Source organism: Microcaecilia unicolor, chromosome 3 (genome assembly GCF_901765095.1).
Source record: "Microcaecilia unicolor chromosome 3, aMicUni1.1, whole genome shotgun sequence".
NCBI classification, from domain to species: Eukaryota; Metazoa; Chordata; class Amphibia; order Gymnophiona; family Siphonopidae; genus Microcaecilia; species Microcaecilia unicolor.
In genome coordinates, this window is record NC_044033.1 from 199,180,301 (window position 1) to 199,239,098 (window position 58,798).

General features: G+C 46.4%; 3 protein-coding genes across 3 annotated transcripts in view; all 3 read right to left on the bottom strand.

The window, feature by feature from the left end:
- Positions 1 to 12,524, bottom strand: part of CDC37 (cell division cycle 37) — a 15,134-nt gene extending 2,610 nt beyond the window's left edge. The window contains exons 1-6 of the mRNA XM_030197079.1: positions 12,198 to 12,524; positions 10,034 to 10,306; positions 8,758 to 8,863; positions 8,125 to 8,240; positions 6,630 to 6,752; positions 1 to 35 (exon numbers count right to left, since the gene is read on the bottom strand). The exon at positions 1 to 35 is cut by the window's left edge and continues 148 nt beyond it. Coding sequence (XP_030052939.1) covers positions 1 to 35; positions 6,630 to 6,752; positions 8,125 to 8,240; positions 8,758 to 8,863; positions 10,034 to 10,306; positions 12,198 to 12,299 — 755 coding nt within the window. The 5' untranslated portion in view covers positions 12,300 to 12,524. The remainder of the gene's footprint in view (positions 36 to 6,629; positions 6,753 to 8,124; positions 8,241 to 8,757; positions 8,864 to 10,033; positions 10,307 to 12,197) is intronic.
- Positions 12,525 to 27,455: 14,931 nt separating this feature from the next.
- Positions 27,456 to 46,170, bottom strand: LOC115464915 (intercellular adhesion molecule 1-like). Its single transcript, XM_030195295.1, has 5 exons — positions 46,002 to 46,170; positions 36,232 to 36,498; positions 32,241 to 32,525; positions 31,329 to 31,586; positions 27,456 to 27,679 (listed from the first exon to the last, which is right to left on the bottom strand). Exons 1-5 carry the CDS (start codon positions 46,063 to 46,065, stop codon positions 27,564 to 27,566), a joined length of 990 nt encoding a protein of 329 aa, XP_030051155.1. The 5' UTR covers positions 46,066 to 46,170; the 3' UTR covers positions 27,456 to 27,563.
- A 1,604-nt stretch (positions 46,171 to 47,774) lies between these two features.
- MRPL4 (mitochondrial ribosomal protein L4) lies at positions 47,775 to 58,460 on the bottom strand. Its single transcript, XM_030197080.1, has 9 exons — positions 58,341 to 58,460; positions 57,311 to 57,380; positions 55,982 to 56,147; positions 55,627 to 55,678; positions 51,216 to 51,333; positions 50,123 to 50,229; positions 49,386 to 49,495; positions 48,402 to 48,475; positions 47,775 to 48,066 (listed from the first exon to the last, which is right to left on the bottom strand). Exons 1-9 carry the CDS (start codon positions 58,377 to 58,379, stop codon positions 47,921 to 47,923), a joined length of 882 nt encoding a protein of 293 aa, XP_030052940.1. The 5' UTR covers positions 58,380 to 58,460; the 3' UTR covers positions 47,775 to 47,920.
- Between the last annotated feature and the right edge of the window lie 338 nt (positions 58,461 to 58,798).

Genomic DNA, 58,798 nt, shown 5'->3' on the forward strand with positions numbered 1-58,798 from the left:
TCGTTGAAGGCCTCCATGTACTGCTGATCTGCAGTCTAGTATCGACAAAGTGAAGAACAGGTGCCATTATAGCAAAGAGAACACAAGGCAATGACTAAGAAAAAGGGCACCAGGCAACACTGGACTTGCTACAGCGAGCAGAGCGTCCCAGACTGATGGGGGGTCAGGGAATTGGGAGGGAGGGGGGGATGGAGGGGGAAGGGGAGGGGTGGGGGATCTGAGGTAGAAAAGGTGAAATTAGATCTTACCTGCTAATTTTCTTTCCTCTAGACCCTCCAGACCGGTCAAGACGCGTGGGTTATGCACTCCTACCAGCAGAGGGAGACTGAGAAAACACTGAGCTTTTGATACTGTATATATAACCTGTGCAGTACACCCACTAGCCAGTATACCTTAACAAAGCAGAGAAACTAAAACACTAAACAAAACTATCAACCCTGTACGTGGACAATGCCAAATGGAAGAACCACTGTATGTTCTTTTTAACTGTTTTACTCACTGAATTCTGTTAGTGCTTCCATAGGTGGGCCATCCAACCACACCTGACTCAGACTCATAGTAACAATCATCTGAAAAACCTAAGAGTCTGAATTATGTAAACTACAATCATCAGCTGCCACGAGATATCCAATTACTAAAGTCTACCTCCTGGCCTACAGAAAACCACCGGGCGGGCTCTTGACCGGTCTGGAGGGTCTAGAGGAAAGAAAATTAGCAGGTAAGATCTAATTTCACCTTCCTCAGCGACCCTCCAGACCGGTCAAGACGCGTGGGACGTACCAAAGCAGTAAATCTCTACGGGTGGGACCCCCTTAGGCCAGAGGTCAACACAGCAGCCCCAAAACCTGCCTCCTCTTTAGCATGAACATCAATCCGATAATGTTTAACGAACGAATGCAGAGAGGACCAGACTGCCGCCCGACAAATCTCTAGAGGAGGAAGCATACTACTTTCCGCCCAAGAGGCTGCTACTCCCCTGGTGGAATGAGCCGAAAAACCCTTAGGTACCGCACGACCCTTCAAAACGTAAGCAGACGCAATCGCCTCCTTCAACCACCGAGCTATCGTTGCCTTGGACGCAGCTGCTCCCTTGTTAGAACCGCCAAAAAGAACGAACAGCCGATCAGAAGTTCTGAACCCTCGAGTTCTAGATAGATAACACCGCAACACTCGCTTCACGTCCAACTTCGCCAGACGACGCTGCTCCGAGTCTCCAGCTAGATTCCCTAATACTGGCAGAGAAATGACCTGATTCACATGAAAGTCGGAGACTACCTTGGGCAAAAAGGAGGGCACCGGACGCAGGGAAACCCCTTCCTTGGAAAAAGACAAGAAGGGCGTTCTACAAGACAACGCCTGGAGCTCCGAAACTCTGCGCGCTGATGAAATGGCTACCAAAAACACCGTCTTTAAGGCTAGATCCTTGTCCGTAGCCGAAGCCAAAGGCTCAAACGGAGGTCGAATTAACGCTTCCAAAACCAGATTCAAATCCCACGGAGGAACGAGCCGGCGTTGCGGAGGCCGAAGCAATTTCACTCCCTTCAAAAATCGAATCACATCCGAAGACGAAGCCAACGACTTACCTTGAACCTTGCCACGAAAACAGGACAATGCTGCCACCTGAACCTTCAAAGTAGACAAGGCCAGCCCCTTGTCCAGACCATCCTGCAAAAATTCTAACACATCCGCGACCGAAGCATGTATAGCCCTCAAATTCCGAGCCAGGCCCCAGTGCTCAAAAAGCCTCCAGACTCGAACGTACGCCAGTGAAGTGGACTGCCTCCGGGAACTCAACATCGTAGCAACAACTCTGGAAGAAAAACCCTTCTTCCTCAACTTGCTCCTTTCAAGAGCCAAGCCATAAGCGAGAACTGAGCCGGCTCTGGGAGACTGATGGGACCTTGACACAACAACACTGTCTCTGTCAATGGCAGGGGATCCGCCACCGCCAGACGGACTAGGTCTCCGTACCACGGGCGACGCGGCCAATTTGGAGCTATCATAATCACCCGCCCCGGGTGACGTTCGATGCGTTGAACTACTCTCCCCACTAACGGCCACGGAGGGAACACGTACAGCAACTCCTGAGGCCACGGCAGCAGCAGGGCGTCGATCCCTTCCGACCGCGGGTCTCTTCTGCGACTGAAGAACCGCCGCACTTGCGCATTGCCCGCCGTTGCCATGAGATCCATCACAGGCATCCCCCACACTGACACAATGCGATTGAAAACCGAGCGATGAAGCACCCATTCCCCGGGGTCTAGAGTATGCCTGCTGAGATAATCGGCGTCTACGTTGTCCACCCCGGCCACATGAGCTGCCGACAAGGCCTGAAGATGAAGTTCTGCCCACTGGCACAACAGCTCTGCTTCCTCTGCGACAGCTCGACTCTTTGTGCCCCCTTGCCGATTGACGTAAGCTACAGCCGTGGCATTGTCGCAGAGAACTCTGACAGCCCTGCCTTGAAGTAGCGTCTGTAAATACTGAAGAGCCAAACGAATGGCCCGTGTCTCCAACCGGTTGATGGACCACTGGGCTTCCTCCTGAGACCACCGTCCCTGCGCCACCTGACCGAGACAATGAGCCCCCCAACCGGACAGGCTGGCATCCGTGGTGAGAATTACCCATTCTGGAGCTTCCAATGGCATTCCCTTCACTAGGTTTCGAGCGTCTAGCCACCAACGGAGGCTGAGACGTGGATGAGCAGTCAGAGGCAAACGCATCTCCAACCCCTGCGATTGAGGAGACCACCGACTGAGAAGTGCCGACTGTAACTGCCGCATGTGTGCTCTGGCCCAGGGCACCACCTCTATAGTCGCTGCCATCATGCCCAAAACCTGAAGGTAAGCACGCGCTGTCGGTCTGTCTCCCGCCAGGAAGTGACGAATCTGATCCTGTAACCTGCGGATCCGAAGAGTCGGCAACACCACCCGACCGTTGAGCGTCTCGAAGCGCACTCCTAGATACTCGAGGGATTGGGTCGGGACGAGATGGCTCTTGCTGTGGTTCACTACCCAACCAAGCGATTCCAGCAAGGCTACCACCCGCGCTGTAGCCACTTCGCTCCTCCGCCTGAGACTTGGCCCGAATCAACCAATCGTCCAGATACGGGTGCACCCAAAACGCCCTGTCTCCGCAAAGCCGCCGCCACTACTACCATCACCTTGGAAAAGGTGCGGGGAGCTGTTGCTAGCCCGAAGGGAAGAGCACAAAATTGAAAATGCTTTCCTAAGACCGCAAAGCGTAGAAAACGCTGATGCGCCGTCCGAATGGGAATGTGAAGATAAGCTTCCGTCAAATCCAGCGACGTCAGAAACTCTCCCTGCCGCACCGCGACAATAACGGACCGCAACGTCTCCATGCGAAAAGAGGGAACCTTGAGCGCTGAATTGACTCCCTTGAGATCCAACACCGGACGCCAGGCATCCTCCTTCTTTGGTACTACAAAATAGATCGAATAGCACCCTAAGCATCTCTGCGTTGGAGGAACAGGAACCACTGCTCCCAGGGCCAGAAGGCGACGCAACGTGTCTCGAACTACTGCTTTCTTGATTCTTGAATGACATGGGGACTCCAGAAACCTCTCGGGAGGCGACTCTTCGAATTCCAGCGCATAACCATCTCGAATCACCTCGAGAACCCACCGATCGGACGTGATTTGGACCCAGCTCTGATAAAACTGACTCAGCCGAGCTCCTACTCGCACCAGAGCCTGGGTCCGCACACCTTCATTGCACATTCCGTCCGGACACCTGTCCTCTCGCGGCAAAGTCACGCCCTCCGCGACGATTCCCTCGAAAGGACTGGGTGCGCTGAAAAAAACGTCCTCTAAAAGCCCCACTAGTCCGTCCCGGCCTATACCGGCGGGCCTCAGCAAACGACCACGAGAAGACACCCCTCTGGTGCCCGACCTGGGACGTAAATCCGGCAGGCGAGGAATCTTAGCATCACTAAGGCCTTTCACCAAATTGTCCAAATCCTCTCCAAAGAGCATGGTTCCCTTAAATGGCAGAGAACACAACTTCGCTTTAGAAGCTGCATCCGCGACCCAACCTCTCAGCCATAGGGCCCTACGCGCTCCAACTATCATAGCCATGTTCTTGGCGGACGCCCTCAATAAATCATAAAGGGCATCCGACAAGAAAGACGAACCCATCTCGAGCTTGGCTAATTCCTGAACTCCGGAGGCCCCAACCTCTACTGACTCATCAAGGAGTTTCTCGGCCCAGCGAAAACATGCTCGGGCCACCAGGCCCCCACATACCGAGGCCTGGAGCGCGAGCGCCGACAAATCAAAAGTACGCTTAAGGAAGGCGTCAATCCTCCTATCCTGGGGGTCGCGGAGAGCGGCTCCGCCGTCTACCGGGATAGCCGTCGCTCTAGTCACAGCTGTAAACACTGCATCCACCGTAGGGGCCTTCAAGGAATCTTTGTCCTGCTGAGGAAGAGGATAGAGCCGCGCCATTGCCTTATAGACCTTGCATGGAGCATCCGGTGACTTCCACTCCTGGGAAATCATCTCCCGGAGGTCCTTGTTCATAGGAAAGGACCGCGCCTTACTGTGAATACCCTTTACCAAAGGGTCCTGCCCCGATTCACCCACGGGCACCTCAGGCTCAAACTTAAGTGTCACCGTGACTTGGTCTATGAGCTCCGCAAGCTCATCCCTATGGAAGATTCTGACAACCGAGGGGTCCTCCCCAGGTAAGGCCTCAATCAGGTTAAGAGAGTCTTCAAACCCCTCTACCTCCTCCTCAATCCCTATTGGTTCTTCCGAACCCAGCTGAGACAAACAGTCCCCTTCTTCTGACCATTCCAATCTTGGTCTTTTCGTTAATATAGAGCCATGCCCCTCCTCCACCTGAGGAGGCCCGGCCTTCCAGGCCTGGAACAGAGACCATACAAAATCTGGAGGAAAACCGACACATCCTGAGCCCTCCGAGGGAACTTTCTGGCCTAAACCGGAGGAAGCTGGCCCCACACTCAGCGCATCTGCTGATCGCGGCGGATTCAAAATGGCGGCCGTTCCCGCCGAAACTGCAACCGCCGACATCGCGCCTGCCTGCGATCCCGCTGACACCAAAACCGGCGATCCCGTCGGAAGTTCCGCGGCCAACACGGGGGAGCCGAAATTGACTGTTTAGGCTCGCCACAGAGGCGACACTGACCGCCCGCCGTCTCTAACCCCCGCCGCGAACAGGCGCGACAACGAAGTAGCTTGCCGGTCATAATCAAACACACACACAGTCCGCCTTTGCGCTAATTAATTCCTGACCCTGTCAAGCAACTTCGCACTGCTCTCCCGTCTAGTGCAAGGAAACTGAATTCCTCTTCAGTTCCGCACTAAATAAATAATAAAAGGCTCTTAAAGGGCCAGAACACTGCTGGCAGCTGACAATTGTAAGGCACTCAAGGCTCCAGTCCAGAGAAAGCAGCCGAGGCACAGAGCTGCCACTTATACAGAGATGGAGAGCAGCTTAGGGGGAGGGACCCGCAACACAGGTGTAACACCCCAGGGGAAACACTGGGCCCCACCGGACCCAGGGCCCCGAAGCACACTTTTTTTTTTTTTTTTTTTTTTATCCACGTACAGGGAGACACAGAATGAACCAAAATGGAACAAACCACCCAATTTTCTACTTCCTATGAGGAAAACTACCTCACCAGACCAGTGAAGACTGCACAGGCTGTCCTTCTACCTCTGCTGAGACTGAGAAAATAATGGCTAGTGGGTGTACTGCACAGGTTATATATACAGTATCAAAAGCTCAGTGTTTTCTCAGTCTCCCTCTGCTGGTAGGAGTGCATAACCCACGCGTCTTGACCGGTCTGGAGGGTCGCTGAGGAAGTTTGTATTAGAGAGGTAAAAGACCTTGTTTATTAAGCTTATGGTTGTGGTGAAGAAACTACTGTTATTCAGTTCTTATGAAAATCAATAAAAAAATAAATATATATAAAAAAAGAAAACCCACGTCTGGGGGTCCCAACCTGAGTGGGCTTTCCATAGGTGCAGCATTATTCTTCTACACCTCCGGGGGGAGGGGGGGGGAGTCATACAATCTGGCCACAAAGATTGACAAGCACCAACAGAACATCATGACATCAAGGGTCATGGAGTGGCTTGAAGATTTAAGGGTTTTTACACAGCTTCCTGGTAACATATGGGAGGGAGTTTTAGATTCAATCTGGACTTGTAAGAACCAAAAGGCAAACAGTTTGTCCAGAGGTAGTGAATGCCAGCACAGCAGAGGAACTGAAAGATGGAAGTGGCAGGCAAAGGGTTAAGAAGTCTGGCTGGGTCATTTAAGTACAAGACTATAAACTCATCTACCCAAGTAATTAAAAACAACCCCCCCCCCCCCCAAAAAAAAAAAACAGATGTTCTTGTCTGCCACTGCTTACGTTCCTGCGAAAATAGTCACATAGAGGTAAAAAAACATTCCCCCCCTTCAAAAGAACAAACTCTACACAGTTTACAAAATATTCTGACAGCGGATCTTAAACGGAGCTCATTTATCCCAGGACGAAGGTGCAGAAGAACAGTTCATGCTGTTGGATCCCAGGGAGACAAACTGATTTCTGAGAGATTCGAGCTGCACTGATGGACTCAGCAAGAGAGCCACGTTTACCTTGATTTTAGTGAAGAACTGTCTGAAACAAGCCCGAGGATCCACCTTTAAGCTTTTGGCTAGTTCTAAGATGAATTGCATGACGATGGTCTGATGTGCCACCTGTTCCATGAGGGCGTGTTTCTGGCCAAAGAAGTGGAATAAAAAAAAGTGAGACAGCAATAGCAATCAGTATGAAGCAAACATCAGACACGAGACAATAGAAACACCAATAGGAATATATCAGTGCAATTCTCCCTGATCTGGAGACATAACTACACCACTGGGTTTTCAGGAATATGCAGAAGAAATTAGCCGACGCAAGGCCTCTAATCTCACTCATGCATATTCAATTCTGGATAACCTGAAAACCCAAACTCTGCTACCTGCCTCTAGACCACTGTGAAAAACACTGCACTAGGGAGTGTGCTGACTGGTCGCTAACATATGGGCAGCCTCCTCTCAAAGGATCTTACCAGCTGAAAGTGCTGCTTAAAAAGGCAAGCTACACCAGAGTCTCCCCTACCCCCAGCAAAGGAGGTTAACATCGATGGCTGTGGTGAGACAGCAGCCCACATTCAATGTCATGCACCAGTTTTCATTAGCTACTCATGATTTTAAAACATTGAAAAATTATGGCTCACCTGATAATTTTCTTTCCTTTACTCACAGCATATGAATCCAGAAACTGATGGGTTATGACTATCTATCAGCAGGTGGAGATACAGAGCATGACTGAACTCTTGACTTATAGGAAAGTGAAGCTTCTGGTCAGTATTTTCTCTTAAAGCATAAGAACTACAAATAGTGGCCCGTAGAGATAAAGCAGCCACCTGACAGGCCAGCTTCAATGGAGATTCTAATTTCGTATCTTGGATATCTTTTAAAGCTATGCCACCTTCTACAGGGAGGGCTGTCTTCTAGGACACAGCCGCCACCAAGGCAACCACTTTAGGCAGCTTCAGCTTTCCTAGTTCATCTTGGGAATAAAATAAAGTTGTGCCACAGCTCAAGTCACTTGGAGGCTAGCATCTAGCGTCTCCCACTATGCTGTTACCAACTCTTGCATTGCCTCATGAATTGGAAAGGACCTAGGCAGACGCTGGAGATAGAGATGTACTAATTGCCCAGAAGCCTCGCCGTCCTGTAAGACAGAGTTCAGTTGTGCTCTGCTAGTAGATGGTCATAACTCATCAGTTTCTGCATTCATATGCTTTTGGTGACAACAAAGTTAGTATTCAATCTACACAACAGGGACTCAGCAAACCTAAGACACACACAAAAGAATCTAACATTCTCCATGTAAAACAAAGATCTGGAACACTGAAAAAGACATCGCTTTGGAAGGGAAAAAAAAAAGGTTTGCCAAATGAAGAAAAAGCTTCTTTGCCTGGTACGTATGCAGCCGATGCTTTGACCAGGGCCCTGTCAAAAGCTGATGAATTCCCCTGCAATCCTGAAGGAGAAAATGAAGCAGCAACACCCCCCTCTTGCCAAGCCTCCGCGGTCTTCTTACCTCCTCCACCTCCAGGTCGATGCACCAGATGACTAAGTAGTTGGCCGTCTCCTCACACACCAGGTATGGGTTGTCTGATAAATACTTTTGGCTGTCATCCCAACGCCGCAACATACCTGCAGGGTTAGTGGCAAACCACAGATACAGAAAGGAATTAAGACAGACCCAGATCCTCCCAAAAAAAAAATAATCCCAGGGGCCACTTCAGTTTTGTGATGCAGAACCAGGGTCTGATGCCCTTTGGAATCTGTCTCCTTCAGCTGTGCACAAAAATAATTAAGATTTCAATATCCGGCATCTGGTATAGAAATGTTATGCCACAGGTCTTGACACATAAGGGGCTGAGCAGAATCAGAAGCACTTTCCCTCAGCTGTCCTACCCCTCCATGAGTAGGACAGCACCAGCTCCTCGGTCCATCATTAGACAAGGTAACTGATGCTCCAGTAAGCTAAAAGAATTGCTCATAAGAGCCTTCAGACACTTTTAGCAGCCAGGCTGCACCGAGAGAAAGTGCACGAGTCGCCCAAGAAGGAAGGTGATTCCCACTCTGCCACATAGGTACAACAGCCCCAGAACCTCTGCTGAAAATCCCTGCACTTGGAATCAAGGGGGCAGCAAAAAAACAAACTTACCAAAGTGTTTTAGTTGCTTTTCATATTTCTCCACAAACGTTTTGTGCTTCTGTTCTTTCTGTTCCTCGGTTTCTTCAATTTTGTCAGGTTTGATGTTAACTATGCTCTGAGTAAAACAAACCAAACATGAAGTTAGCGATGATGGGGCACTTCCCACTCAGCCCGTGTCCTACGGAGAGTTATGGGATTTTCTTCCTCCAACCCAGTAAATAAATGAGATTTCTGGTACAAGCATTATCGTTGCAGAAACTGACCCAAAATCCTAATTTGTTGTTTGGTTCAAAAATGCAAGTATGTTTTCAGCCGAAACCAAAACTGTTTGCAGGCCCTCCTTCCTCCCTCCCCGCCCACCCCTCCCAAACAAAAGCAGCCCTCCTTCAAAGCTACCACCCCTCAACACACACACACCTTACAAGCATTGGTGGTCCAGTGTTGCAAACAGGGCAGGAGCAATCCCACTAGCTCCTACCTATGGGGTGATATGATACAGATGTTCAAATATTTGAAAGGTATTAATCCGCAAACGAACCTTTTCCGTAGATGGGAAGGCGGTAGAACTAGAGGACATGAAATGAGATTGAAGGGGGGCAGACTAAAGAAAAATGTCAGGAAGTATTTTTTCACGGCGAGAGTGGTGGATACTTAGAATGCCCTCCCACGGGATGTGGTGGAGATGAAAACGGTAACGGAATTCAAACATGCGTGGGATAAACATAAAGGAATCCTGTTCAGAAGGAATGGATCCTCAGAAGCTTAGCCAAGATTGGGTGGCTGAGCCGGTGGTGGGAGGCGGGGCTAGTGCTGGGCAGACTTCTATGGTCTGTGCCATGAAAATGGCATACAAATCAAGGTCAGGTATACACAAAAAGTAGCACATATGAGTTTATCTTGTTGGGCAGATGGACTGTGCAGGTCTTTTTCTGCCGTCATCTACTATGTTACTATGCCAGAAGCCATTTTGAGAGTGGAGCTTGCATGGGTAGGAGTGAGTGGGATTGCTCCTGCCCCAATTGCAGCACTGGACTACCAATGCTTGTAACCTAGGCCCGAGGGGGAGGAGGGGGGACACCATATGGTATCAGTTTTGGCCAAAACAGAGTTACAAACTTTTTCCTGAAAAAGACAAAATGGCTTTTTGGTCACTGAAGGAGAGCACACACAAGCAATGATAATGAGATCAGCTTGGAAAAATTAGGTTTCTCACACAAAATGTATGTTTTTCTTCACTCAATCACCATCACCGCACCCCCACACCCCGGAAGCACAATGAGCGCACCTTGCTGAAGCCATCCTTACTCAGCGTGTCCACGTTCCAAGGCATGCCCTTCTCCTTCTTATGTAGGGTCTCCGCTTTCTTCTCCCAGCTCTTCTCCTCGGTCTTCAGCTGCCGCAGCTCCTCCTGCACCTTCCGCAGCTCGCTGGCGACACCAGCTGCCTCCAGCTGCTTCACCCTCTTCTGGCAGTCCACTAGCTTCCGTTTGCATTCTCCGTGGCCCTTCTCCTGTTCCTCCTTTTCCTTCTGAAACTGCTCCATGCGCTCCACCCGTGCCTAGAAACCACAGGCATTGTATTACGTGGAAGATATAACCGGCTGCAGCAGAAACAAGTGCTAAACCCTCCCTGCCCCAAGCCACCCTTCTCTCTGCTTTGCATTTTGACAGAATCAGCTGCTGCTTCCATCTATTAGTATTTGCTAAGGGGGTAGTCAATCAGGTGATTCTATAAACTGGCACCTAGACATACAATGCCACTTACACGAGTCAAAGGCACCATTAAGTTTTGTTTTTTTGTTATATTTGTACCCCGGCTTACATATTGTATACAGGTACTTATTTGTACCTGGGGCAATGGAGGGTTAAGTGACTTGCCCAGAGTCACAAGGAGCTGCCTGTACCTGAAGTGGGAATAGCTATATTGGGTCAGTTCATCTAGCCCAGTATCCTGCTTCCAACAGTGGCCAAGTACCTGGCAGAATCCCATAGAGCAGCAAGATTCCACGATACCAATCCCAGGGACGGTAGCAACTAAGACTACATATTACGCGAGCCACTTGGCACATCAACTTATGCCTGCCGTTGATAAGGCACCAATTCTGACCATAGGCTAATATTCTAGAATAGATCTTACATAAGTATTGCCATACTGGAACAGACCGAAGGTCCATCAGGCTCAGCATCCTGTTTCCAGTATTGACCAATCTAGGTCAAGTACCTGGCAAGATCCCAAAACAGTACATTTTATGCTGCTTACCCTAGAATTAAGCAGGGGAAAGACAAGACAACCAGGTGGGACTAGCAAACAAGCTGTCTGTGTCTACACTGGGGAAGCGATTAAATGTTGGGAGTAGTGGAGGAGTAGCCTAGTGGTTAGCGCAGCAGACTTTGATCCAGGGGAACTGGGTTTAAATCCCACTGCAGCTCCTTGTGACTCTGTGCAAAGTGACTTAATCCTCCATTGCCTCAAGTACAAATAAGTTCCTGTATATTATGCTTAATAGTTGTATATTTATTTATTTTGTTACATTTGTATCCCGCGCTTTCCCACTCATGGCAGGCTCAATGCAGCAGGCAATGGAGGGTTAAGTGACTTGCCCAGAGTCACATATATAGTTTGAGGGAGGGGTGGGTGTGTTTAATAGTTGTATATATACAGTTGGGGGGTGGATCTGTTTCATAATTGTAGATGTTGAGGGGTGGATCTGTTTAATAACTGTAGATATATAGAGTCGGGGGTGATCTGTTTAATAGTTGTATAGTTTGTATATAGTTTGGGGGAGGGGTGGGTGGGTGTGTTGTTGTACAGAGAGTTGGGGTGGGGCGGGGTGGGTGTGTTTAATAGTTGCACATAGTGAGTTGGGGGAGGGATGGGTGTGCTTAATAGTTGCACATAGTGAGTTGGGGGAGGGGTGGGTGTGTTTAATAGTTGTACATAGAGAGTTGGGGGAGGGGTGGGTGTGCTTAATAGTTGCACACAGAGAGTTGGGGGGGGGTGTGTTTCATAGTTGCACATAGAGGGGGGGGTGGATGTGCTTAATAGTTGCACATAGAAAGTTGGGGGTGGGGTGGGTGTGCTTAATAGTTGCACATAGAAAGTTGGGGGGGGTGGGGGGTATGCATGCCTTGTAGCGCTATAGAAATGATAAATACTACTACTACTATTTAACATTTCTATAGTAGTAGTAATAGTAATAGTTGCACATAGTGAATTGAGGGTGGGGTGGGTCTGCTTAATAGTTGCACATAGAGAGTTGGGGAGGGGTGGGGGTGCTTAATAGTTGCACATAGAAGGTGGGGGTGCTTAATAGTTGCACATAGAGAGTTGGGGTGGGTGTGCTTAATAGTGAGTTGGGGAGGGGTGGGTGCGTTTAATAGTTGCACATAGAGGGTGGTGGTGGGTGTGTTCATGTATCTCTAAATATAGATGACGGGGAGGGGTGATACCTGGTGGCGCCAGCGGAACAGGCTGCCCGTGTCGATGTTGGGGTGCGTCTCGTCCTCATCGTCGGACACCTCGATGTGATCCCACACGCTGTAGTCCACCATTGTGGCTGTGCCCCGGGCGGGGCTAGGCTTCGCCGCTCTTCTAGAAACCTCGGCCGACGGCCGCCTTTCGCAGGCTTTACTTGGCCCCTTCGCTCATGCCCACGACCCTTCGTGACGTCACTTCCGTGGCAACGCTCGCCCGGTCGCGAGGAGGGCACCGGTTACTTTGGAAACGCGGCCCGTTGGCAGCCTAAGGCCTAGGCGTAAGAAAAATCCAAAAAAAAAAAAACGGCTGAGCTGGTGGGATGGTGGGTCAGGGCGTCACGTGGTGTCCGGGTTATAAGGCGACAATTCCCAGCTCAAGCCTGAAGCTTCTTCCGGAAGTTTCTCCTGTTGCGTGCTGGGATTTGTAGTTCTCCTGCTTGTGTCTGGGTAAGAACCATGATGAGCCCAATCTGTGTGGGATATGTAGCCCCAGCAAGAGCCCATAATGCACCTGGCTGCAATCTCCCTCCTGGAACTGGGTAACTAATTAAATAGGCATATACCAGGCGTTTAGTGTAAGCACATTTTTCTCATGCATAGGCATAGTCATTATTAAAATCCAGAAACACACTAGAGATGCCAAGTTACCGAGTTCCAGACTGGAGACTTTTTGGCCCATTTGGTTTGGGACTTACAGTATAGGGTTTGTCGTGCTCGATTATGCCCATTTAAATTAGTGCTGCAAATCCCATAATATACCAGGACAGAGTGGTCAGAACTCCAGGACTGGCTCAAAATCTCCAAAGACCCAAACAGAAACGCATGTGTGACTTCAATGCTCAAAATGGGCCACGAGTTTCTTGTCTCTGTAAGATGCTGAGCTGAATCTGAAGATAAGGCAGTGATGATTTTTCTGGGAAACACTGTCTTAGCAACATTTAAGAGATTGTCTTTTGGGAAGAATACTAACTTGGGGTTCCCACCTTTTAAAGGTAGTAATAGGCTCTTTACTTCTTCCATGGACTCTGCCTCCTCTCCCACTTCCACCGGGAGACAAAGATAAGACGGTCTTATCCAACACAAAGAACTTTCATTCATCCTCCCTGCTGCCTTCAAATTGGCCTTAAGGCTCTCTTTTATGGACACCCATGCTGGCACTACAAACACAGACACTACATTTGATCACAGAGAGGTGTATTTTCAAAGCACTTAGACTTGCAAAGTTCCATAGGTTACTATAGATAGGTGTATTTTCAAACCACTTAGACTTACAAAGTTCCAAAGTAACCTATGGAACTTTGTAAGTCTAAGTGCTTTGAAAGTACACCTCATAGTAACCTATGGAACTTTGTAAGTCTAACTCGATAAGTCTGACTCGGTCATTACCTCCTAGACTGAGATAAAAGATGCAGAAGCATATTAGATGAAATAGCACCATTAAAAACAAGAACCTCACGCAGGCATAATTCGTTACCTTGGTACAACGAAGAACTGAAAAAATAAAAACGCAAACCAGGAAACATGAACGAGCATGGAAAAAAAAATGAAAGATGTACACACACTTAACGCATGGAAACAAACTCAAAGAAAGTACAAATATGCAATAAGACAAACCAAAAGGTCATACCACAAAACCAAATAGGACACGATTACAAAGATACGAAGATTTAAGGTCATTTGTTATACAGCATCTCTCAATTTCACACACTTTAGTACAGATTCCTGAGGCAGGCGCTTTGCTCCGAAACACAGTTCCGAGTCGAGTCTCTAAGTTGCATTTGTCAGATTAAACACTGTGTGTGAAGAATCTTAGACTCCCTCTTGTTTTTTGGAAGTGCCATTTTCTCACCCTACTCTTCTAGACTGTTCTTGTTATACTCAGAGAGATTTGTGTTCTCCCACTTTTGTGGCAGACTCGCTTTTCTGCCTTTGACCATCATCTTCAGTTTCCAAGTACTACATTTAGTTTATGCTGACTAGGGAAATAGTTGAAGAATCTCAGGATATAATACTTTAGCAGACTTCATATTTGCTCTTTTATAACCTGATTAGCAAAGAAAGTGTGTTCAAATATGCTTTCCCTTTGGTTGTAATTTTTATCCTACATATGAGGAAAAAAAAGACACTATACAATCAATTGCTGTATTTATTGCAAAATTTTGTTGTCATGAGGAAACTTCTTAGTAACTGACAACAAAATTTTGCAATAAACACAGCAATTGATTGTATAGTGTCTTTTTTTTCCTCATATGTAGGATAAAAATTACAACCAAAGGGAAAGCATATTTGAACACACTTTCTTTGCTAATCAGGTTATAAAAGAGCAAATATGAAGTCTGCTAAAGTATTATATCCTGAGATTCTTCAACTATTTCCCTAGTCAGCATAAACTAAATGTAGTACTTGGAAACTGAAGATGATGGTCAAAGGCAGAAAAGCGAGTCTGCCACAAAAGTGGGGGAACACAAATCTCTCTGAGTATAACAAGAACAGTCTAGAAGAGTAGGGTGAGAAAATGGCACTTCCAAAAAACAAGAGGGGAGTCTAAGATTCTTCACACACAGTGTTTAATCTGACAAATGCAACTTAGAGACTCGACTCGGAACTGTGTTTCGGAGAGGGCTAATATGAGCATAGCAACTCTGGTGGAAAATGAGTCGCGCAGCAGAGTTTTGGACTGATTGAAGAGTTAAGAGGTGACTAAGTGGGAGGCCGGTGAGAAGCAGTTTGCAATAATCTAGGTGAGAGAAGAGTGTGGAGAAGGGTTCTTGTAGAATGCTCAGAGAGGAAAGGACAGATTTTGCTGATTTTATAGAGAAAGAAACGACAGGTTTTGGCAATCTGCTGAATATGAGCAGAGAATGAGAGAGAGGAGTCGAAGATGACCCCAAGGTTACGAGCTGATGAGACAGGGAGAATGAGAGTGCCATCCACAGAAATAGAGAAAGGGGAGAGAGGAGAGGTGGGTTTAGCGGGAAAGATGAGAAGCTCGGTTTTGGCCAAGTTTCAGATTACGTTGAGACATCCAGGCAGGGTGATACATTGGTCTGGATGCTGGTTGAGATTTCGGGAGTAGAGAGGTAGATCTGGGAGTCGTCAGCTTAGAGATGGTATTGAAAGCCATGGGATATCAGAGAGCCAAGGGAAGAAGTGTAGATGGAGAACAGGAGAGGACCGAGAACAGAATCTTGAGGTACACCAATTGGTAGTGGAATAGAAGTGGAAGAGGATCCACCAGAGTGTACACTAAAGGTGCGAAGCGAGAGGTAGGAGGAGAACCAGGAAAGAACAAAGCCTGGAATCCAAGTGAAGACAACGTATCAAGGAGTAAGCTGTGATCAACAGTGTCAAAAGCGGCGGATAGATCGAGAAGGATGAGGATAGAATAGAGACCTTTGGATTTGGCCAGTAACAGGTCGTTGGAAACTTTTGTAAGTACAGTTTCAGTTGAATGAAGAGGGCGAAAGCCAGATTGGAGTGGGTCAAGAACAGCTTGAGATGAAAGAAAGTCAAGACAGCGGCGGTGAACGGTACGTTCAAGTATCTTGGAAAGGAAGGGGAGGAGGGAGATGAGTCAATAGTTGGAAGCGACAGGTAGGGTCAAGTGAAGGCTTCTTAAGGAGTGGTGTGACAATGGCATGTTTGAAGGCATCAGGAACAGTCACAGTGGAAAGTGAAAGATTGAGGATATGACAGATAAAAGGGGTGAGAGTAGGAGAGATGGTGTTAAGAAGGTGGGTAGGAATGGTATCAGAGGAACAGGTAGTTTCGTTTTGAGGAGGAGAGAAGATGTGTTGTTTCCTCATCAGTGATTTCAGGAAAGGAGGAAAAGGACGAAGGGGTTGGGGAGTTAGGGGAACGGACAAGGGGAGGAAGAGGTGGGGGTGGCTTGGTTGAGAATTCGAGCTTTATCTTCTGAACCTTGTCATGGAAGAACTCAGCTAGAGTCTGAGGAGATAGTGAGGGGGGAGTTGGAGATGAAGGCACCTTGAGGAGAGAGTTCAGTGTGCCGAAGAGAAGTCGAGGGATTGAGCCGAGAGAATTAGTCAGCTGGATGTAATAGTCCCTGTTTGGAAGCAAAACAGCAGATTGGAAGGAGGTCAGCATGAACTTGAAGTGTATGAAGTCAGCAAGGGCACGAGATTTCAGCCAGAGGCGTTCGGCGGAGCGGGCACAGAAACGTAGGTAGCAGATTTTAGAGGTCAGCTAAGGCTGGGGTTTGGTGTGCCTTATAGGACGGGGCATGAGAGGTGCAAGAGTGTCTAAAGCAGAGGATAGAATAGTATTGTAGGAAGAGACGGCTTCATTGACAGATTTGGATGGTGCAGTGGTAGAGAAAAGGTTTGAGACACTGGGGGATAGGGTAGTAGGGTCAATAGCCTGAAGATTCCTAGATAAATTGGTTAAGATTGGACGGGATTGGGCAGGAGGAAGTTTAAGTGTGAAGGTTATTAGATGATGGTCAGAGAGGGGAAGATCTGAGGCAAAGGAATTGGAGGGAGAGCAGTTATAGGAGAAGATAAGATCAAGACAGTGACCATTTTGGTGAGTGGGGGAAGTGGAGCATAGTTGGAGATTGAAGGAGGATGTTAAGGCGAGGAACTGGGAAATGTAAGAGTTGGAGGGATCATTAGCATGAATATTAAAGTCACCAAGGATGAGGGAGGGGAAAGAAGGATCATGAAAGAAGAAAGCCAAGCGTCAAAGTTGCTGAGGAAGGATAGAAGTGACTTATCAGGGGACGATAAATAACTGCTATTCGAAGAGGCAAAGGAGTGAATAGGTGGACGGAGTGGACTTCAAAGGAAGAAAAGCAGAGAGACTGAGGTGGCAGAAGAGATTGAAATTTGGAAGAGGGTGAGAGTAATAGTCCAACACCACCACCACGGCCAGCAGGGCGAGGAGTATGGGAGAAGAGATAACCACCATGGTAGAGGGCTGCGACTGAAACAGAGTCTTCAGGGCAGAGCCAAGTTGCTGTTATGGCGAGCAGATGGAGGCTACAAGAGATAAAAAGGTCATGGATATAGGAAAGTTTGTTGCAGATGGAGCGGCCATTCCATAGGGCGCATGAGAAGGGCAGAGAAGAGGGGGGGGGAGGAAAGGAATAGAGATGAGATTGGAGAGGTCACGGTGCGACCTGCACAAATAGGATGAGGGTTGGTGAGGGGGACCAGGATTGGGATTGATGTCTCCAGCAGAGAGAAGAAGAAGGAGTAAGAGAGTGCGGAGGAGAGTAGGAGAGGAGTGGCGATGAAGGCTACGAAGGCGTGATGAACTCAGATAGAATGGGGAAGGTACAATGGAAGGAATGAAATGTTGAAGGCAGAAAGCAAGGAAGGAGAAGAGGACAGAGAGATGGTGAGGTAATAAAATCAACTAAAGGGTAATGTATAACTGTAGTGCACAGTGGGTTCGTGTCATGTTTTCAAGGCAGAAACTAGGTTCGTGAGCTCTTGGACCACTGCCGAGGAGCGGCAGTGGCAGGCAAAACCACCCACACCAGAGACAAGGCAGAACTCTGACAGAAACAGCTAGACTTCATCTGCGCTTGACCGCCCTTCCCCAGGAATTGAGCCCCTGGGTGCAGGTGGCCGTCAGGACTTACCGGACAGGGCAGGCAATGGATACCAACTAGGCTGAACAGGGACTGAGGGTCAGAGGGGAAAGGAATATACATGGGCAGCAAGGCAGGAAACTGGGCTAGGACTCACAGACAGACCATACTACACAAAGCAGGAAATGGACAAGCTAAAGGACAGGAACTGAAAGCTGCCACGCAGCCACTGAAAGAGGGTACAAATACTGACAGACAAGAGACAGGACTGAAAGCTGCAGAGCAGCCACTAAAACAGGGTACAAATACTGACAAGAGACAGGACTGAAAGCTGCAGAGCAGCCACTAAGCAAGAGACACAGACAAACAGAAACTAGACAAGGAATACAGACCAGAAACAAGACTAGGGAAGTAAGCAAATAACCCTAAGCTAAACTACACACAGATAACTAGAAACAGACAAGGAACTAAACAAGAAACCAGACTAGGCAGAAGTGCAACAAAGCACCAACAAACCAGGGACCTTAGACGATGCAAAGGCAAACTCAGAAGGTTCCAGGTGATAATAAACCCATCCGCAGCTGAAACTCAGCTGCAGGAATCATGAGGCAGCTACGGGTGAGGCTAGCTGCCAAACTTCAAACCAAGTCTGGAGGGCTGGAATATCTGGACCGGACCAGAAAGAAAGTCTAGAAAGTCTATGGCTGCCAGAGGGCAAGAGGAACACAAACCAAGACACAGGCAGAAAGCATACTGAAGCACAGAGAGGCTTAACACACACAGGTGCAGTATAGTGGCGTAATCAGAGCCATGCTGGAAGCAGCCAGCACACAGAGACAGAGACAGAACTAACTCAGGAAAAACAGACAGAAGCCAGCTCAGAAGCTGACCGCCGGAAATAAGGTGAGTCTGAGAGGGGTCACGGCCACAATCGTGACACTTCGGGTGGAGGAGTAGATTGGGAAGGGTCAGTACTAGGAGGAGAATGTGAAATGGAGCCATATGTAGTGACTCAGGCAGTCCCAAGCACTAGGTAACAGTCACAAACAAAGGTAAGGCAGTAGGCTGGAGCTGAGGCTGAAGGCTGGAACAGAGGAGCAGAAGTTGCAGGACTGGAGTTGAAGCTACAGGCTAGAGCTGAGGCTGAAGGCTGGAACAGAGGAGCAGAGGTTGCAGGACTGGAGTTGAAGCTACAGGCTGGAGCGGAGGATGCAGGACAGGAGCTGTAGCTGCAGGCTGGAGCTGAGGTTGCAGGCTGGAACAGGAAAAGCAGCGCTGGAGCAACAAGACCGGAACAGCAGGACTGGAGCTGCGGCTGCGGCATGCAACAAGACTGGAACAGTAGGACTGGGCTGAAGCTGTGGCATGCAGCACTGGGGCGAAGAAGACTGGAAAAGCAGGACTGGAGCTGAAGCTAACCCCTACATATACGCAGATGACATCATGATATACATCCCCTTCAAACACGATCCAATAGAAATCATCAACAAAACCAAACTCAGCCTGCAAATCATGAACTCATGGGCGGATGCATTCCAACTAAAACTAAACGCAGAGAAAACACACAGTCTCATCCTCTCATCCCAATACAACACGAACAAACCCAACAATATCAACACCCCAGACTAAACCCTCCCTGTTTCCGACAGCCTAAAAATTCTTGGAGTTACCATCGACCGAAACCTCACTCTAGAAACCCAATCGAAAACTACAACAAGGAAAATGTTCCAATCAATGTGGAAACTCAAACAAATAAAACCTTTCTTCCCGAGGGCAACATTCCGCAACTTGGTACAATCAATGGTACTAAGCCACCTAGACTATTGTAATGCAATCTATGCAGGATGCAAGGAACAAATCATAAAGAAACTCCAAACCGCTCAAAATACCGCAGCCAGACTTATTTTTGGAAAAACGAGATACGAAAGTGCCAAACCTCTATGCGAAAAACTACACTGTTCCTGATCAAAGAACGTATTGCCTTTAAATCTGTACTCTAGTGCATAAAATCATCTACGTCGAGATCCCGGGATACATGACAGACCTCATAGACCTACCAGCCAGAAACACTACAAGATCAACACGCACATATCTAAACCTCCATCACCCAAGCTGCAAAGGACTTAAATATTAATCAACCTATGCATCCAGCTTCTCCTTTATAAGCACACAACTATGGAACTCACTACCAAACGCCTTGAAAACAACTCACGACCTATCGAACTTTCAGAAACAACTAAAAACTAATCCATTCAAAAAGGCATACCCTAATGACCCAACTTAAATGCCTCGATCCTGCAACACAACGAAACTAATACCCGTTCTGGTCATACCTTAACCCTTCCTCCTTATTCCCTAAAAGAGGCCCGTTTCGTAGAGGAATGAAACAGGCGCTAGCAAGGTTCCACACCTACCTCCCTCTCTCCCTGTCTGTCGTCCAAGTTCCAGACCCCCTCCTTCCCTCCCTCCGTCTCCTCCGAGTTCCAGGCCCCCCTCCCCTTCGAGTTGCAGGACCCCCCTCCCCTGCACTTTTAGTTCCTTGACCCCCTCCCCCTCGAGTTGGAGGCCCCCTCCCCTTCCAGCTGCAAGATGCCCCCTCCCTCCCTCCACGCCCCCCCTCTCCTCCGAGTTCAACGCCCCCGCGCCTCCCTCCCTCGAAGTGCAAGCAGGACCTGTCCTCCGGCAGCCCCTCACCTTCCTGCGTGCCGGCTCTAATGTAAAAATTGTTATCTCGAGGTCCAGCGTCAGCATTGAAGGCGAGCGGCGCTACAGACTGCCTTCCCATCTGAGCTCTGCCTCTGGTCCCGCCCTCATTTCCTGTTTCCGGAAGGGCGGGACCAGAGGCAGAGCTCAGACAGATGGGAAGGCAGTGTGAAGCGCCGCTCGCCTTCAATGCTGACGCCGGACCCTGAGGTAACAATTTTTAAATTAGAGCCGGCACGCAGGAAGGTGAGGGGCTGCCGGGGGACAGGTCCTGCTTGCACTTTGAGGGAGGGAGGTGGGGGGGCGTTGAACTCAGAGGAGAGGGGGCCGTGGAAATTGGAGGGGAGTGGAAGGAGGGAGGGAGGGAGGGGAGCGTCCTGCAACTTGAATGGGAGGGCGGTGTCATGCAAATCGAAAGGGAGGACAGGGGGGAGGGGCGATTGTTTACTCACCTCCGGTGCCTGCTGCTGGGTTCCCTTCCCTCTCAATTTCCATTGGTCCGCCCTGTGACATCATCCCAGGGCGGACCAATAGGAACTGTGTTACGAACCCAGGCAGCCAGACGGATGTGCAGAGGTCCAAATTATTATATAGGATGTGGCCATCATACACAAACCTTCTATAATGTCACTCTGTATCTGTTATACCGGAATTGGCGATCGCCATCACGGTTACTAAGTAAGCCACATTGAGCCTGCAAATAGGTGGAAAATGTGGGATACAAATGCAATAAATAAATAAGTGCTTTGAAAATACGTTTCTATGAAACTCTGTAAGTCTAAGTGCTTTGAAAATGAGCCCCTTGGTGTTGCTGTTGTGTGACAATTAACTCTCTTTTTCCCATTCCAAGGAGCTGTGTTTGTGCATTTCATTTATTCTGTTGTTTTAATGTAATGCATTTATTGTATTATTTTGAGTTTGTAGATATCAACCAGCTGCAGTCCAGTAGCAACATTTCCCAACAGCTTGGCACTGCTGTCCTCCCTCTTCTGTAGTCTGAAGACCCCTGACCCCCCCCCCCCCCCCATCGGAGTTTCTACACTATAGCAAGAATATCCCCCACGTCAGCAAGACATATTTATTTATTTATGCATTCTTGTATCCCACTATTATCCAAAAACAAGTTACTACTACTACTTATCATTTCTATAGCGCTACTAGACGTATGCAGCGCTGTACACTTGAACATGAAGAGACAGTCCCTGCTCGACAGAGCTTACAATCTAATTAGGACAGACAAACAGGACAAACAAGAGATAAGGGAATATTAAGGTGAGGATGATAAAATAAGGGTTCTGAACAAGTGAATAAGGGTTAGGATTTAAAAGGAGCATCAAAAAGGTGGGCTAGTAGCTTAGATTTGAAGACGGCCAAAGATGGAGCTTGACGTACCGGCTCAGGAAGTCTGTTCCAGGCACATGGTGCAGCAAGATAAAAGGAACGGAGTCTGGAGTTAGCAGTGGAGGAGAAGGGTGCAGATAAGAGAGATTTACCCAGTGAACGGAGTTCCAGGGGAGGAATGTAGGGAGAGATGAGAGTGGAGAGATACTGAGGAGCTTCAGAGTGAATGCACTTATAGGTCAATAAGAGAAGTTTGAACTGTATGCGGAAACGGATAGGAAGCCAGTGAAGTGACTTGAGGAGAGGGCTAATATGAGCATAACAACCCTGGTGGAATATTAGTCGTGCAGCAGAATTTTGAACAGATTGAAGAGGCGAGAGATGGCTAAGTGGGAGACCTGTGAGAAGCAAGTTGCAATAGTCTAAGCGAGAGGTGATAAGAGCGTGGATGAGGGTTCTGGTAGTGTGCTCAGAAAGGAAAGGGCGAATTTTGGTGATACTATAGAAAAAGAAATGACAGGTTTTAACAGTCTGCTGAATATGTGCAGAGAAGGAGAGGGAGGAGTCGAAGATGACCCCAAGGTTATGAGCTGATGAGACAGGAAAGATGAGAGTGTTATCCACAGAAATAGAGAATGGGGGAGGAGGAGAGGTTGGTTTAGGGGGAAAGATAAGAAGCTCAGTCTTGGTCATGTTTAGTTTCAGTTGGCGCTGAGACATCCAGGCAGCAATGTCAGACAGGCAGGCTGATACTTTGGCCTGGGTTTCGGCTGAGATTTCTGGTGTGGAGAGGTAGATCTGGGAGTCATCAGCGTAATGATGATACTGAAAACCATGGGTGAGATCAGAGTACCAAGGGAAGAAGTATAGATGGAGAAGAGAAGAGGTCCCAGGACAGATCCCTGAGGTACACCAACTGACAGTGGGATAGAAGTAGAAGAGGATCCACTAGAGAGTATACACTAAAGGTACGCTGGGAGAGATAAGAAGAAAACCAGGAAAGAACAGAGCCCTGAAATCCAAGTGAGGACAGCATATCAAGGAGTAGGCTGTGATCAACAGTGTCAAAAGCAGCAGATAGATCGAGAAGGATGAGGATAGAAAGAGACCTTTGGATCAGTCTAGGAACAGATCATTGGATGCTTTAGCAAGCATGTTTCAGTTGAATGAAGGGGCAAAAGCCAGATTGAAGTGGATTGGTTCAAAGTGGCTTCTAGTTTACATTTTAAAGTGGAGTTGCAGTAGTGTTGTGCAACGTGGAGAGGGTTTGGAATGGTAAAGGTGGCAGTAGCTTTATGTTTAGTTGAGGAGTTTTGGTGTTATTTATTCATATATTTTGAAGAAGTAGTTTTGAAGCGGGAAGTCGATGATTGATTTGTTTAGTTGTAGAATTTTTTGAAGAGGTAGGTTTTCATTTCTTTTCTGAATTGAAGGAGATTTGTGATGCTTCTTATGGTTTTTGGTATTGAGTTCCACCATTTGGAACCTAGGTAGTTAAATCCTGCTGTGTAGAAGGTTTTGTAGATAGTGTTTTTGCAGCTTAGTAGAGGCCTAGCACTGTACCAAAGGCTTGTAGCTGAATATTCTCTTAGGTCAGAAATAGTAAGCAACAGTTGCAAGGAATCTAGCTTAGACAAATATGTAGTCTGGCACCCCAACAAAACAGCCTTGTAACAAAATAACCCTTGACAAAATGGTCCCTCCCACAAAATAACCCTTGTCAAAATAGCCCCTAGACAAAATAGCCCCCTAGAAAAAATAACACATCACAAAAAAACAGATGATAAACTACAAGTGAAATCTTCACTGATAAAGTCTCCTATCAGCATTGCATTGTATAAAGCATATATAAATAAACAAAATTCTATAGCTACCAACTGGTATTCATGATCTGTTCTGCTGTTTAAGGAAACTATTCTTCCATCAACATGCTAATTAAAAAAAAAAACAATATTGCTATCATTTTCATAGTCTTACCAACCTTATCCTGTTTGACAAGGTAAGATTATTAGGGAAAAAAATGCAGTCCCATATTCTAGGCAGCCTGATTGGGCTCTTTTCTAGGGGGGCTAATTTGTCAAGGGCTATATAGTGGGCAGGTCATTTTGACAGTGGCTGTTATGTCAGGGGCTATTTTGACCGGGTACCATGTGGTCTTTCACCTACTCTAGGGTAAAAAAGCACATACTCATAACACATTATAATAAACTCTCTGTACGATTATATACACCAATAGGAAGTCTAGAAATGATTAGAACACAGCCAAAGATAACAGGACACGGAGGTGGTCAGCTTGGAAGAAAGCCCTGGCTCCCAAGCAGAAAACGCCGAGGAGGAAAACAATGACTGCCCGCTTGCAGGCATCAGGACTTGGAGAAGAACGGTGTCAGACTGGCCTTCTAGCGCTGCATCTGCCACCATGCTAGTTGGGCTTGGCAGGAAAAGGATCGCAGCTAATGCTTTGCACTGTGAAAGCTATTAAGTTAGATACATAGAATAACAGTTGCACTTGAGAGAATGATATACACACCTCAGTTCCTGAACATATTAAGGATAAACTTTGGTTTTCTCTTATCAAACCATTACCATCTGCTAGCATTTTACAATCAATGTTTTTCCTTTATCACAAATATTCTGGAAAGCAATATGGAGCATCACATGCAAAATATTTGAATCTGACATTCCATTAACTTCCTCATTAATAATTTTGAAATCCTGTTCTCCAGATTTTACATTTTCTCCTAACAATTACAAATTATATGATATATTAATTACAATAGCACAACGCATGATTCTAACCAATTGGAAAACATCTTCAATGTTAAATGAACATTTGTGGTGGCAATCTGTTTTAATGTATCACAAGCTTGAGCTGGTTTCTGCCACTTTCACAGGATCAATAATTAAAACAAATATTATATGGTCTCCGATTGCTTCCTATCTTGCATCCAATACCTATGAAACTACATAAATGATAATAAATATATGTTTTGAAAATATAATTATAACTAAACCTGTATAATACCTTGGTACAACTTACTGTATTTGTATTTCCATAAGTTGTCTTTTTTTGGTTATTGTTATGTACATTTCACAAAAACCAATTAAAAAAAAAAAAAAAGAATAATAGTTGCACTTCTTTGTACAATTTTTTGGGTTTTATTGTCAAGGAGCATTCTGCTGGCTTGGGGATACATTTTCCTAAGATTTACTGGTTGATCTCTGAGAGGGTGGGGCAGGAAGTGGAGGGAAGTTTGGTTGAGTAATTTGTACCCTTTTCCTTGATTCTTAGATTTACTTGTGCAAATGTTTATGCGTTTTGTAACACTATCTGGATTTCTAATAAAATTTTGCATATAAAAAAAAAAGGTTGTACTGGTTGATAGACCTGTGTCAGTAACACAGCACCAGCCTGAAATAAGTAGGGTCTGAGGTGTTACTGCTGATACAGAAACGGAAAGAGGCATGGTGGTCTCTCTCTCTCTCTGATTTTCTCTGAAACATATTCTCTGTTGTACTTGAGACCACTGTGTTGTTTTGGGGGTAGCAGTGAATAAGGTTCTGTTTGCAAGCTTCTGTTGCAAGCTTTGGGGACATGCTATGGATCACAGCCTCCCAAATCAGATGTCTGTAAGTACCCCCCCCCCCACCCCACCCCCAACATGCTGTGGGAGCCTCTCTCCCCAATGCCACCTTGAATAACCCACTTTAAATATGTGTATTTCTTTTGATCCAACCCTATAAATCAGTGGCGTAGCCAAGGGTGGGCCCAGGCCCACCCACTTTTGGCTCAGGCCCACCCAGTAGCAGCACACCTATGATGTGGCTGGCAGAGATCCCCAAGCCCCACCAGTCGAAAACTCCCAACAACTGTCTGTCCTGCATACCTTGTAAATTGCAGATCTTTGTCTGCAGCAAGTAGCGACTGATACATACTGCTCGCACCAGTCCCACAGTCTTCCCTCTCATGCATTCCCACTTATGTGGAAACAGGAAGTTGCATCAGAAGGAAAGCTGTGGGGCCAACATGAGCAGTGTGTATTAGTTGCTGCCGGTGAAAATCTGCTATTTAAGTGGGTATGCGAGGGAGGGGGGATGTTTGAGAGACCATATGCATACAGGCGAGAGAGGGAGAGACCAAATCACTTGTGGGACAAGGCGGAGTTCTTCTGTCCACCCAGTGGTGCCAGTGGGTGGGGGGTGCTCCGCTCCCGCCGCCTCCCAGGGCCGTTCCCGCGGCGCCGCACACTTAAAAAACCGGCGAAGCAGCGTCGCAGGCAGCGCCTCGTGCCCTGCTTGTAAAAAAAAAAATCAAATCTCCTTCCTTCTCCTCGTCTTGACGTCGACTCGGGCCTTCCAATCAATTTGATTGGAAGGCCCGAGTCGACGTCAAGACGAGGAGAAGGAAGGAGATTTGATTTTTTTTTACAAGCAGGGCACGAGGCGCTGCCTGCGACGCTGCTTCGCCAGTTTTAACGGGACTGAGGTGGGGAAGGAGAGGGGCGAAAGGGACTCGGGTGGGGGTGTTCAGAGGGGAGAAGGGGACTGGGGTGGGGGTCTCAGACAGGGGAGGGGAGAAGGGGACTGGGGGGGGGATCTCAGAGGGGAGAAGGGAGGGGAGAAGGGGACTGGGGTGGGGGTCTCAGACAGGGGAGGGGAGAAGGGGACTGAGGTGGGGGTCTCAGACAGGAGAAGGGGAGGGGAAAAGGGACTGGGGTGGGGGTGTTCAGAGGGGAGAAGGGGGCTGGAACTGGGGGCTGAAAAAAGGGGCAGAGAGAGAGAGGGGACAGATCCTAGATGGAAGGGGGAGCGAGAGGGAGGGCAGACCCTGGATGGATGGGAGAGGGAGGGCAAATGGTGGATTGAAGGGGCAGAGAGAAAGGGCAGACACTGGATGGCAGAGAGAGAGAGAGAGAGTGAAGACAGATGCTGGATGGAAGGAAGACGGTGAAAAGAAGATGAGGAAAGCAGAAACCAGAGACAACAAACTGTAAATAAAATATATTTTTTTATTTTTTTTGCTTCAGGATAAAGTATTGTAGATGTGTTAAATGTTTATAATAGAACATGTAATAAGGTAATCTTTTATTGGACTAATTTTAATACATTTGACTAACTTTCGGAGAACAAAACCCCCTTCCTCAGGTCAGGATAGGATACTGTAACAGCACTATAGTGTACTGACCCGAGGACGGAGGTTTTGGCCTCTGAAAGCTAAATGTATTAGTCCAATAAAATGGTATTATTTTACTTTCTATATTTGTTTTATTTCTATTTGTTAATTTGTAAAGTGGTGATATTTGTTAGTTTTTTTCAAATTTACATCTGCTGTCTTTATATTTTGCACAGTACTAGGGGACAGTTTCTGTTTCTGTGGTGTTGCATTGTATACAGAGTCTGGCATCGGGGGTTCGGTTTAATTTTTGTCTAAATAGAAAGTTTATGATTACTTATCCTATAGTGGATGAGGGTGTATCTGTGTTTGTGAAAAAGACATGGCTTTCAGTTGGCATTGACTGTGCAGGATCTACGATCTGTACTATTCTGTCTGGTTTCGTTTTACAATAGGTGAATTGATGTTCTAGTGCTCACTGTAGTGTTTAAGATGCTTTCCTTTTCCTTGTGTGATTCGTAGAAATTATTGCTTATGGAATGGTAGAATTGCTCTATAGGTCCTGAGTGTTTTGTAAAGTCTTTGCTCCTTGGCGGGTAGTTGAGTTTTTCTGATCTTTGCAACCTCAGATGAAAGCACGACGAATGAGAAAGGCAGCCACACCGATCACTCCCAGTAAGAAAAGGACAATGAAAGCGATGGCCCAGGGTGGGACATTCTTCGGGCTGTCGGAAGCACTCTCTGGAAAAAAAATGCAACACAATAAAATTAAATATAGGGTTAAGGATTGTGGACTAATGACGGCTGTTAAATGTCACCCAACACAAGAAAAGAGGTGAAGTTTCAGGATCCCACTAATGATATGTTTTTGGTTTTTTTTTGGGGGGGGGGAAGGTAAAACTTAAGGTGCTCATTTTCAAAGCACACAGACTTACAAAGTTACATAGGTTAGTATGAAAATGAGCCTCCACATCTTTCACCTCTGAAACTTGAGATCTGGGCATTATAGAACCAGCCTGCCTGGCCCTGGTAAGGTTCACTGGGCCAGATCAGAAGATCCAGACTAAGCTTCTTATCTTTCCCCCTAAACCAACCTCTCCTCCTCCCCCATTCTCTATTTCTCTGGATAACACTCTCATCCTTCCTGTCTCATCAGCTCTTAACCTTGGGGTCGTCTTTGACTCCTCCCTCTCTGCACATATTCAGCAGACTGCTAAAACCTGTCGTTTCTTTCTCTATAATATCACCAAAATTCGCCCTTTCCTTTCTGAGCACACTATCAGAACCCTCATCCACACCAGTGGCGTAGCCATGTGGGCCTGGGTGGGCCGGGCCCGTCCACTTAGAGCTCAGGACCACCCAACAGCAGCACATATTTAGTGCTAGCTAGTGGGGATCCCAAGCTCTGCCAGCTGAAGACCTCCCCCTGATGGTGCTGAAAACACTGCTCTCCACTTCAGCAGTCTAAGCTTCCTAAGCTGCTGATACTGACCTCATCGCAATGGGGGGGGGGGGGGGGGGGAGAGGAGAACACTTGGTGCCCACCCACTTCTTGACTAGGCCCCCCCAAAATCTGCTGTCTGGCTACGCCCCTGATCCACACTCTTATCACCTCTCGCTTAGACTTTTGCAACTTGCTTCTCACAGGTCTCCCACTTAGCCATCTCTCTCCTCTTCAATCTGTTCAAAATTCTGCTGCACGACTAATATTCCGCCAGTGTCGTTATGCTCATATTAGCCCTCTCCTCAAGTCACTTCACTGGCTTCCTATCCGTTTCCGCATACAGTTCAAACTCCTCTTATTGACCTATAAGTGCATTCACTCTGCAGCTCCTCAGTACCTCTCCACTCTCATCTCTCCCTACATTCCTCCCCGGGAACTCCGTTCACTGAGTAAATCTCTCTTATCTGCACCCTTCTCCTCCACTGCTAACTCCAGACTCCGTTCCTTTTATCTTGCTGTACCATATGCCTGTAATAGACTTCCTCAGCCGGTACGTCAAGCTCCATCGCTGGCCAAATCTAAGCTACTAGCCCACCTTTTTGATGCTCCTTTTAACTCCTAACCCTTATTCGCTTGTTCAGAACCCTTATTTTATCATCCTCACTTTAATATTCCATTTTCTCTTTTTTGTCCTGTTTGTCTGTCCTAATTAGATTGTAAGCTCTGTCGAGCAGGGACTGTCTCTTCATGTTCAAGTGTACAGCGCTGCATATGTCTAGTAGCGCTTTAGAAATGATAAGTAGTAGTAGTAGTAATTCACAGCAAAACCAAAAGGCAGACCTAAAAGGAAATGTTAGACCCAGATCTTGCAATAGAAGTCTCTCAGTAAGAACATTAGGAAATATTCCTTCACAGAGAGAGTGCTCAGGGCCGCTGAGAGACTGAACCGAGCCCAGGGCAAGGCCGCCCCGGGGCTCCCCCCCAATTGCTACCACTGTCGCCTCCCCCTCCTGCTCTCAGGCCGCTGCGCCGCAGTCCCCAGTCTCCACCCGTCCACCCCCGGCCCCGTCGACAGCCCCCCTCCGTCCGCCACCGTGACCGGGCCCCCTGCATTCAAATCGGCAGCGCCTCACCTGCGTGTGAAAGTGGCAGATCGCCCCCCTTCAGGCCTTCCCTCACTGTGTCCCGCCCTCGTCTGATGTAACTTCCTGTTTCCGTGAGGGCGGGGCACAGTGAGGGGGGGCCCCGAAGGGAGGCGATCTGCTACTTTCACAGGAGGTGAGGCACTGCCAGTTTGAATGCAGGGGGCCCGGTCACAGTGGCGGACGGAGGGGGGCTGTCGACGGAGCCGAGGGTGGGCGGGTGAGACCAGGGACTGCGGTGCCGGCAGCCTAGGAGCAGGAGAAGGAGAGAGACCTTGGGCCCGGGGAATTTTGTCCCCCCTGCCCCCCCCCTCTTGGCCCCCTGCATTCAAATTGGCAGCGCCTCACCTGCGTGTGAAAGTGGCAGATCGCCCCTCCTTCAGGCCTTCCCTCACTGTGTCCCGCCCTCATCTGATGTAACTTCCTGTTTCCGTGAGGGCGGAGCACAGTGAGGGAGGGCCCGAAGGGAGGCGATCTGCCGCTTTCACAGGAGGTGAGGCACTGCTGATTTGAATGCAGGGGGCCTGGTCACAGTGGCGGACGGAGGGGGGATGACGACGGAGCCGAGGGTGGGTGGGTGAGACCAGGGACTGCGGTGCCGGCAGCCTAGGAGCAGGAGAAGGAGAGAGACCTCGGGCCCGGGGAATTTTGTCCCCCCTGCCCCCCCTCTTGGCAGCCCTGAGGGTGCTTGATTCTTAGAACAGTCTCTTACAGGAGGTAGTAGAGAATTTGAGAAAGCCAGGAGAAGCACAGAAGATCCTCAGCTGCGAGACAGTGGGAAGTAAAGACAGGGATGAGTGCAGAGCACCCTCAGAAGAGGTGGAGTGAGGGTTGTGGTCTGTGGTAATGCAGTAGAAAAAGGAATCGGGAGGTGGCTGCCAGGGCCGCCGAGAGCCGGAGCCGGGCCCGGGACAAGGCCGCCCCCGGGCCCCCCCCCCCACCCGAGGTCACCGCCCACCCGAGATCGCTGGGCCCTGCCCACTCGAGGTTGCCACCCACCCGAGATCGCCGGGCCCCCCTCCACCCACTATCGGGCCGGGCCCTCGGAACTAACCTTAAACCTCCTTTCACTTCGCAGCAAGCAGCGGCAGGGCAGACCTCTCCTCCTTCCTTCCGTGCCCTGCCCTCGCGGACGTTATGTCAGGTGAGGGCGGGACATGGAAGGAAGGAGGGGCCTGACCTGCTGCTGCTTGCTGTGAAGTGAAAGGAGGCTTAAGGTTAGTTCTGGGAGTGACGGAAGGCGGGCCAGGCGGCACCGGGCCCCCCTGGAGGCCCAGGCCCCGGGACTTTTGTCCCCCCTGTCCCCCCCCTCTCAGCGGCCCTGGTGGCTGCCTAGGTCTTTCATTTGTGATTCACCATTACAAGGCTTTGTTATAAAATCATCAACCATAAAGCTGTATGTCTCTGTTGATCACCCCACCCCTCACCTATCCACACCCATCCTGTTAGAATATCAATGATATGCTTTGATGTCCCCATGCATACCTCCTACCCACCCCCATCCTCCCAGCCTGTCAGACTGTCATAGTAATGCTTGAATGTTTTCACCTATATACACTGTCAGCTAGCACATTTGCTTATTTCCGATCTGACGAAGAAGGGCAACCTTCGAAAGCTAATCAAGAAATGTATTAAGTTATGTCCAATAAAAAAGGTATCATCTTATTTTCTTTTCCATGTTTTATTTTGTTTGATTTCTATTGATAACCTTAAGAGTGGACTAACACGGCTACCACACTCCTCTACTTATAAAATCATGTAAGAGATAGTAGGTTGTTTGCAAGTTTGAGTGTGTACAACTCACCTTCGACGATGTTAGCACGAGCTGTGCTAACGCCATATCTGTTGGTGGCATTGCACTCATAGGTGCCGCTGTGCACGACTCTGGCAGAGTGCACAGACACCGTTTTCCCATCGCTGGCCACCTCGACGCTTTCATTGGACGGCAGACGCCAGGTGAAGCTGGGGACTGGGTTGCCCGCACTGCGGCATCTCACAGTGAAATTCTGCCCAAGCTGAAACGTCCTCCGCTCTGTCAAAACACTGGTGTTGGTGGGCTGGTCTGAATTCCCAGCAGAAAAAGAGGAGACGGGAAAGGAGGAAGAGGAGGAGAAAGGGTAATTGTCAAATGAGTTATTCAGGGAATGCTCAGTAATACCTGAAACTATTTATGCATTTTTGGTGGGTGTCAAAATTCTTTGTTTTGCGTTTGGTGGTGGGAAGGTGGGTTGGCAGTAGAAAAGGTGGCAGGACCTGTAGTTTTGAGGGTGAGGAAGGGAACTGGGTCTTGTGTGCTGCTGGGTGGCTGTTTCACTATTCCCTTTCCCCTCAGGCTGAAGGGGAGGGTATTACCTATAACAGGGATGCAGGAGTTCAGACTGTGAGTGCTCGATAGGTTAGGCTTTCAGCATAGATACTGCCTCCACTGTATGCAAATCTATCTCATGAATATTCATTAGGGGTAACCTTAAAACCTGACCCATTTGCAGCACTGAAGACTTGACCTGCTGCATCCCTGACCCATAACAGGAATGCCACCCATCAGAAGATTTACCATTTGGCCTGTAGAAAGTGCTAATCATTAGCAAATAGATACAGCTTCTGCTCCTGAATCAGAAGCCTGTGGGTAACTCCACCGTCCCACCTGCATCTCTCGGCCTGAGAGCACATGATGTCACCCACTGTATTCGAGGCCTCAGTGCAGTATGATACTCACAGAAAACCATCATCGACACCGTCTCGTTTTTTCTCAGGGTCGTGTTGGCCACCTGCAACCGGGCAGTGCAAACGAGTGCCATCCCATCATGATTGGCACCTGCTGTGAAGACATACTCCAGCACCAGGTTTTGGTTCCGTGCCAGCACCTTCCCGTCGCCACTAAGAGTGAGCTCAACGTTGGGCGGAGTGGCGCCGGCCACCATGCTGGACACACTGCAGGTGACTTTCTCCTCCCGGCCTGCCACAATTTCATCTCTCAGATGGATCTTTGGAGGAGAAAAAGCTGCAGTTTGAAAGCAAATACACAAAAAAAAATTTTCAGAAGACATTACCGTGCTACTGAGTAAATGGATACATTCAACTGGAAAATCAGGTGAGAAATGAAAGGGAAATGAGACTTGATATACTGCCTTTCTGAGGTTTTTGCAACTACATTCAAAGCGGTTTAAATATATTCAGGTACTTATTTTGTAGCAGGGGAAATGGAGGGTTAAGTGACTTGCCCAGAATCACAAGGAGCTGCAGTGGGAATCGAACTCAGTTCCCCAGGATCAAAGTCCACTGCACTAATGAAGGATTGGCAGATGGATTCTAGGCTGGGAATTCTTTCAGATGGTCTCCGAGGTTTCACGCAACCTTCATTTGTAAAGATATTTTAACTTTCCAAAAATCTGTATGCTTGGCAAGCTGCACCACCTTCACATTGGAATTCTCCAAAGATTGTGCTGTATGTAACATCTGCAGCTCACACAGGTCCTCTACATTATTTTTGGAATAAGTCTTAGTTTGATGTGTTTAGGGGCTCTTAGCGCAAGAAAAACAGGCTATGGCAAAACATTTTATCTCCTATTTGCTTAAGTTTTTTGGAAAAGCAGTTTTGAGGGGGGGGGGGTGTCATGGGTGGAGACTGAACATGAACTTGTTAATCAGTAGCACATTCGCTTTGGCGTGTGCTAACTGGTTAACACAGGGTTGACATGGGAGCATTTAGTGCCTCCTAAATACAAGGCGATAAGTGGTCCCAAGTTATTTTTTGAAGGCGCCGCACACTAATGGGAACATTAGCTCACGACTTGCAAAAAAAAAAAATCAAAATGTCCAAAATGCTGGGCTTAGCACATGTTACAATGCAATAAGGGGCAGTTCTATAAAAGGTGTTGAAAAATCAGCACTAGACAGTATTCTAAGAACAAAGGAATAGCCATACTGGGTCAGACCAATGGTCCATCTAGCCCAGTATCCTGCTTCCAACCAGGTCACAAGTACCTGACAGCAGTGGCGTAGCAAGGGGGGGTGGGAGGAGCGGTCCGCCCTGGGTGTCAGGTCGGGGGGGGGGGTGCTCCCTGCCAGCTCCCCCCCCACAGGGTGCAGCACGATGACACCCCCCCCCGACCCAGTGCCTACCCTCCTCAGCTCCCTCCAACCAGCTGAGCACCCTACCTTTAAAGAAATTTCAGAAGCCGTGGAGAGGCGAGGCGCAGCGCCTCGTGCCTGCAAGTAAAAGAAACGAGGATCGTCATCAGGCCTTCCCTCACGCTGTCTGTCCCGCCCTTCGCTGACGCAACTTCCTATTTCCACAAGGGCGGGACAGACAGCGTGAGGGAAGGCCCGATGACGATCCTCACTTCTTTTACTTGCAGGCGTGAGGCACTGCGCCTCGCCTCTCCATGGCTTCCGAAATTTCTTTAAAGGTAGGGTGCTCAGCTGGTTGGAGGGAGCTGAGGAGGGTAGGCACTGGGTCGGGGGGGGGGTGTTGATGCGCTGAGGGGGGGGTCATCGTGCTGCACCGGGGGGGGGTGCAACTGCGAACCGCCCCAGGTGGCAGCCCTCTTTGCTACGCCACTGCCTGACAGAAACCCAAATAGTAGCAACATTCCATGCTACCAATCCTGGGGCAAGCAGTGGCTTCCCCCATGTCAGTGTCAACCAGTAGCTTCCCCCACATCCATCTCAAGCATTGGCTTCCCCCATATCCATCTCAAGCATTGGCTCCCCCCATATCCATCTCAAGCAGTGGCTTCCCCCATGATCCCATGTTGAGTTTGTAATGACAGATTAACCATGTGATATTTTAAAGCAGGCTTGTCCCAGTTCAATACTGTGGAGGTAGTGGACATGCAAATCTCTCTCATGCATATTCATTAGGGAAATCCTAACACACTGGCTGGTTTGCAGCTCTCCAGGACTGAACTTAACCAAGCCTGTTTTAAAGGAAAGCCAAAGAAATTTCAATGCCAAGAAATGCAAAGTGATGCACTTAGGGATTAGAAATCCACGGGAGACGTATGTGTTAGGCAGGGAGAGTCTGATAGGTACGGGCGGAGAGAGGGATCTTGGGGTGATAGTATCTGAGGATTTGAAGGCGACGAAACAGTGTGACAAGGCGGTGGCCGTAGCTAGAAGGTTGTTAGGCTGTATAGAGAGAGGTGTGACCAGCAGAAGAAAGGGGGTGTTGATGCCCCTGTATAAGTCCTTGGTGAGGCCCCACCTGGAGTATTGTGTTCAGTTTTGGAGGCCGTATCTTATTAAGGATGTAAACAGAATTGAAGCGGTGCAAAGAAAAGCTACGAGAATGGTATGGGATTTGCGTTACAAGACGTATGAGGAGATACTTGCTGAACTAAACATGTATACTCTGGAGGAAAGGAGAAACAGGGGTGATATGATACAGACGTTCAAATATTTGAAAGGTATTAATTCGCAAACGAACCTTTTCCGGAGATGGGAAGGTGGTAGAATGAGAGGACATGAAATGAGATTGAAGGGGGGCAGACTCAAGAAAAATGTCAGGAAGTATTTTTTCACGGAGAGAGTAGTGGACGCTTGGAATGCCCTCCCGCGGGAGGTGGTGGAAATGAAAACGGTAACAGAATTCAAACAGGTGTGGGATAAGCATAAAGGAATCCTGTGCCGAAGGAATGGATCCTCAGGAGCTTAGTCAAGATCGGGAGGCAGGGCTGGTGGTTGGGAGGCGGGGATAGTGCTGTGCAGATTTATACGGTCTGTGCCAGAGCCGGTGGTGAGCAGCGGGACTGGTGGTTGGGAGGCAGGGATAGTGCTGGACAGACTTGTACGGTCTGTGCCAGAGCAGGTGGTTGGGAGGCAGGGCTGGTGGTTGGGAGGTGAGGATAGTGCTGGGCAGACTTATACGGTCTGTGCCAGAGCCGGTGGTTGGGAGGAGGGGCTGGTGGTTGGGAGGCGGGGATAGTGCTGGGCAGACTTATACAGTCTGTGCCCTGAAGAGCACAGGTACAAATCAAAGTAGGGTATACACAAAACGCAGCAAATATGACTGGCATTGGTGAATGCAACACATGAAACAATGGTGCCACTCTATCAAACGTATTTTTACCAATGATAACCTCAGCAGTGCAATCCTGTACCAGCTGCAGCATAAATTCAACCTTGGATACTTGTATTCTGCCTTATTTCCACTGAGATTCAAGGTGGATTACAGTGTAAGAAATCAACAGAATTAAGAGATAGTACAACAACAAACCTATAATGTAATACAAATGAACTTAAACATTTGTACAACCTCCATTGTACAGAAAAAGTAAGTCTTTAAAGCTTTCCGAAATTGAAAATATGAAGAAATTGTCAAATTTGTCATGGAATATTATTCCAAAATTTTGCACTCTGATAAGCAAATGAATATTCTAGCGTTAATTTTGACCAAATATGTTTTACAGTAGTTTCACCTAATTTTAAAGATGTTAAGGAAGGAGACTTTAAATGGTTGCTAGATACTAACTGTGTAAGTTCAATGGGACATACCATATGCAGATTTAAATACTAAACATGCAATTTTAAATTCAATTAGACAACCAATGTAGATTCCTTAACAAAGGAGATGCTCTTTCAAATTTGCCCACTCCATAGATCAATCTTGCAGATGTATTCTGAAGAAGCTGTAATCTGTATTACAGTTTAGTCGAAATACTGTTGTATAGAAAAATGGTTGTGATAGTAAAATGGAACTTACTTACTGTAGAAAAGGATGTTCACGGAGGAGAACACAGTAGAGCCATCAGATTGAGTGAGGTAGCACTGCGGCGTTAATGTCCATGCAGTTTGATTGGCAATGTAGAGCGCCACCCATTGGGCACCTCGGCTCAGGTTTTTCCTCACTGATGTCTCCCAGTCTAGACTTGTATAATTGACGCATGAGGTGCTGCAGTTCAGCACTATGTCAGTGCCATATGGAACCACCGGATGCTCCGGGAACACCCAAAGGCTACAAGACTTGCTGTATACTGTTTCGAGGAAAAGGAGAGAAGAAAAAATGTCTCCTCATTATTTGCATTAACTACTTTTGATATGGAAGAGTCTCATGTCCAATGTTGGACGCCCCTTTGAAAACATCTTAAGCTTTCATCTGCTTAAGTCATCTTCATATTGTTACATTAAATTAATAAGAAATATTTTTCAGTTTACAAGTTCCTTGCAGTGCTTCTCTCAAAGAGTGTTGTACATCCCAGTTGTCCTAATTTACCTACGAAAAGCTCTGTTTGTTTGGGAACCAGCTTATTAAGAAGTGCCCTTTATAGCAGGGAGTTCTCAACCCAATCCTCAGGACACACCTAGCCAGGTTTTCAGGATACCCCATAATGAATATGCATGAGAAGGATTTGCATACAATGGAGGTAGGGCATGCATATTAATTGACTGGCTAAGTGTGTCCTGAGGACTGGGTTGAGAACCCCTGCTTTATAGAATAGGATCAAGCTCCAAAAGTCCGGCCCCTTTTATAGAATCTGGCTCTCTGTTTCTAGAATAGTGACTAGGTACAGCTACAAGTGATTATCACAGATTAGTGCCTAATTTATCAATTATGTATTCTGTAATGCAGATATGTGCACACACAATTATAAAATTGGGGGGGGGGGGGGATTGGTCAGCTTACAGAAACAGCCAGTTTCCCGGAGGGAAGACTGAGGCTAGCCCTGGCTTGCAGGGGTGGACCGACAGTGATCTGGACCCCTCTCTACCTCTCTTTAAGCTGCTGGTGTCACTGGCCTTTTCCTTTAGTCTGGCTGCTGCAAGTACAGCTCAGCCTCTGGGTACCTCAAAGCCTGCAGGCAGGGGTCCTGGCAGCTACACTGGCCATCTGCCACTGATGCTGGAACGTCCCTCTGCCGTGGTACACCCTTGTGGAAGAAGGCAGTTACGTCAGAAGGGGGCATGCTGCGGCAGAGGTTCCGGCGTCAGCATCAGACGGCCAGTGTAACTGCCGATGCCCCTGCATGGAGGAAAGGACGCTTTGAGCCATTACCCAGGGGGTGGAGGTTCAGAGACAGGAGCGCGAGAGGAGGGTATCCCAGTCCTGGAGGGGAGAGGGATGTTGGGCATGTGGGAAGGAAGTCCTGGGCCCCCCACCACCCAGTTGCCTGAATAGTCAGTCCACTCCTGCTGGCTTGTTTTCATAGTTTTTAACCACCCTATTTGAGATTCTAATGTGTTGGGCCGCAGCAGTGGCGTAGCCACAGGTGGGCCTGGGTGGGCCAGGGCCCACCCACTTAGGGCTCAGGCCCACCCAACAGTAGCAGATGTTTAGCGGTAGCCGATGGAGATCTCAAGCTCTGTCAGCTGAAGACTTTCCCCTGATAGTATCAAAATTCTACTCTCCACAATACTGGCATCTGGGCATGCTGAGTTTTCAGCACATGCCTGCTGCAGACTGCCAAGGTGGAATTTTCCTGCCAGCTGAGATATTTTTTTGGTGGTGGTGGGGGATAACATTTGGTGCCCACCCACTTCTTAACTAGGCCCACCCAAAATCTGTTGTCTGGCTACGCCCCTGGGCCGCTGACAGAAATTGAGAAAAATCTCTTTCCAGGAACTGGGTCATGTGGCAACTCTCTCATCCCAGTGCTGATGGAAAACCCAAAAGGGGGAGAGGAAGTGTCATGTAAAAGGGGAAGGGTGTGGGGTACTTTCTGAAAACAGGAACATAATTCTGTTTTTGGAAAACAGGAAAGTAAAGCACGAGTTAGACAAGAAACAGAACCATCCAGCTCAGACTGAAACCAAGTTAAAAAAAAAAAAGGAGAAAATGTAAAAAAAAATACGTACAATAAAAACTTGGACTATTGGATTTATTATATTTCCTTGTGTTCTAATTTTTGTATATTTATTTCCTTCTGTTTTTCTTTTCAAGGGTGATATAGTTGATGTATTTGTAAAAGCAAATAAAAATACCCCATACAAACAAAGCCTGACAAACTACAGATAAACCCAGAGGGAGGAGAACATGCAAAGAAAAGGACCCGTTTGTTGTAGAGAGAAACCTAGAGGTCAGCTGAAGTTTCTGGGCAGATTCTGTGGTCTCTATCACATTCTAGGTGGGTAAATACGACAGGGTGGCTAGAAGGTATGAAAGATTAATTTAGCAGATTAGGACACGTGCTCAAAGGTTTGGCAACTCTGTTTTAATTAAATACAAAAATATTTGCATTTGTGATGCAGAAATCCAAGAGATGAATATCTTTTTGGAGGTGAAGAACTAGCAGTCCAATCGTGAACATAAGAGAAGAGACTTCAACACCTATTTTATCAAAAAACAAATTTCAGTTCAAAGTGGCTTACAATTTACATTTTGGTGGAGTTACAGTAGTGTTGTGTAACGTGCAGAGGGCATCTACAGTTCATGTGGTTGTTCATAGAGTTTGTTAAGAGATAGATTTGAAAAGGAAAAGTTAGTAGTAGCTTTTGTGTTCAGTTGAATTTTGGTGGTGATCATTGCGGATATCCTGAAAATCTGACTGGTTTGGGAACCACTGACTAGTAGTGCTTTTCCTCTGGGTTGGAGATCTCTACTAGAATATGGGAAGGTAATAGTTATCTTATTGTTTTTAATTCCATCTTTATCCAAGGCACATTGCAACAAAAATAAAACCAGCTAAAATAAAATCATCCCAGATCACATAAGCAAGTTATAATTTCAAGTGCAGTAATGATACTGTCCATTCCCGGCTGCTAAACACATAGTTCTTCACTTTCCTCTGGAAGGATGCAGCGTCTTTCAGTTCTTTAAGCAGTAAAGGTAATCGATTCCTCTCTCTAGGACCAGAGAAAAAGCACTTTTCTTGTATCCTCAAGTATGAACTGCCACAAATCAGGAACAACAATGTTTAGTGAACTGTCAGATCTTAGTAATTTTACAGGAACCTAGTGTTCAAATTTAGAAAGACCCAACAGAAGATGTGTCGCCGAATTCTGAACAACCCAAAAGGAAAAGGGAAATGGAATGGGACTTGATATACCGCCTTTCTGTGGTTTTTGCAACTATATTCAAAGTGGTTTATAAAGTATACAGTGGGGGAAATAAGTATTTGATCCCTTGCAGATTTTGTAAGTTTGCCCACTGACAAAGACATGAGCAGCCCATAATTGAAGGGTAGGTTATTGGTAACAGTGAGAGATAGCACATCACAAATTAAATCCGGAAAATCACATTGTGGAAAGTATATGAATTTATTTGCATTCTGCAGAGGGAAATAAGTATTTGATCCCCCACCAACCAGTAAGAGATCTGGCCCCTACAGACCAGGTAGATGCTCCAAATCAACTCGTTACCTGCATGACAGACAGCTGTCGGCAATGGTCACCTGTATGAAAGACACCTGTCCACAGACTCAGTGAATCAGTCAGACTCTAACCTCTACAAAATGGCCAAGAGCAAGGAGCTGTCTAAGGATGTCAGGGACAAGATCATACACCTGCACAAGGCTGGAATGGGCTACAAAACCATCAGTAAGACGCTGGGCGAGAAGGAGACAACTGTTGGTGCCATAGTAAGAAAATGGAAGAAGTACAAAATGACTGTCAATCGACAAAGATCTGGGGCTCCACGCAAAATCTCACCTCGTGGGGTATCCTTGATCATGAGGAAGGTTAGAAATCAGCCTACAACTACAAGGGGGGAACTTGTCAATGATCTCAAGGCAGCTGGGACCACTGTCACCACGAAAACCATTGGTAACACATTACGACATAACGGATTGCAATCCTGCAGTGCCCGCAAGGTCCCCCTGCTCCGGAAGGCACATGTGACGGCCCGTCTGAAGTTTGCCAGTGAACACCTGGATGATGCCGAGAGTGATTGGGAGAAGGTGCTGTGGTCAGATGAGACAAAAATTGAGCTCTTTGGCATGAACTCAACTCGCCGTGTTTGGAGGAAGAGAAATGCTGCCTATGACCCAAAGAACACCGTCCCCACTGTCAAGCATGGAGGTGGAAATGTTATGTTTTGGGGGTGTTTCTCTGCTAAGGGCACAGGACTACTTCACCGCATCAATGGGAGAATGGATGGGGCCATGTACCGTACAATTCTGAGTGACAACCTCCTTCCCTCCGCCAGGGCCTTAAAAATGGGTCGTGGCTGGGTCTTCCAGCACGACAATGACCCAAAACATACAGCCAAGGCAACAAAGGAGTGGCTCAGGAAGAAGCACATTAGGGTCATGGAGTGGCCTAGCCAGTCACCAGACCTTAATCCCATTGAAAACTTATGGAGGGAGCTGAAGCTGCGAGTTGCCAAGCGACAGCCCAGAACTCTTAATGATTTAGAGATGATCTGCAAAGAGGAGTGGACCAAAATTCCTCCTGACATGTGTGCAAACCTCATCATCAACTACAGAAGACGTCTGACCGCTGTGCTTGCCAACAAGGGTTTTGCCACCAAGTATTAGGTCTTGTTTGCCAGAGGGATTAAATACTTATTTCCCTCTGCAGAATGCAAATAAATTCATATACTTTCCACAATGTGATTTTCCGGATTTAATTTGTGATGTGCTATCTCTCACTGTTACCAATAACCTACCCTTCAATTATGGGCTGCTCATGTCTTTGTCAGTGGGCAAACTTACAAAATCAGCAAGGGATCAAATACTTATTTCCCCCACTGTATATAGGTTCTTATTTGTACCTTGGACAATGGAGGGTTAAGTGACTTGCTCAGAGTCACAAGGAGCTGCAGTGGGAATTGAACCCGGTTCCCTAGGATCAGTCTGCTGCACTAACCACTAGGCTACTCCTAAAAAAATCACATAATAATACTCAGTTCCAGAACTGTTCTAAAGTCCAATGGAGTCAGACAAGGTTTCAGCTTACTCAACATCTGTAACTTGAAATAGGAGTTCTTATTCACTGCCTGAAGTTGTGCTCTAAAGGTCAACTCTGAGTTCAACAGAAATCTCAGCCTTCACACCTGCCGGGAAACTGTAATGGGATTTCCTCATAACAAAATTAGCGTGGGGACCTCAAGTGTATGCTCAGGATTAACTACCAAAAGCTCCATGTTTGAAATACTTAATAGCAACTGATTTCTTTCGTATCCAATTAGAAATGTTGTCAAATATCTCCTGCAACTGCACAATCAATGCGGAGCCAGAAGAATCTAATGGAAGAAAAAACTTGAATATTCCCAGCATAAACACAGTACAGAACCCCCAAAGACCTCAAGAAATGACATACTCCGTCTCTACATGTCCTAGCCTGAGTAGTGTGTGATCCCATCTGGCATAAACTACATCCACAGACATCGACAAGGCTAAGGAGGGCCACCAGAAAGGAGCATGGATAGTACTAGAAGCCGTATACCGAGAGGAAGAGGTATCTATAGACGTGGCCTCCAGAGGGAAGGAGAAACAGGAAATCATATGATAAAAATCTGGATATCCGGCGGCCTGTGATAATACAATGTTCTCCCTACCTTAAGAAGCTGAAGGCTAAGGTGCTGCCATTGAGCCAAAGTCTTTCATTTTAAGGTGCTTCATTGGGAACCCAAAGAAAACATGTCTAGGGCATTGGGTCTGTTCACCGCCCTGAGGAGGATTTGGGTTTCTGAGTTGTATCAACCGGTCCTTGGATCAGAGATGCTACAGAGAAGCCTTCACAGATCATGTGGAGGAGTGGGAAGTACAGTAGACTCAATCATTGTGCACCACCGCCACCTAGTGGCTGGAATTAGGGCTCACAATCATAGGGCTCTAAAGAGCACCCTAGAGCACATAGGTCCCAGATGAGGACTGTCACTGCACTCATTAGGTGAAATGAAGATAAAATGGGGACAAATTAATGCTTGTGATACTATATAACCCAGTACAGGAGGGAGGGGGAACTCCCATTTCCACTGTCCCTGTCATCTGCTTCCTTGCTGAGTTACTAGTGCAGAGTAACAGGAAGCTTTCCCTGTGAAATCTAGACAACTCCCTAGTCAGGGAATGAGCATGAAAGAGAGAAAGAGCAGAGCTTATCTGTGCATTGCAGTCTGTGTGCCTATAATGATGAAATACAGCACACAGGGCGGCATGACCTCATCCCAAGAAAAATGCAGAACTAGTGTGTGACAGCCAAGCAGAAAACAAGTAATCACAATAAAGCCACAATCTTTGCCAACCTCAGTGGTGAGTTTGGTCATACACAGCGGTACACCCTTGTTTCATGGGCACCAGTCTGACCTGTCACAAGGAAGCATGACTGACATGAGATGAACAGGGCTCTAAGTAAGCTACATTACAAACTAGGGAGAAAGTGGAGAAGGTGTATCTAGCAAACAGGAGGATGGATGGGGCAGGAATATAACTGCAGCAGGAGGTAGAGACTGTCACTACAAGTGAAGGTGTGCACACAGGTGTTTCCACACAAGTACACATCACCGAAGGACAGACTGCTGTAGAGAGATGGAGCTAATGCTGAAGAGAGGGAGTAGAGGAGGTGGGTGGGACGGAGAAAGGAATAGAGAGACAAAGCGATGGGACCAGATAGCATACATCTGAGGGTACTGAAAAAAACTTAAGGAAGTTCTGTCAGCTCCACTGGCTGACCTTTTCTACGCTTTTGTAGAACTGGGTGTGGTCTTGAAAGACAGGAGAAAGGCTGATGTGGTCCCTTCTCCACTAAAGCAAAATGAAGAGATTGGGAACTATAGGCTGGTTAGTCTGACCTCTGTGGTAAGTAAATGAATGAAAAACTTCTAAAACAGATGGTGAGGTTTCTGGAGTCCAATGGACTCCAGAACCCAAGGCAGCATGGTTTTGCTAGAGGAAGGTCTTGTCAGACTAATTTGAGTTGGATTGAGGGAGAGCGCAATATATAGTGTATTTAGATTTTAGCAAAGTCTTTGACTTGGTTCCGTATAGATGACTAATAGATAAACTGACTGCCCTTGTAATGGGCCCTAAAGTGACTGACTGGGTTAGAAACTGGTTGAGTGGAAGGCAACAGAGGGTAGTGGTAAATGGAGCTCATTCTGAGGAAAAGGATGGTACCAGTGGTGCACCGCAAGGTTCGGTTATTTTTAACATTTTTGTAAGCAATATTGCTGAAGGGCTGTCTGGTAAGGTTTGCCTCTTTGCAGATGATACACATCCGTGATGGTGTGGATAACATGAGGAAGGACTTAGCAAAGCTAGAGGAATAGTCTGGAATTTGGCAGCTTAGATTTAATGCTAAAAATGCAGGATCATGCATTTGGACTGCAAAAGCCTGAGGGAACGGTACAGTTTAGGGGGTGAAGAACTTTTGTGAACAAAAGAGGTGCGGGACTTGGGTGTGATCATATGTGATGATCTTAAGGCTGCCAAACAAGTAGAAAAGGTGATGGCAAAAGCTAGAAGGATGCACAGGGAGAAGAATGGACAGTAGGAAAAAGGAGGTGATGATGCCCCTGTATAAGACTGTGGTGAGACCTCATTTAGAATATTATCTACAATTCTGGAGATGACGCTTCAACAAAGACATAAACAGGATGGAGTTGGTCCAGAGGGTGGCTACTAAAATGGTCAGTGGTCTTCATCATAAAGCATATGGGGACAGAATTAAAGATCTCCATATATATACTTTGGGAAAAAGGCAGGAAAGGAGAAATATTTAATTTAATGTGGGCATTTATAGTCCACTTAACCTTCAAGTTCAATGCGGAGTAGAATAGAACGTTAGCTTACAGTGAAGCATTTTCAGCATAACATTAATGGGGCTTATTACTTAAACTGGATCGTTTTAATGTCTTATGGAAAGTGTTTCTTATAGTGTACGGATTATATATGGACTGAACACCCTGAAATGTCTACTTGATCTTTCTGGACCATGGTGTCCTTGTTTGTGGGGTCCAGAAAGACATTTAAATACCTACGAAGCATAAATGCACAGGACGTGAGTCTCTTTCAATTGAAAGGAAGCTCTGGAACAAGGGGGCGTAGGATGAAGGTGAAAGGAGTAGATTCAGAAGTAACCTGAGGAAATACTTCTTCATGGAAAGGGTAGTGAATTAATGGAACGGCCTCTGAATTCAAGAGAGCTTGGGACAAGTCCATAGGATCTCTAAGGGAATGATAGGGAGAGTAGATGGCATGGATGGGAAGACTGGATAGGCAAGCAAAAGCCAAAAGGGTGAAAGTCACGAACACCACAAGTTCGTTCCAAGGACGTTCAGTTGAAATGTTCCAAAATTTTTGCCCACCAATAATAAATAAATACAGGCAAAACCCGACATGGGCCATATTTCGGCAATGCTAGTCTTCACCTGGGGTCCTCATGGAAAAACATAAATATAAATAACATACACATTTCTAACCCTTACTGTTGGTTGTGTCACTTTCCAGATTTTTTAATATGTAGTTATTTTAAGAAATATCACTCATTAATGAATTATTGTGTTGCAGTTTATTACATATTTTTTCACCATCACACTTTTTCACAAAATATCATATTATTCTAGATTAGTTACACATTAAAAAAATATGGATAGTATTTTATGTGCATTGATACTTACATCCATCGTTTCCTTTTTTTTTTTCTGTTGTCATATGCATAGAGTTATTTTTATTAATGTTTATTTTTATGCTTTTCCATGAGGACCCCTGACGAAGGCTAGCATTGCCGAAACACGGCCCATGTCGGGTTTTGCCAGTATTTATTATTGGTGAATAAACATTTGGGATCATTTCAGACTAGATAGACCACTTGGTCTTTATCTGCCCTCATTTTTCACCGTTTCTCCATTGCCCCAGGGGAACAGCGAGACGAGAGTACCTGGCGGCAAATGTTTTTTTTATAATATAGCTACTGATTCAATCATAACTCTTCTCTGGGGTCTTACATAGCTTTACAAGCAGTAATAGTTAATGACACTATATGGTCTACTTGAATCTCAGTAGATTTCACGTTAGCGGTCGCCCTCCCCCTTATAACATCTTCACTCAGCCCCCAGTGTGCCCTACTCTATGGAAGTAATCCCTATTACAAGACTCCCTCCCCCTTCTTTATAAGACTTACAGAGCTCCATGTGTCCCTTCCTATGGAAGCAATTCTTGTTATAAGGACATCCCTGCTTATAACATCTTTACTGGGCTCCCAGTGTGTCCTGCTCTATAGAAGAAATCCCTGTTACAAGACCCCCCCCCCCCCCTTACCCTTTATAACACCATCTTTACAGAGTTCCCTTCCCATGGAATTAAAAATCTGTTACAAGAACATCTCCCTTATACGAGTATCTTTTCACAGCTGATGATGTGCTCCTCCCTCTGAATGTAATCCTTATTATATGAAACCCCCCCCCCCTTTTATAAGAATACCACAGGCACTTCCGAGCCCCGCCTGTCCTTCTGTCAGAGTTTTCTAGTGTATTTAACACCAGTTACGCTTTTCAGCTACTCTTGCTTGGGGAGGAGTGAGGGGGAAGGAGGATTTTCATAAACTTACAATGTAAAAGCCTCTTCCCTGAACAAAGTCTTTGAGAACGCTGATGTCAACTTACCCAGGACAGTCCAGCAAAGCAGACAGACCAGGAGCAGCTGGAGATAAACACCGTGAACGTTCATGGTGGCTACAAACCCCAATAACCCAGAAATGCCAAGGGAAAACCCTGTGAAATGTAAGTGGATGGCATAATTTCCTGTTTCACCACCACCGCCCTGCTCCTCTCCAGAAACAAAGGAATCCCTTGCATACAAACGCTAACCAGCAGCAGGGTTCACTTCTGCAGCTTAAGTGATACAGCACTGGCTGCTAATTTGCTCATGTAGACTGTGTCCCCTGTGCCCCCTTTTTGGGCCTGCAAGGGTGTTTGAAGTACCTCTCTAGGCTCTTGTTTCTGCACCCACCAGTGTGCTGTGTGAATCATTTCAATCCATCACCTCTGAAATATTTTGGGGGTATGAACCTGCTGCCACAGGTTTAACTGAAACAGATATTTTGTGGCTCTGATCAGTTGGGGGGGGGGGGAGGGGTGACTGTTTCCTTCTCAAGCCCCATGTGTGAAGTATAGTGTGTGGTGGTGGAGCCTGCCACAGATTTCCTGTTGCTCAGGAACTGTTATCGCTCTCTTCACTTCCTCTGATGGAGATCAAATCATAAAAGAAAAGCAAACAATTGGCCCCCTCCCCTACCAGGGGGTCAGGTTGAGAATGCTTTGAAGTCAAACCTAGAGGGGTCAAGGCAATAATTCTGCTTGCATCCCACCCCTCATCTCCCAAGAATTTTAAAAACAAAGAGGGGATGCCAGTGTGGGGCAGTGGTTCGAGCTGGTGCAGAGGCAGAACTCATGGAAGGGGAACTGGGAAAGGGGGGGGGGGGGGAAGATTTGAAGCCATTACTCAGTAGTAAGAGAGTAGCTAGATTAGACAGTAGAGCAGTGGTTTATGGCCTCCACTGAGAACTGCAACTGCAATGAATGACCCAAATAAGGTTTGTTTGTTTTTTTGGAGGGGGAGAAGAGGGGAGCAAATATATAAAAATAGGATAAAATCCACAAAGAGTTATAAATAAAGACTCAGGGTACTGTAACACGGTAACAAGTCAAACTGAGCTGGATGGCTGGGGATTAAAGGCCTGGGTTAGATTTTATTTGAAGGGTTGGGGGGGGGGACCCTAAATCACCAGGATGTGTCAACCTTGCACCAAGGAGGGAGGAGGAAGGGGCAAGGTTTCCTCTGCCGTCCGTAAAGCAGCCAGCAGGGCACCTTCTTTCAGCTAACATACCTCCGGTCAGGTGCAGCCCGGCAGCTCCAATTTCCATTAACTTCCATTACCCACTCCTGGTTTTATCTGTGATTTAATCTGCATTCTCTCACAGAAAATGCAAAGGAAAAGGTGATGGGAGTTAGGAGGGGACTGGACAAGTGGCAGTGATTCCTGGTTTTCAGAAGACCTGTTGGAATTGCGTGCTGAGAAACAGCGCCAGCATCTGAGGTCTAGAGTCCAGTCCCTGGCTATGGTTTATTGAATATACCGCCTTTCTTCACAGGATAACAAGGCGGTGAACAATATTAAATGGATAAAATCAGAGAAAAAGGAATGCCAATTATTTTAATAAGGCTTGGATAAGTAGTATCCAGCAGGACTGCGTGAGCTAGTAGATTCCCAGGACTATCGCTGGGGCCCAGCGTAAACTCAGGCCTTCAGCAGAGTTCTACGCCTTGAGTTAGATTGCAGAGGGAGGGAGCGAGTCAGATATCATCTCTGGGGCACCTTCTCTTCTTTCTCCGGCAAACAAAAACCCATAGCAAAAAACAACCCCACTACACCTGCACAAGAGGCTCAAACACAGATTGCTATTTAATGAAAATCACAATTAAAAATATAAGGAAAAATCAAAGTGAAGTCCATTTTTATCCTAGAGTATCAGCCCAGAGCAGAACTGCCGAGTGCTTTTGCTTGTTCAAACTTCTTCAGGCGCTAGGGGAAGTCATTGTAAGGCAGTTTGAAGGGGTACAGGGGGGAGTATCGGTTGTCCTGCCACAGAAGTTTCTCTTCCAGAAAGTCAAGAGTGTCCAGGGTCAGGACCAGGGTCTGGTGCTTCAACAGACTGTAGACATTCAGGCCTGGGAGAAGAGGAAAAGCAGACGATACATATTGTTCAATGAGATTTGGCAGCGAATCATCTCCCTTCTTCTGCGGGTGTAAAGCAACAGCCCCCCTACTGCAGTTTCAGTTCCCCAGTTGGAAAACAAAATCCATAACGCCCACAAACTTAAATGGTAGAACTTTCTGAGAGCAGGCCCCAGATCCACCCGTACACTGTGCAAACCGTCCCATCTACACCCTGTGCATTCATCTATTTTAGAAGACTGCATGGACATAGCCACCGTCGAATATAAATTTACTCTTAAACCATTTTGGATGGCGCCACTCTGCGCGGCCCACGTTCTCCTCGTACCTAAAGCGGGGATCAGGGTGATGGTCTTCAATTTGCTTGTTGCTTGAAGGATGTTCTCGGGAAAGTTATTGTCGCTGTACAGGGAGCCCCGTTCATCCCCCAGCACCAACAAAAATAAAGTGTTACCAGAGGAGAGAAACAAAAGAAAGGTTTGTTAGAGGCTGACAAGATTAAAAGTGTGTGTTGGTGGGTGGGGGGGGGGGGGGGGGGGGGGGGGGGGTGGAATGTAGCAGGCTACCAGACCACAATCGTCATCTTCAAAACCAACGATACAGGTGACCTGATGCACTGGACTTGTTCAGGCTGGCAAGTAGAAACAGCCACTGCCTTCCCCTGGGGACTGAGATGACAGGCAGGCCACAGACGAACTCTTTCCCTCACCAAGGACTGGTTCGGGTCCTGTCTTCCCTCCTTCCCCTCCCCAGGGTGCCCTCAGACATCCAGCATCTCCCCCTTTTCTCCACCACCCCTGCCTAGCAACTCTGCCACATCATCCCTGTCCCTTGCAGGGCCTGATCCCCTCCCCTCTCCCCCACAGCTCCAACCACTGTCATACTTCTGCCAGGCTGGCCCTATAAAGTAAAAGTGAATGGCACAAGGCCTCCGAGCACAGACACACTCAAACACTGTCAGGTCCTGCCCCTTCCAGCAAGACATCAGAGGGGGTGGGATCCAGCAGAACCTGAGCACACACCTGTGTTGTACACATCAGAGATCAGGGGTAGCAGTGGAGGAGGGAAAAGATCAAGTCCTACCCTACCCGCCACCCACTGAATCCCATAGTCTTGGGCAGAGACCTAGTTCACATAGTAGTAGGGCCAGCCCTGCCCTAGGGTAAATCAGAGCAGTGTGCAGTCGGGGAAAAGGGTAGGGGCATGGGGAAGATAATATTTTAGTATGAATGGTATACAGTTCCTCTCAAAGATTACCAAATACCTCTTCAAACCATCTCTACCTCAGTCACTACTGCCCAGAAATACTCACAGGCCTACAATGAGGACTGAATCCCCCCAGTCCCGGTACTGGGCCAAGTCCTGGAGATACTGGGGGTCCGGAGTTGGAACTTCCAAGGACTCAATGACGTGAAGGTCGTCCTAACGGGTCAAAAACGGAGAAAGTCATGTTGAGACGTGGCACGGCACACTCAGACACTTCCCCCAGAGAGGAAACAGTGTTATACCAGTAGGGGGACTCAGCTGACTCCAAACAGGGGGCTTGCTCTTAAGGCAGATCCCGCTAGCTGAATATAAGGAGATCTCCTGGGTTGGGACCTCTCTTGTCTTTCTGATCAGCTACACTGGCCTTGTGATTCCCAACACTAGTTCAGCCCAGAAGCTCCATGTGCTGCTGGAACCTCCAGATAAGGAAAACAAACAAACAAGGTGATGGGCAAATTTCTTAGTTTGTTGGGAGATGCTCTGACCAGCTCCCTGTACAGCTGGAAAGGTGATCTCTTTCTGGTTCAGGGTGGGTGTTACAATCAGCTGCACAAGTTATTTTCCTGCCCAAGAGGACCTAACACCACCCACAAGCAGCCACTAGACTACCCCTCCACTCCCAAAACTCCACTGCGAAGACTACTAGTGGTGCAGAATGAAAAGAGTCATACCGAAAACTAAAATATATGCATCATATCCTCCCCAAATCTCCTCTCCTCTAGGTCTCTAAGGATCACATCCTGTGGCCTTTTGTACTGTGCAACAGCCCAATGGATTGATTACCTGAGCTAGCTTAGTGGTAAGCGCCACCTTCAGCCCCAGGGCACGCACCTTCATGGGAAGCATATAATAATAGCTTGTGGGTCCCCGGGGCCCATGAGCTACTCCACCTGGAAACAGACACGCAGGAAAATAATAAGAGCAGAAGGTCAGCACACAGAACGACACCTGCCCTTCAATCCAGTCACTTCACGGGCAGAAGGTAGGAAACCAACCAGACAGACAAAGAAGAAATTACGTTATTAATGGCTTAGTATAGAACATAAAGTGGCTCATGGCTAGGGTACCCACATGAAGTGGCAGAGCTGGGGATTAGATCTCAGATACAGGGAGATCAAGGTCCTGACATTATGTCAGCAAACCAATGCAGAGAGAACTTCTGAACATTTTCAATAACTTTTTATTGAGTTTTCTTTTTAACTTATGAAAGTGCAAAACCCCTAAGAAAGAACCTACACTGGCTCCCACTGAAAGAACGTACCACGTTCAAGATATGCACGATTGTTCATAAAATCATTCATGGAGATGCCCCGACCTACATGCTAGACCTACATGCTAGACCCAGAAATGCTAAACGATCTTAACGCACCTTTCTCAACCTACACTTCCCCAGCTGTAAAGGGGTCAAATACAAACTCACACATGCGGCCAGCTTTTCCTACATGAGTACGAAGATGTGGAATGCACTACCAACTCACTTGAAAACGATCAACGAATTAAATAGCTTCCGCAAAGCTTTGAAAACCTATCTCTTTAACAAAGCCTACCACGAGAACCCATAACGACTTGAACACAACCCTTACACTCCTTTATTCAGAACGTCTCACTGTACAGCTGCATAACCAGATCCTCTTGTTTTCTTCTATCTCTTTGCAACACCAATTGTATTTCTTCCCTGTTATGGCGATGCCATAACATATCTTTGTAAGCCACATTGAGCCTGCAAATAGGTGGGAAAATGTGGGATACAAGTGCAATAAATAATAATAATAACTTTTGAACATCTTGAACTGAATCACTAACATCAGGCTCAGCACTGTGGACAGTCCCTCCATACCCACCCGTTCCCACCCCACGACTTGCGTGGCAGACTCACCTCCTCTCCAGAGCGGGGACCTGATGCTCCCATGTCGTGCCCTGCCAGTTCCCTTTTGTGGCCAGGGTTTCCGCCCACCTCCTCTCACTTCTGCACGAGTTTTCACTTTTGCATAACTCTGAAATAAAAACACGATGAGCGCACAAAAGCTGAACTAAATAAATAATAATGCACTCATTCTTCTCTCCTTTCTTCATTTGACACTGAAACAATCTGCTTACAGGAGTTCAGGCTTCAAAAGATTTACTACAAACCTGCTGAGCCTCTAATTACATAGGAAAACTTTCCTTAAAAAAAAAAAAAACATTTACAAACTCTGTGGTTGGTAAAGCAATGTCGCCACCTGTTAGACTGCAAGTGAATAGTGAGAAATTAAATTCTAAAGAAGACCAGTAAAATCACTCACTCACTATCAACATCATTAGAAACAATACTTTATGACCTCTGTATTTAAATGGGACACATCCACCTAGGCAAAGCTGGGAAAATCAGCGCTTACAGCCTTACCCCTATACCCAAAGACTTAAAGAAAAAATCAAATGACACAACCAATTATTGACCAGTAGCATCCATCCCCCTGGTAGTCAAACTAATGGAAAGTATGGTAACCAAACAACTTACCAATTACTTAAACAAGTTCACAATACTACATGAATCACAGTCAGGATTTCGATCCAACCACAGCACCGAAACAGTGCTAATCACTCTCCTAACCAAATTCAAACAAATAATTGCAACCGGAAATAATGTGCTTCTCCTACAATTTGACATGTCCAACGCGTTCGACATGGTCAGCCACCAAATACTTTCGAACATCTCAGTCTTCGGAATTGGAGGAAACGTAGTTAGATGGTTTAATGGCTTCCTAACCGCAAGAACATATCAAGTGATATCAAATTCAAAAACGTCATCACTGTACTCTGACTATATATATATGTATATATATATAGTCAGAGTACATTGACCTTTCTGTTAACTGTTATTGTCATTGGTACTAAATTTACAATATGTTATAAAATCAATAAAAAACTGATTGAACTAAAAAAAAAAAAAAAAAAAAAAGTCATCACTATGGAAACCTGAACGCGGAGTACCACAAGGATCACCGCTCTCACCAATCCTTTTTAACTTAATGATGACACCTTTAGCCAAATTGCTATCCAACCAAGGACTCAACCCGTACATCTATGCAGACGATGTCACGATCTACATCCCGTTCAAACACGATCTAACCGAAATCACAAATGAAATCAAACACAGCTTCCAAATAATGAATTCATGAGCGGATCCATTCCAACTAAAGCTAAATGCAGAAAAGACACAATGTCTCATTCTCTCCTCACAATATAACACAAACAAACCCAGCACCATAAACACCCTAGACTACACCCTTCCTATCTCAGACAGTCTGAAAATTCTTGGAGTTACAATTGACCGAAATCTCACACTCGAAAGCCATGCGAAAAATAGAACAAAGAAAATGTTCCACTCAATGTGGAAACTCAAAAGTATCAAACCTTTCTTCCCAAGGGAAATATTCCGCAGCCTGGTACAATCAGTGGTGCTAAGCCACCTAGATTACTGCAATGCCATCTATGCCAGATGCAAAGAACAAATCGTTAAGAAGCTTCAAACTGCCCAAAACACAGCAGCCAGACTCATATTTGGGAAAACGAAATATGAAAGCGCCAAACCTCTAAGAGAAAAAACTACACTGGCTCCCACTAAAAGAACGAATTGCGTTCAAAGTTTGCACCCTGGTCCACAAAATCATTCAAGGGGAAGCCTCGATCTATATGTCAGAGCTCATAGACCTACCTACTAGGAACACAAAAAGATCAGCACGCACATTCCTCAATCTCCACTACCCCAGCTGTAAAGGACTTAAATATAAATCCACATATGCATCCAGCTTCTCCTACATATGCACGCAACTATGGAACGCTCTACCGAAGGCCATAAAAACAATGCACGGCCTAACAATCTTCCGAAAGCTACTGAAAACTGACCTATTCAAGAAAGCATACCATAACAATCCATCCTAAATACCAAACAATTAGACTTTACATTAACTATACAAAACAAACTCTCTTCACGTGACTGTTTAACCTCATTGCTACTAATGAAAGTTACGCAATACGCACTACCACTTTATTTCTCATGTCGGAAATGAACTCTTTATAGTTGATTATCTAACTTATGTTATAATTTACTCTACCACTCAGGAACCTCTATGCAATACCATATTGTATTCTACTTTACCATGTATGTATGCACCTTAATGCAATACCATTTGTAATTCTCTACCCAGAAATGGCGATCGCCATTACGGCAAAATGTAAGCCACATTGAGCCTGCAAATTGGTGGGAAAATGTGGGATACAAATGCTACAAATAATAATAATTATTATCACAGTCGAGAGAGAGTGTGTGTGTCAGAGAGAATGTAAATCTGAAATAGGGTACAAACTCCTGATGGTGTGGATAGCATAAGGAGGGATCTAACAATATAAAGAATGGTCCACAATTTGGCAGCTAAGATTTAATGCTAAAAAAAAGCAGGATCATGCATTTGGGCTGCAAAAACCCAAGGAAGAAGTATAATTTACTTCTGAGCATAAAAATATGGTAAAGGCAGTTAGCTCAGAGTTTAAAAAAGGTTTGGACTGCTTCCTAAATGAAAAGTCCATAGACCACTATTAAATGGACTTGGGGAAAATCCACTATTTCTGGGATAAGCGGTATAAAATGTTTTGTACTTTTCTGGGATCTTGCCAGGTATTTGTGACCTGGATTGGCCACTGTAGGAAACAGGATGTTGGGCTTGATGGACCTTTGGTCTGTTCCAGTATGGCAATACTTATGTACTTATGACTTGGGTGCGATCATATGTGATGATCTTAAGGAGGCCAAACAAGTAGAAGTGATGGTGAAAGCTAGAAGGATGCTTTGGTGCACAGGGAGAGGAATGGCCAGTAGGTAAAAGGAGGTGATGATGCCCCTTAATAAGACTCTGGTAAGACCTCAATTAGAATATTGTGTACAATTCTGAAGATGCACCTTCAAAAAGATATAAACAGGATGCAGTCAGTCCAGAGGGTGGCTACTAAAATGATCAGTGGTCTTGATCATAAAGTGTATGGGACAGACTTAAAGATCTCAATATGAATACACTGGAAAAAAGGAAGGAGAGGGGAGATACGATATGACACGGAGGTACTTAAATGTCTCTAAAATGCACAGGAGGCGAGTCAACTGAAAGGAAGCTTTGGAACAAGGGGGCACAGAATGAAGGTGAAAGAGGACAGACTCAGGAGTAACCCGAGGAAATGTGTCTTCTCGGAAAAGGTGGCAAATTCGTGTATTGGCCTCCCGGTGGAGGTACCCAATGAATCGTGGTGCCTGGCCCATCAGTGGGATAAAGCGTTTTTGAGCAGAGCTGAAGATGTAGCCATGATGCGCAGTGCTGGAATTTTCATGAACTGATTATCTTGCCACGTTGAAATTTCAGCAACAATTGCACCTACCCTGAGGAAGAGTTTTTGAAACTTGGTGCTGAGGTGGCAGAAAGAGTGGCAGCACCAACAGTGTACTGATAACATTCAGTAGCTTAATCAGAATATAGAGATGGTGCTTGTTTAAAATGATTTTCATACATGTCTAGGATTGTGGACTGGGTTAACTCCTTTTACTTTATATACAATGCAGTCATAAAGTAAAAGTGTTTTGCATATACAATTTTTAAAAAAGTCAAGGGTTATCAAATTTTAATAGACAAAGAATCATCTGCAAATGGAAAAAACTAGACGATTCCTTGTCTTTTAAAATGTGATAATTCTTGCATTTAAAACATATATTATATATTGTAATATCATCTGGTTCATCTTTGTTCACATTTACTGTTCTTAATTGTGTTGTTTGATTTGTTCAAAGTTGTTTTTATACAATTTTCAAAAACAATAAAAAGACTTGACTTCTAAAAAAAAAAAAAAAAGGGACTGGTGACTGAAGTATTCACATGACATACAGTGTAATAAGACCCTCATGGTCCCATCTTTGCCTAAGTGGAGGTACTTGTACTCATGACAGTACCCAAGAACACAAAATTTAAAAAGTATTTATGTACGAAACAATAAAATAAATCAGATTTAAGTTCAGGTCATAAACCCTAGATCACAGCGAGTTCCATATTCAAGAACGGTCGGTAGGTCCCTGCCCTATCGTGTTTACAATGGAGGGTGAAGTGACAAGGAACTTGAGTGGGAGGTGGAGAATCTGAAAGCTCAGCCTGGCACTCTACAAAGGGGGTACTTGCCATTCCCCAGGATCTGCTCTGATGGAAACTATTAAAACAGATTTTTCTTTTTTCACTTGTTCATCTTCTCCCTTTTATGCAGAAGGAAACACTTACTATCCGTTTGAAATTTCGCTGCCATAAGACCACTTGATGCAGAACATCTATCCTGGTAAAAAACAAAATCACAACTATAATTATCTGTTAAATCCCCTCAATCCCTCTACATTCACACACATTCCATCCCCTCACATCAGTACCCCTAACAGTGGGGTCACATGCCAGGAAAATAGTTCAGGTGTTCCCTTGACAATATTAATTCAATATTCTCTGAACTTAGAAAAGAGAAAACTTAACACAAATCCGTGTCCAGCCTCAGTCACTGCTTCCACCACGTACAAATTGTTTCTTACATTATAGTTGGTTGTCCTGTGCTTGTAAGAAAGCCACCCCAAACCCTGGAGCTCTTTACCTGGGTGGTACTGTGAACACATCGGGGTGCAGGTCCACCAGGCCCAGACGCTCATCGTCATAGTGGAGAAGGGATTCTAACCAGGCCTGCCCAGCTGTCAGGTGCGATGGGATCGGGATGCTGCATTTCCGGAGGATAGGAACAGAATCACTCACAGGCCGCTTCTCTATTACAAGCCAAGAAAGAGGGTGATAATAAGGTGATAATGACAAAACTCCCACATCCCCAAATCAGGCGCTTGGCATAGGTCCCTGAATCTAAGATTAGCATTTCTCCCCTAAGTCTGTCTACATCAGGGCACCCACCGATACTGCACTCCTTTGCAAATGCACATAATTTATTCCCCCTTGTTTTTAACTGCTTTGGCAACATCATCATCTGCAAGACCCATGCAGGGTTTTTTTTCTAACAGGAGCTCCCATGGGTACACATATGTTTACCTATGGAGAAAACCTCAAAAAATTATCACCAGGGGTATTCAGCAAGGAAAGGAGGAAGGGCTGAGGGCAGGCTGAGATACGCACAGTGATTTTTTTTTTTTAAGAGTCCAGAGCTGTCTTTATATTGCATACTGTATACCTCCAAAGTGTGCGAGGTACTGGCAGCTAGAATTATTTTCAAAGGAAAACATCACAAGACAACAAGAAATTACCCTATTAGATCTCCCCCTAAATGTAGTTTCTCTGCTGTCAATCTTAAAAGCAAACCTTAGCACCCGTATCTCATTAACGTACTGGCCCTTCTCTGTACATTTTTTTTAAAGTTTGGAGATCCTTTCTGAATATGGGTGCCCAAAACTGAGCCCTTTCCTGGTACATGGGTATGAGGATATCCTTATTCCATGCTTTCACCCCCTTCCCTTCCCATCTACAACTCGCTGCCATCACCAGTCTTTACACACTTATTCCCTCATGTCTAATAACACCAAGACAATGTCTTGAGGGATTACAAATACAGCTCCATTCAAAGTACATAACTTGTTTCTATTATTATACCCCAAACGCACTGCTGTACCCATCAAATATTTACCAATTCAACATAAAGGAAAATAGATATCTTGGCTGATTTAAATGGCTTCTAGCTTTTAGTGAAAGTTTTGCAAGTGATTCAGAAATGCATAAATATGTTTGGTGAAGGAGATATTCTCACTTAATTTTTATTGAGAATGGAAGGGTACAGACTGTACCAGCTGTAGTTCACATTTCTGGCCATCCCCTCACTCATGAAAATCTCACTGTACATTTCTGAGAAAAATTCCTCAGTGACTCAGGGACAGTCAAGGCAAAGGAAGAAGGGAATCAGAGATGGAAGACATCACAAGGAACTCACCAGAGTGAGATGTACCAAGTGGGTCCACAGGTGAGGCAAAGTCTCTCTCAGAGGACAAGGATGACCAAAACTATTAATGAAACACAAGGAGGTCAGCGAGCATGCCACATCATTAATGAGCTAACCATATAGGGCAAGATTCTGTAAATGGTGTCTAAAATCAAGACAGGTCTGATTAACACACCTAGCACTATTCTATATAACGCACCTAAAGTTAGGTGTAGTGTATAGAATGGTGCATAGGACTGGGAAACATGTCTATACTTAGGCACGGCCATTTACGACACTGAAAACCTGATGTAAATACCCATCTCTAAATGTAGATGCGTTGCCCCAAATTCTACAACACAAGTAAATTTAAGTAATGCCCCAACACGCCCACACTCCTGCCATAGCCACACCCCCTTTTCATGCACTTTAGAATTTGGGTGCCTCTTTTCAGAATACACCTAAGCAGACGCGCACATAAATTCCAATTATTGCCAATCAGTGGTGGTAATTGGTTGTTACTGGCAATTATCACCACAGATCGGCACGTTACTCGCCAGGGAATACTGTGCATATATGAATATGTCTCAATATAATACAATACAGCTGTTTACTTATTTTATTTTAGTTACATTTGTACCCAGCGCTTTCCCACTCATGGCAGGCTCAATGCGGCTTACAGGTACTTATTTGTACATATCAGTACTATGCAGCTCTTCGGGGGTACAGTCACTGTAGAAATCCTGATAAGGAGTCATGGACTTCACCATCACTGAAATATCCCAGTGCAACATACCGCTTATCACCTTCCCTCCCTCTAGGGGGTGGGGTGGGGGGGGGGGGGGGAAGGGGGTTGCTTTCCACCTCTGATGCAGATAGGAATCAGATTTAAAGCTACTTTTAATATTGTGTTGTCCCCCACAAAAAGGACACGAGCGACCGACTGAACTGGGAAATTGCTGGAGATGGGAAGCCGGGCAGGCTGCTGCTCTAATAGCACTGCACTTTGTACATCTAAAGCGCGAACTGTAACGACTCTCACCCGGCACTGCCGGCTCAAGTTCCGGAGCAGTGGCAGCATCCCGAAACCCTCCTGGCCTTCTCCAATATCTTGCTTGCAGAGGCAGCTGCGACGCGTGCGCCGTCCAGGGGAGATGACATCAGAGAGCAGATGCTGCAGCTTCCATCCAGGGAAGATGACGTCACAGAGCGGATGTTGCAGCTTTCGCCCAGGCAGAGGAGATGACGTCAGAGAGCGGATGCTGCAGCTTCCGTCCAGGGAAGATGACGTCAGAAAGCGAGTACTATACTGGCGCCTGCGCTTCTTCTCATGTGTGCCAGTTCTGGATTTCTTACCACCCCATTGTGGCGCATTTATGGGACTTAGAGCATTGATTTCAATGAATAGAATCATGAACTAACAAATACTGCACTGTTTTGAGATGTAAGTTTAAAACCAAGGCTGGCCAAAAAGTTTCCCTCCAGGAACTGGGTAACTTG

Excerpts from the sequence above, each read along its gene's own strand:
- LOC115464915 (XM_030195295.1), bottom strand. The coding sequence starts at position 46,065 with ATGAACGTTCACGGTGTTTATCTCCAGCTGCTCCTGGTCTGTCTGCTT. Across the intron at positions 36,499-46,001 it reads GCTTTGCTGGACTGTCCTGG|TATACAGCAAGTCTTGTAGC; the intron begins GTAAGTTGACAT and ends TCCTCGAAACAG. Across the intron at positions 27,680-31,328 it reads TCGTGCTAACATCGTCGAAG|AGAGTGCTTCCGACAGCCCG; the intron begins GTGAGTTGTACA and ends TTTTTTTTCCAG.
- MRPL4 (XM_030197080.1), bottom strand. The coding sequence starts at position 58,379 with ATGCTGCCACTGCTCCGGAACTTGAGCCGGCAGTGCCGG. Across the intron at positions 56,148-57,310 it reads ACTTGGTACATCTCACTCTG|AGAAGCGGCCTGTGAGTGAT; the intron begins GTGAGTTCCTTG and ends GGCTTGTAATAG. Across the intron at positions 51,334-55,626 it reads AGCGAAATTTCAAACGGATA|AGTTATGCAAAAGTGAAAAC; the intron begins GTAAGTGTTTCC and ends TTTTTATTTCAG.